This window comes from Carcharodon carcharias, chromosome 5 (assembly GCF_017639515.1).
Source record: "Carcharodon carcharias isolate sCarCar2 chromosome 5, sCarCar2.pri, whole genome shotgun sequence".
Lineage (NCBI taxonomy): Eukaryota > Metazoa > Chordata > Chondrichthyes > Lamniformes > Lamnidae > Carcharodon > Carcharodon carcharias.
In genome coordinates, this window is record NC_054471.1 from 21,117,073 (window position 1) to 21,189,161 (window position 72,089).

At 43.9% G+C, this 72,089-nt stretch overlaps 2 protein-coding genes across 3 annotated transcripts; one reads left to right on the plus strand and one right to left on the minus strand.

The window, feature by feature from the left end:
- Window positions 1-25,820: 25,820 nt before the first annotated feature.
- Window positions 25,821-39,824, minus strand: yipf3 (Yip1 domain family, member 3). Its single transcript, XM_041187653.1, has 9 exons — window positions 39,698-39,824; window positions 36,872-37,072; window positions 36,288-36,394; window positions 34,489-34,534; window positions 33,597-33,689; window positions 31,673-31,804; window positions 29,679-29,792; window positions 28,691-28,814; window positions 25,821-27,591 (listed from the first exon to the last, which is right to left on the minus strand). The coding sequence occupies exons 1-9, from the start codon at window positions 39,749-39,751 to the stop codon at window positions 27,464-27,466; spliced, it is 999 nt and encodes a 332-aa protein (XP_041043587.1). The 5' UTR covers window positions 39,752-39,824; the 3' UTR covers window positions 25,821-27,463.
- On the plus strand, window positions 39,659-58,527 carry polr1c (RNA polymerase I and III subunit C). 2 transcript variants are annotated; one of them, XM_041187651.1, is made up of 9 exons: window positions 39,659-40,002; window positions 40,086-40,157; window positions 43,081-43,188; window positions 45,113-45,245; window positions 48,158-48,277; window positions 48,460-48,612; window positions 51,228-51,377; window positions 56,744-56,860; window positions 58,113-58,527. In XM_041187651.1, exons 1-9 carry the CDS (start codon window positions 39,925-39,927, stop codon window positions 58,229-58,231), a joined length of 1,050 nt encoding a protein of 349 aa, XP_041043585.1. In that variant the 5' UTR covers window positions 39,659-39,924; the 3' UTR covers window positions 58,232-58,527. The 2 variants fall into 2 exon arrangements, with proteins under 2 accessions (XP_041043585.1, XP_041043586.1); XM_041187652.1 differs by having other exon boundaries at window positions 39,661-40,002; window positions 40,086-40,219.
- The last annotated feature ends 13,562 nt before the right edge of the window (window positions 58,528-72,089 follow it).

Here is a 72,089-nt window from a genome sequence, read left to right on the forward strand (position 1 = left end):
GTGATAATAACCAGTTAATCTGTTTTTGTGCTGTTATTTGAGGGATAAATGTTGTCCAGGACACCAGGTATAACTCCCCCGCTCTTCGTCAAAATAGTGCCATGAGACCTTACACATCCATCCAAATAGGCAGGTGGAGACTCATCTCATCTGAAAGACAGCACCTTTGACAATGCAACAGTCCCTATGTACTGTATTGGAGAGTCAGCCTTGATCTTTGTGCTCAAGCCCTGGAGTGAGATTTAAACCTGCAACCTTGGGATTCAGAGGCAAGAACATTACCAACTGAGTCACAGCTGAAACTAAACATGCCCTCCTCATCCTTCTAGACCTGCTTTCAGCCTTTGACAAAGTTGACCATGCCATCTTTCACCAATGGCTCTACTCCATTGTCCAGCTGGTAAAACTGCGTGCTCCTGGCAACATTACCACTGGCAGCTCACAAGGATCTATCCTATTTCTCATCCAAATGCTGCCCCTGGATAACATGATCCCCTAATCACAATGACTGGTTCCACATGTACGCTAACGACAACCAGCTCTACCTTATCATTACATATCTAGATCTCTTCACTGTCTGAAAATTGTCAAAATGCTTTATCAAAACACAGTATTGGATGAGCAGAAACTCATCTAATTAAATATTGGGAAGACCATTACCACTGTCTTCGGTCCCCACCTCAAACTCTATAGCCTAAATAAGGATTCTGTCCCACTCACTGGCAAATGTTTGAAGCTGAACAGCCCCTTTGCAGCCTTGGTGTTGTATTTAATCCAGAGACAAGCTTCCATTCACATATCCACAGCATCACCAAGACAGCCTACTTCTGCCTCTGAAACATCACCTGGCTCTGCTCCTCCCACAGCTCATTTGCTGCTGAAACCCTCATCCATGTTACCACTAGTCTTGACTGTTCTAACAGTCTCCTGGCTGACCACCCAATTTCCACCTTCCATAAACCTGAGCTCACCTGCTGCCTAACAGTACATGTTTTGTTTTGGGTTTTGCAAATGTGGGGCTGGTTGGGTATGGTTTGTACCCTGCCCATTGCGAACAGCAGCTAGGACATACTGTTGGATACAATCGGCCAGTCTTTGGGATGTACGGTCTGCATACTTAGCATCACACCAGCACTGAAATTCATACACCACATTACTCATTTGTGTGATAGGCAGAATGTCTTTTTGGCTTGATGGCAGCATCCTGTTAGTGGCGAATACCACTTGTGTTGTACTCCATAGTGGCAAAAGTCAAACTTTTCAGGTAGGGTGAGGCAACATAAAGCAGAATTAGGCCATATGACCAAAAGCTTGGTCAAAGGGGTACATGGGTTTTAAAAATTCAGAGAAACTCACAGAACCCCCAGATTACAGGGGTTATCTTTCTCCCTTCCCCACCCACTCTCTTTCTCTCTCGCTCCCTCCCCTCTCTCTTTCACTCCCCTCTATTTCCCCCCCACTTCCCTTATTCCCCTTCCACCTTATTCCCTTCCCCTTTCCCCCTTATTCCCCTCCCTTTTACATCCATCTGAGAAGGTCTTATTTTTCTTACATCACCCGAAAATGGTGCCTCCAACTGTACAGTACTCCCTCAGTACTGCGATGGTTTTTGAGCTCAAGTCCTGGAGTGAACCTTTAAGCTTCTATCTCAGATGCAAGAGTGCTGACTGAACCACAGCTGACATAGCTATAACATTACACTTAAACAGAACTGTTCCCTTGCACAACAACAGAAAAATGCCTTCTTAAGATTGGCAAGATGGTCTGCTGCTCTTACTATGTCTGACATCTGTTGAGTAAAAAACAAAGCAGATATTTAATTCATATTTTTCTCCCAAGTCTTGTTACATTGGGTTGTGTAGATGATCAGGGTGGAATTGCTTTGAATCCCAGTGGGATTTAGGGCTGCTGTTTTATTTTTTAATTATACCAAGAAAGACTTGCATTTATATAGCACCTTTTATGATCACAAGACATCCCAAAACACATTACAGTCAGTGAGCTACTTTGGTGATCTTGAAGCCACCAGAAATAATCAACTGAAGTGTAGAGTTGGTTTGGATTGAGACAGGTTCAAGCCCTTTCCATTTACAGCACTGAGACAGATCGTCTTCACCTTCATTTATTTAGACTGGAGTACAGGAGAAAGACCAGTGCTAAACTACTGCTATTTAACCTCACTCTAGTGAACCCCTCCACTCCCTCTCTCTTCACCAAAGAAAATTCCTCAGTTCAGATTTTGTAGCAGTTTTTTTAACTTGAACACAGGTCCCTGAGGTGAACAGACCAGTGCTTCAACATTCTCCACTAAATAGACAAGGAGTCATGAATATGCATCATTATCATAACGGGTGGCCTCTCAAACAATGGAACATATTCTCTCTAACTTCCCCCTCCCCCATCACAGCAAGGACTGTCAGCATTTCTAAAAAGAAGTTAACATATAAATCCTCCTTGAGAGCTGAAAACCAGTAAGTCATTAAATGAGACTGAACAAAAGAGGTGGGGGAGGGGAAATACAAAACATATGACTAGCTTTCAGCATTCCTGCTTTGGAACTGAGTAGCTAGTTCTCTGCTTCACAAGGTTCCCCCTCATCGATTCTGGTCAGCTCATTTTGGGGGTGCTTTTTGGTGCTGAATGATGATGGGACCATGCCTCAGTCATTAGCCTGCTGTTTCCATTTTCAAATATTCACAAACCTACTGTGTATTTCCAACATTTGTTTCAGCTTTTCATCATTGTAGATTTTTTCTTATATTATTCCCAGAGATATTTTCTACTATGAGACCAGAAGATGTAGGAGCAGAAGTAGGCCTTCAGCCCATTGAGTCTGCTCTGCCATTCAATGAGATCATGGCTGATCTGATAATCCTCAACTCCCCTTTCCTGCCTTTCCCCATAACACTTGATTCGCTTACTGATTAAAAATCTGTCTATCTCAGCCTTGAATATATTTAACAGTCCTCTGTAGTAAAGAATTCCACAGATTCACTACCCTCTGGGAGAAGAAATTCCTCTTCATCTCTATTTTAAATAAGTGATCCCTCACTCTGAGATTATGCCCCCTGGTCCTAGACTCTCCCACAGGGGGAAACAACCTCTCAGCATCTACCCTGTCAAGCTGCCTAAGAATCTTATATGTTTCAGTAAGGTCACTTCTCATTCTTCTAAACTCCAATGAGTACAGGCCCAACCTACTCAACCTCTCCTCATAAGAAAATCCCCCATACCCGGAATCAACCTGAACCTTCTCTGGACTGCCTCCAATGCCAGAATATCTTTCCTTAGATAAGGTGACCAAAATTGTTCACAGTATTCTAGGTGTGGTCTAACCAATGCCTTGTATAGTTTTGTCAAGACTTCCCTATTTTTATACCCCGTTCCCTTTGAAATAAAGGCCAACATTCCATTTGCCTTCCCTACTACCTGCTGAACTTGTATGCTAGCTTTTTGGGATTCATACATGAGGACTCCCCAATCCCTCTGTGCTGCAGCTTTCTTAGTCTTTCTCTATTTAAGTAATATTCAGTTCCTCTATTCTTCCTGCCAAAGTGCATAACCTCACATTTTCCCCACATTATATTCCATCTGCCAAGTTTTTGTCCACTCACTTAACCAATCTATATCCTTCTGTAGATTCTTTGTGTCATCCTCGCCACTTGCCTTCCCACCTATTTTTGTGTCATCTGCAAACTTGGCAATAGTACGTTCACTTCCCTCATCTAAGTCATTAGGGACATCACTGCAGGAGTTCCTCAGGGTAGTGTCCTCGGCACAACCATCTTCAGCTGCTTCATCAATGACCTTCCTTCCATCATAAGGTCAGAAGTGGGGATGTTCGATGATGATTGCACAATGTTCAGCACCATTCGCAACTCCTCGGATACCAAGCAGTCCATGTCCAAATGCAACAAGACCTGGACAATATCCAGGCTTTGGCTGACAAGTGGCAAATAACATTTGCACCACACAAGGGTCAGATAATGACCATGTCCAACAAGAGAGAATCCAACCATCACCCCTCGACATTCAATGGCATTACCATCACTGAATCCCCCACTAGCAACATTCCGGTGGTTACCATTGACCAGAAACGGAACTGGACTAGCCATATAAATACTGTGGCTACAAGAACAGGTCAGAGGCGAGGAGTCATGCGATGAGTAACCCACCTCCTGACTCCCCAAAGACTGTCCACCATATACAAGGCACAAGTCAGGAGTGTGATGGAATACTCCATCACTTGCCTGATGAGTGCATATCCTACAACACTCGAGAAACTTGACACTGTCCAGGACAAAGCAGCCCACTTCATTGGCACCACACCAACATTCATTTCTTCCACCACCAACGCACAGTAGCAGCAGTGTGTACCATCAACAAGATGCACTGCAGGAATTCACCAAGGCTCTTTTGAGAGCACCTTCCAATCGAGAAACACAAGGGCAACAGATAGACGGGAACACCACCACCTAGAAGTTCCCCTCCAAGTCACTCACCATCATGACTTGGAAATATATCGTCGTTCCTTCACTGTCACTAGGTCAAAATCCTAGAAGTCCCTTTCTAACAGCACTGTGGGTGTACTCACACTACATGGACTGCAGCTGTTCAAGAAGGCAGCTCACCACCACCTTCTCAAGGGCAGCTAGGGATGGGCAATAAATGCTGGCCCAGCCAGCGAAGCCCACATCCTGTGAATGAATTTTTAAAAAATGTACATTGTAAATAATTGTGGCCCCAGCACTGATCCCTGTGGCACTCCACTGGTTACAGATTGCCATCCTGAAAATGCCTCCCTTATCCCAACTCTCTGTCTTCTATTAATTAGCCAATCCTCTATCCATGCTACCTCCAACAGCATGGGCTACTATCTTATTAAGTAGCCTTATGTGTGGCACCTTATTGAACGCCTTTTGGAAAATCCAAAAATATTACATGTACTGGTTCTCCTTTATCTATCCTGCTTGTTAGCTCTTCAAAGAATTCTAATAAATTTGTCAGGCATGATTTCCCCTTCATGAAGCCATGGTGATTCTGCTTAATTATATTATGCATTTCTAAATGCTCTGGTATTACATCCCTTATAATGGACGCTAACATTTTCCCAATGACTAGAGTTAAGGTAACTGACCTATCGTTACCTGTTTTTTCTCTCCCTCCCTTTTTGAATAAGAGTGTTATATTGGCAGTTTTCCAATCCTCTGGGACTTTTCCAGAATCTAAGCATTCTTGGAAGATTACTACCAGTGCATCCATTATCTTTGTAACTACTTCCTTTAATATCCTGGAATGCAACCCATCAGGTCCAGGGGACTTATCGGCCTTTAGCCCCATTAGTTTCCCCAGTACTTTTTCTCGAGTGATTGTTATTGTATTTATTTTCTCCCCCCCATTTTGCCCCATGATTATTTAATATTTTTGGTATGCTATTAGTGTCTTCTACCTTGAAGACTGATGCAAAGTACTTATTCAACTCCTGTGCCATTTCCTGGTTCCCCATTATTATTTCCCCAGCCTCATTCTCCAAGGGGCCTATGTTCACTTTGGCCTCTCTCTTCCTTTTTATATATTTAAAGAAGCTCTTACTGTCTGCTTTTATATTACTTGCTAGTTTACCCTCAAAGTTTATTTTCTCTCTCTTTATTACTTTTTTGGTCATCTTTTGTTGGTTTTTAAAACTTACCTAATCCTCTGGATTGCCATTAATCTTTGCCACATTGTATGTCTTTTTCTTTTAATTTGATACTATCCTTAACTTCCTTGGTTAACCATGGTTGGTTTATCCCCTTCTGAGAACCCTTCTTCCTCACTTGGCTATATCCTTGTTGTGAGCCATGAACTATTTTCTTAAATGTCTGCCATTGTTCATCAATCATCTCTTCTGCTTAACTCCTTTCCCAGTCTATTCCAACCAACTTTGCCCTCATTCCTTTGTAATTACCCTTGGTTAAGTTTATCACAGTTGTTTCTGACCCAAGTTTCTCACTCTCAAACTCAATGCTAAATTCTATCATGTTATGGTCACTGTTTCCTGGGGGAATCTTTTACTCTGAGATCATTTATTAAACCTGCCTCATTACATATTACCAGATCCAAAATAGCCTGATCCCTGGTTGGATCCACAACATATTGTTCTAGGAAACTGCCCCGAATACACTCTATGAATTTTTGCTCTTGTCTACCTCTGCCAATTTGATTTTCTCGATCTACATGAAGATTAAAGTGACCCATGATTAATGTACTTCCTTTTTACATGCCCTCATTATCTCCTGATTTATTCTCTGGTCTACAATATAGCTACTATTCGGGTGCCTAGAGACTACTTCCACCAGTGTCTTCTTTCCCTTGTTATTTCTTACCTCCACCCATATGGATTCTACATCTTCTGATCCAAGATCATTGCATGCTATCATACTTATTCCATTTCATATTAACAAAGCTACCCCACCACCCTTTCCTTCCTGTGTGTCCTTTGGAATTGTCACATACCCCTTAATATTTATTTCCCAGATTTGTTCTTTTAACCATGACTCCTTAATGGCTATAAGATCATAACCATTAACCTCTATTGTGCCATCAATTAACTCATTTTGTTCCGAATACAGTGTACATTTAAGTAAAGCGCAATTACTTTTGCCTTTTTACCATTTTTCCCCCCTTTGACCCTATTTGCTGCTTTTTTTTATGTTTGTACACTCTGTGCCATCCTGTCACACTCTGGGTATCATTACCTAAATAGCTGCCCTGCAAGGCTGCCATATCCTTTTGCTTTGTTAGCCTACATGCCCTCTCCAGAATCTTCTGGAATCTGCTCTGGAATCTTGCAGTTTGGGCTCATCATCTTCATCCCTCACAGTGAATCCTGTGCATAGAACCAGGAGTAAGCCATCCAGCTACTTGAAACTACTCAGCCATTCAATTGGACATGGCTGACCTGTACCTCACCGCCATTTATGCAGCTTCACTTTATGCCATCGAGTTCATGCTGGCTCTCTGTAGAGTAATCCAGACAGACCCATTTTCCGCACTTGATTCCCAAAGCCCTGTAAGTTTTTCTTTCCTTCAAGTGACCATCCAATGCTTTTTAAAATCATTGATTGTGTCCACTTCCACCACCCTCGTAAGCAGTGAGTTCCAGGTCAATACCAATTTCTGCGTTAAACAGATCTTCCTCACACCTGCCCTATATCTTTTGCCCAAAACTTTCAATCTATGTTGCTGGTCCTTGTACCATCAACTAATGGGAACAACTTTTCTTTGTCTACCTTATCTAAACCAGTCATAGTCTTACACAAAAGTAAAATAATGTGGATGCTGGAAATCTGAAAAAAAAACAGAAAATTCTGTTATAACTCAGTAGGTCAGGCAGCATCTGTGGTGAGTTAATGTTTCAGGTCGATGACCTTTCATCAGAACAGAAGAAAGAAATGTAGGAGTTTTTAAACCAGTGGAGGGGGTGCTGGGTGCGCAGAAAGAACAAGGAGAATGTCTGCATTTGGGCAGGTGTTGGGGAGATTAAATAACAAATGATTTCATGATGCAGCAGCCAAGGAGAGTGGTAATGATGTAAGGAACATGTCTTTTTATTTTCTGTTCGACTGTGGTAAAATTACAATGGCTGCAGTTGAAAGACATGTCCACTGGAACAGGATGAGACATATATACAATGTTGCAGTCCTGAAATAGAGTGTGCCATGAAAGACAGGATGGTGCCAGAAAGGAGTCCTGAACCAAGGGAGCTGGCTGACAACAGCATTTTAATTGGCTCCTGACCAGGGTTTTGTTTAAGAGCAGTGAGCAGTACAGCTCCTAGCCTGCAAAGAGGGAAGGCCTAAAACCTGTCTCTCCTGTGTTTGTAAGATTCCAGTAATTCTGCCATAGTGGCTATCTGGCTATTCTTCATATCTCTGTAACCTGTTTTCTCTGAAAGACCCTGTCAAGAAGCAAAGAGGAAAATGATCAGTAGAGACATTGAAAAGCAGGTTTTTCAACCACTGAACCACAGACTGAAAGTGCTGGGAGACCACCTCGTGTAATCAACAACAAGCTGCAAGGAATTTGGAAGACATCAATGAAAATCAACACCATCTAATCCTGTACTCCGCATTGGTGCTATAGAACTGTTTTATCTCACTCTTAAAATCCATGTTTTGTGTGTTTGTGTATAGAGGCTTAAGAAAGGGTGGAGTTTAAATTATTGAGTTAGAAGTTAGCAGTTCATACTTCTTTTGCCACTGGTTAATGAAAGTTTGTTCAATAAACAATTATTTACTTATTAAGTTTACAAACCTGGTGCTTGTATCCTGTTAACCTAAATTAAACAGTTGGTAGAATTGGGACAATCTGGTGGTTTGGTCAAACTTTTCACATTTGTCGTAGCTCAGTGCAGAACAGTGGGGCTTCATATTACAGCGCATTATCCCCAGTGAGTCGTGACAATGGATATAGTAAAGAAACAAAGGTAGTGTCCAAATAAGGCATGAATGGCTACATAAAAACCATCTGAATGCAACATGAGAGCTGAAGAAAGAAAGAAGACAAGACCAAACCAGCAAAACAAAAACATGCAGAACAAGATGGAGGCAGAGGTTATGATTGAAAGTTGTTGATCTCAATGTTGAGTCTGGAATGCTATTTGAGTGCTGACTCAAAAGATAAGCTGGTGTTCCTCAAGTTTGCTTTGAGCTTCACTGGAACACTCTAGCAGGCTGAGGACAGAAAGGTCAGCACGAGAGCAAGGCGGGGAATTGAAATGAGCAAAATTGTCATTTTAATTCTCCAGTTCCGAAGAAGAGTCACATTGGGCTTGAAACATTAACTCTGTTTTTCTCCCTCCACAGATGCTGCCAGACCTAGAGTTTTTGTAGCACTTTCTGTTTTTATTTTAGATTTCTAGTATCTGCAGTATTTTGATTTTATTAACCTATATTTATGTAGCACCTTTAATGTAATAAAACGCTCCAAGGCACTTTACGGGAGCATTATAAAATAAAGTGTGATGCCCAGCCACATAAGGAGATATTAGGTCAGATGACCAAAAACTTGGTCAAAGAGCTACGTAAAGGAGAAAAGCGACATATAGCGGTGGAGAAATTTAGAGAGGGAATTCTAGATTTTAGGGCCTAGGCAACTGAAGACACAGCCAATGACGGTAGAGCAATTATAATGGGAAATGCACAAGAGACAAGAATTGCAGAACCTCTCCGAAGGTTGTTTGACTGGAGAAAATGAAAGATAGGGAGGGGAAATGTCATGGAGGGATTTGAAAACGATGGATAGAATTTTCCATGCCCAATGGCATCGGGTGTGTTTGGTGGCATGGGCAGACAATATGGCGAGAAGGCCAAAAGTCAGTTACACGACATTGTGAAACCAGTTTGCAATTGGGCTGTGCTTCCCACTGTCAGACGTCTGAAGCCTCATTGTAATACATCTGCATGTCATTAGAAGGCCAGCCCACCGGAATCATCCCCCCCACGCAGGGTTGTTCCACCCACGTCAGCAGGAAAACACTCCAGTACAGGATGCGTCTTGACAAGAGTGATGTGCAGGAGTCGAGACTTACCGCCAGGGCCTTGCTCAAATCGTGCACATTCAAGAAGCAGAAGATGCTGGAGCCGGACAGCAATGGAACCCTGGAGGAACGCCCATGGAACGCATGGACATGGCTCCGCAGTGAAGCAGCTCACGGAAATTGGAATATCAGTGTTGAGGGTCCACTCACAACGGATGATCATCGGGGTGGCGGGGGGGGCGGGGAGGAAGTCCCGCTGTGTTTGGGAGAAGAAGATGTAACAGGGGTTGGGAGAGAAAGGTCTCAATTGACTGGGAGAGGAAGAGGTGTTGGGGGAGAGGGGAAGATGTGTTTGGGGGTGGGAGAACAAAGGTGTTGGGGGGTGAGGTCGGGGGAGGAAACAAAGGCATCAGGGGGTGATGTTGGGAGGGGGGAACAAAGGTGTCAGGGGGGTGAGGCTGAGAGGGTCTACAGGGGGAGGAGGGGGGTAACAGGGGAGAATGCAGCAACTGGAGAGGTAGGTGTAAGGCGGGAGGAAAGTGTAAGGGAAGGAGTTCGGAGGGGGGAAGGAGTCCAGGAGGAGGAAGGCATCCAGGGGGAGGAAGGTGTCCAGGGGGGGAGGAATGAGTCCAGGAGGAGGAAGGAGTAAGGGTGGAGGAAGGAGTAAGGGTGTCTGAACGACTCTAGAAAGAGGAAGGGGTAAGGGTAGAGGAAGAAGTAAGTGTGTCTGAAGGAGTCAGGAAGGAGAAAGGACTAAGTGGGGGAGTCCGGGGAGGGAAGAAGTTCTGGAGGGGGTGGGGGACTCCTTTTGGGGTTTAGGGGAAGTCCTGTGGGGGGAAAGGAGTTCCAAGGTGGGGAGGACTCCAGGGGGGAAGGATGTCCAGGTGACTGTGCAATGGAGAGCTCTGATGAGTCCATGACTTCCTTCCGAGTAGTGAACTGATGGTAGGCTGGGTATGAGGGAATGGTGAGAATGACGGAGGGTAGAGTGAGGCGGTGCGAGGGTGAGGGTGCGACGGTATCAGTAGAAGGGACAGTGAGAGTGGTTGATGGGGACTCGGAGGCAGACACGGACACTGGGGGTGGGAAGGAGGAAGCTGGGGAGGTGAATGTGGATGAGGGTGAGATTTTCAGGAAGGAAGGGAACGTGCAAGTTTGCCTGGACATACCTGAAATGAAAGGGTTGCGGCTGGTAGGTCACAGAGGGGAGGTGTAAGGTGATTCCGGGGGGTCGACAGTGATGGGGGAAAGGAAATGAGCGACTGGGAGGGGGGTGAGTGTGATACGTGAAGGATTCACTCGACTCCTCAGATACTGATGCAGTCCAGCAAGACCTGGGCAATATCCAGGCTTGGACTGACAAGTGGCAAAGTAACATTCATGCCACACAAGTGTCAGGCAGTGACCATCTCCAACAAGAGAGAATCCAACCATCGCCCCTTGATGTTCAATGGCATTACCATCACTGAATCCCCCACTATTAACATGCTGGGGGTTACCATTGACCAGAAACTGAACTGGACTAGCCATATAAATACTGTGGCTACAAGAACAGGTCAGCGACTAGGAATCGTGCGATGACTCCCCAAAGCCTGTCCACCTTCTATAAGGCACAAATAAGGAGTGTGATGGAATACTCCCCATTTGCCTGGATGAGTGCAGCTCCTACAACACTCAGGAAGCTGGACACCATCCAGAGCAAAGCAGCCCGCTTGACTGGCACCACATAAACAAACATTCATTCCCTCCACCACCGACACACAGTAGCAGCAGTGTGTACCATCTACAAGATGCACTGCAGGAATTCACCAAGTCTCCTTAGACAGCACCTTCCAAACCCACGACCACTACCATCTAGAAGGACAAGGGTAACAGATAGATGGGAACACCCCCAGCTGGAAGTTCCCCTCCAAGCCACTCACCATCCTGACTTGGAAATATATCACCGTTCCTTCACTGTCGCTGGGTCAAAATCCTTTCCTAAGAGCACTGTGGGTGTAGCTACACCACATGGACTGCAGCAGTTAAAGAAGGCAGCTCACCACCACCTCCTCAAGGGCAACTAGGGATGGGCAATAAATGCTGGCCCAACCAGTGAAGCCACATCCCATGAATGAATAAAAACAAATCTGCATGCGTGGGTGAACATTTGCCTGAGGCTGCGAAAGGGCCTGTCACACACACACTTCTCCCTCCAGATTCACTGGTGGGCCAACTGCATGCGGCTGAACTGCTTGTGGGAGGGGAAACAGTGGGAGGACCTGCGAAGCCTGTCAACAGGCTGAAAGACACCATTACACATTATTCAGTGAAAGTGAATATATTTCCAGATTGCAAAGTGACAAAATGTTTTCACCCGGACAACCACTTGTGGTCAGAATTTCTTAACTTTTGGACATCTTAGACTTCCAGTTGCTGCCCTGACATTCACAATTCCCTCAGGTGGAATGTTTCACCGAGGGTGTTGGTCACTGGGCAGATCTCCCTGTGAACCAAAGTAGAGATGATCAGTATATGGCAGCAGAGTCAAAAGCAGGAGAGAGAGAGAGCACTCACAGTTGCATTGAGAGAGGGAGGATGTGGTGTAGGTCCTCACAAGTGTGTTCGCTGCCGACCTCACTATCACCGCAGGAAGGGTCCGCATCCTCACCAGTCAGCGTGATGGCACACTCCTCAAAGAGAATGAGGGGCCTAGTGTGGGCCACTGTACCCTCAGCCTGGTACCTCTCCCTGCTGCTGTCAGCCAGCTTCTCCTGCATGAAAACAGATGGAGAGAATGCGAGCAGAACACATGGCACCGCATGGAATGTTTGTGTGGTGAGCAGAGTGATGGGCAGGATGGGGATGTGGATTCCAGAGAGTATGAGCCTGAGGAAGATGTGAGGATGTGTGTGGGCATTAGTGGTGTTGGCCCTTGAAGTATGAGATCCCTGTGTGTGTGTGATGGGTTTGTGAGTGTGTGAGTTGAGAGTGATGAGAAGAATGATTTACCCTGGCAGAAGGGAGGAGATCATTCATTTTCTTTTGGCAATGGGTGGCTGTCCTTCTTTGCAGGGCATTGGCACTGATCACTATTACCGTTGCCTCCCAAGCCGGATTAGTGATGTTGCTGCCCTTCCTGTGGCCAGAGCCGGGGTAGAGGACATCATGCTGGGCTCCCACTTGGTCCGCTCGAGGGAAGTCTCACTGAACCAGGGGGACTGCAGTCTTCTTGCCTTTTGGGGCCATGTTTTCTGTGCAGCAGTCCTGGGCTGGAAGCACTGAGAAATGTGCAGCATCTGCACAGCATGAGGAGGCGACGATGGTGTGGCAGGCAAATGAGAGCCTGCCCACTGCCACACTTAGTGCAAATCTGGGACGATTCCACCCAATGAGAATTTTATAATCAAGATGTTAACTGACTGGGAGCCAATGTAGGTTAGTGAACACTGAAGTGATAGGGGAATGGGACTGGCTGCGAGTTACAACATGGGCAGCAGAGTTTTGGAGGACCTCACATTTATGGCAGATAGAATGTGGATGACCAGCCAGGAGTGTATTGGATAGTCAAGTCTAGAGCAAACGAAGGCAGGCCTGAGGGTTTCAGCAGCAGCTGAGCTGAGCTGAGACAGGCGAGGTCAAGCAATGTTAAAGAGGTGGAAATAGGCAGTCTTTGTGATGGTGTGAAAATGAGGTCAGAAGCTCTTCTCATGATCAAATATGAACAGAGTGACTTAGTTTCAGACTATTTCCAAGGAGAAGGATGGAGTTGGCAGCTAGGGAATGGAATTTGGAATGGGGGAACAAAAACAATGGCTTCAGTCTTCACAATATTTCATTGAAGGAAATTTCTGCTCATCCAGTCTGGATTTTGGATAAGAGATCTGATCATTTCATAACAGTGGAGGATTTGCGAGAGGGGGTGGTGAGGTAGAACTGGGTATTGTCAGTGTACGAATGAAAACTAAAGCTGTGCCTTCAGTTAATGTCACTGAGGGGAAGCCAGTATTTGAGAACTAGGAGGATGCCAATGGTAGATCTTTCAGAGACACCAGAGATAAATGTGCAGAAACCTGATGAGAGGGATTCAAGCATGGAGTTCCAAGAAGGACGGGAATGCATTTGAAAGATGACATAGAAACATAGAAAATAGGAGTAGGAGTAGGTCATTCAACCCTTTGAGCCTGTTCTGCCATTCAATATGATCATGGCTGATTCTCTATCTCAATCAAGTCATTTTAACATTTTAAATGTTGATCATGATCATCCAATCTTCCATACTCAAAGGAATACATCCTAAGTTTCTGCAGCCTCATAATTTAAACACTCCATGGCATCATTCTAGTGGATCTCTGCTGCTCCCCAGTATTGACAAGGCCAATATATTCTTCCTGAAGTGCGGTGCCTAAAACTGAACCCAATACTCCAGGTGGGAGTAGTTCAACAAGGTTAATGAAATATTGCCCTTTATCCGAAGAGGCCTAGACCACAAGTTAGTCTTCAGATACAGCGAGCCGTGGTTGGACACATGGCAAGTCCTTCATTGGCTGTGAGGTGCTTTGAGGTGATCAGTTATAGTGAAAGATGTAATATAAATGCAAGTCTTTCTTTTTCCTTTTATGGGATCTAACCAAGGTTTGATGTATCTGAAGACTAATGCCTCCCCTTTGCTTTCTAGGTCTCTTGAGACAAAGACAATATTCCACTAGCCTTATTGGTTACTTTTTGTACATGTTCGCTGGCTTTAAATGATTTGCATACTTGGACTCCTAAATCTCTCAGTTTCTGGTCCTTAATTTCTCAGCATTTAGAAGAGATTCCAATTTCCTTTTCTCACGTCCAAAGACTTGTTCACATTGAACTCTATCTACCATAGTTTTATCCATTCATTTAATCTGACTATGTCCCTCTGCAACTTCCTGCTTTCATCTGCACTACTAACTTAAGACCATAAGACCATAATCAAAGGAGCAGAAATTAGGCCATTCGGCCCATCGAGTCTGCTCCACCATTCAATCATGGCTGATAAGTTTCTCAAACCCATTCTCCCGCCTTCTCCTCATAACCTTCGATCCCCTGACCAATCAAGAACCTATCTATCTCCATCTTAAATACTTTATTCAAAATTGCCAAATACTTTATTCCCCCAACTCCCTGGTCAATTTTACGACCATGAAAGGTGTCATTGTTGTCTCAGGTTGAAACCCACTGTTCATAAACTCAGCATCCTATTTAACCCTGAACCGAGCTTCTGACCTCCATATCTTCTCCAACACAAAGGCTTTTCCACTCCTATGACACTGACCATTTCGGACCTTCCCACAACCCTAATTTTAACCTCTATATTCAAGTATTCCAGTGTTCCCCTGACTGAAGTTTATGTGGGTGTAGAATAGAATTTTAATTATCATTCTTGTGCAGCCCCTTGGGATATTTTACAATGTAAAAGATGTTGTATAAATATTAGTTCTTGTTGCTTATTGTTCAAATATGTCCAAACTGCAAATAATCTCTTGACTGGTCGCCTATTCTACACCCACATAAACTTGAGCTCATCCAAAACTCTGCTGTCCATTTAGCCCACTGCTGTGACCCATGATGGCTGTCAGTACCCCAATGCCTAAAATTTAAAATTCTCATTCTTGTGTTCAATTCTCTCCATGCTCAATGCTCAGCACCATTTGTGACTCCTCAGATACTGAAGCAACTGGTGTCCATGTGCAGCAAGACCTGGGCAATATTCAGGCTTGGGCTGATAAGTGGAATGTAATGTTTGTGCCACCCAGGTGCCAGGCAACGACCATCTCCAACAAGAGAGAACCTAACCATCTTGCCTTGACATTCAATGACATTACCATCACTGAATCCCCGACTATCAACATCAGAAACCATTGATCAGAAACAGAACTGGATTAGTTATATTGTAAGGCACATATCTTTTTGTTTCTGTTGGACTATTGTAAAGAACATATCTTTTTATTTTCTGTTGGGCTGTTGGTTAGAATTACAGTGGCTGCAGGTTGAAAGACATGTCCACTGGAACAGGATGAGAGATATATACAATGTTGCAGTCCTGGAACAGAGTTTGCCATGAAAGACAGGACGGTGCCGGAAAAGAGTCCTGGACTAAGGGAGCTGCCTGACAACAACGTTTTAATTGGCTTCTTACCAGGTGACTAGGTTTTGTGTGAGAAGCAGTGCATAGAGTCATAAAGGTCTACAGCACAGAAAAAGGCCTTTGGCCCATCGAGTCTGCACCGGTCAAACAAGTACCTAACTATTCTAATCTCTTATTCCAGCACTAGGCCCATAGCCTTGTATGCCATGGCATTGCAAGTGTACATCCAAATATTTCTTAAATGTTATGAGGGTATCTGCCTCTACTCCCTTTCAGGAAGTGAGTTCCAGGTTCCCACCACCCTCTGGGTGAAAAAATTCTTCCTCACATCCCCTCTAAACCTTCTGCCCCTTACCATAAATCTATGCCCCCTGGTTACTGATCTCTCCGCCAAGAGGAAAAGTTCCTTCCTGTCTACCCTATCTATGCCCCTCATAATTTTATACAGCTCAATCATGTCCCCCCTCAATCTCCTCTGCTCCAGGGAAAATAACCCCACTCTATCCAATCTCTCCTCGTAACTAAAACTCTCCAGCCCAGGCAACATCCTAGTAAATCTCCTCTGCACTCTCACATCCTTCCTATAATGCAGTTTCCAGAACTGCATACAGTACTCTAGCTGTGGCCTAATCAGCGTTTTATACAGTTCCAGCATAACCTCCCTGCTCTTATATTCTATGCCTCGGCTAATAAAGGCAAGTATCCCACCTTATCCACCTTATCTACCTGTCCCGCTACCTTAAGGGACCGGTGGACATTCACACCAAGGTCCCTCTGATCTTTGGTATTTCCGAGGGTCCTACCAGTCATCGTGTATTCCCGTGCCTTGTTTGTCCTGTCCTATTGCAGCTGAATAGCTCCTCGCCTGAAAGGAACAAGACCTAAATCCTCTTTCCCCTGTGTGTGGAAGATTCCAATAATTTCACAATAATAGCTAGCTGGCTCTTTCTCCTCTATAACCTGCTCTCTCTCTCTCTCTGAAATCCCTTGTCAAGAGGTAAAGGGAAAATCACTGTTAGAGACATTGAAAGGCAAGTTCTCAACCAGTGAACTAAATACTGAAAGTGCTGGAAGGACACCTCGTGTCACCAACAAGAACTGAAAGGAATTTAGAAGACATTGATCAAAATCAACCCATCGAATCCTGTACTCTGGAATTGGTGATACTGAACTTTTATCCCACCTTTACTATCCATAATTTTGTGTGTCTTATTTGTCATGTATGTGTATGTGTATATCTATAGGGATTTATTTAAGAAGGGGTAGAGTTTAGGTTATAGTGTTAGAAACTAGCAGTTCATATTTCTTTCTTTTGCCACAGGTTAATGACAGTTTGTTCAATAAACAGTTATTTACTTATTAAGTTTACAGACTTGGTGCTTGTATCCTGTTAACCTCAATTAAACAGTTAGGTAGAATTGGGACAATCTGGTGGTTTGGTCAAACTTTTCTCATTTGTCATGACTCAGTGCAGAACAGTGGGGCTTGATATTACAGCGCACTGTCCCCAGTGAGTTGTGACAATATAAATCCTGTGGCTACTAGAACAGATCAGAGGCTGGGGGTTCTGTTGAGAGTAGCGGATAGACTGGAACCAAAGATTGGTGGAAAAATCTGTTGCTGAACAATGGGCTACCTTCAAGGAAGAAATGGTTCAGACACATTCAAGGTATATTCCCTCAGAAGGGAAAGGTAAGGCAAAAAAATCCAGAGCTCCCTGGATGAAAATGCAGATAGAAATTAAGATAAAGAAGAAAAACTGCGCTTATGACGGATGTCAGGTAGAAAATACAATTGGGAACCAAGCAGAAGACAGAAGGTTCAGAGGGGAGGTGAAGAAACAAATAAGAGAAGCAAAGAGGGATTATGAGAAAAGACTGGCAGCTAACATAAATGGGAATCCCAAAATCTTCTATCAGCCCATAAATAATAAGAGTGTGGTAAAAGGAGGAGTAGGGCCAATTAGGGAACAAAAATGGGATTTACTGGGGGCATGTTGAGATGTTAAATGAATACCGAGGCCACAGAGACAGAGGAGGAAACTCCGTCAGTAGAAGGGTTCAAAATTAATAAGGAGGAAGTGTTGGATAAATCGTCAGTATCCAAGGATATTGAAGAAAGTAAGAGTGGAAATTGCAGGGACACTGGCCATAATCTTTCAGTCTTCCCTCGACTCAGGGGAGATGCCAGAGGACTGAAGAATTGCAAACATTACGCCCTTGTTCAAAAAAGATTGTAAAGATAAACCCTGCCATTACAGACCTGTTAGCTTAACTTCAGTGGTGGGGAAGCTTCTAGAAACAATTATTCGGGATAGAATTAGTAGTCACATGGAAAAATGTGGGTTGATTAGGAAGAGCCAGCATGGATTTCTAAAAGGGAAATTGTGTTTAAATAATTTGCTGGAGTTTTTTGAAGAGGTTACAGAAAAGGCCGATGAGGGTAATGCTGTTGATGTGGTGTGCATGGATTTCCAAATGGCATTCGAAATAGTGCCACACAACCGACTAGTGAGAAAAGTTATAGCTCATGGAATGAGAGGGACAGTAGCAACTTGGATACAAAATTAGCTTAGTAATAGGAAACAGAAGGTAATTGTCAGTGGATATTTTTTGGGCTCGAGGAAAGTGTGTAGTGGAGTTCCCCAGGAGTCGGTATTGGGACCCTTGTTTTTCCTGATATATATTAATGATCTAGATCTTGGTATGCAGGGGACAATTTCAAAGTTTGCGGATGATACAAAACTTGGAAGCATTGTAAGCTGGGAAGGAGACAGTGTAGAACTTTGAAAGGGCATAGGCAAGTTGGTGGAGTGGGCAGATAGATGGCAAAGTTCAAAGCGGAGAAGTGTGAGGTGGTGAATTTTGGTAGGAAGAACATGGAGAGGCAATATAAAATAAGGGGTACAATTCTTAAGGGGGTGCAGGAGCAGAGGGACCTGGGTGCATATGTGCATACATCATTGAAGGTGGCAGGACAAGTAGAGAGAGCAGTTAATAAAGCATACAGCATCCTGGAACTTTATCAATAGGGGCATAGAGTGCAAGAGCAGGGAGATTATGTTCAACTTATATGAGACACTAGTTAGACTGGAGTATTGTGTACAGTTCTGGGTCCACACTATAGGAAGGATGTGAACACATTGGAGAGAATGCAGAAGAGATCTACAAGAATGGTTCCAGGGATGAGAAACTTCAGCTATGAGGATAGATTGGAGAGGTTGTGACTGTTCTCCTTGGAGAGAAGAAGGCTAAGAGGAGATTTGATAGAGGTGTTCAAAATCATGAGGGGGCTGGACAGAGTAGGTAGGGAGAAACTGTTCCTGCTCGTAGAAGGATTGAGAACAAGAGGGCACAGATTTAAAGTGATTTGCAAAAGAAGCAAATGTGATGTGAGGGAAATCTTTTTCACACAGCGAGTGGTTCAAGTCTGGAATGCGCTGCCTGGAAGCAGAGGCAGGTAAAATCAAAGCATTCAAGAGGGAATTGGATGATTTTTTTAATAGAAACAATATGCAAGGGTACAGGGAAAAGGCAGGAGCACGGCACTGAGTCATAATGCTCATTTGGAGAGCCGGTGCAGACAAGATGGGCTGAATGGCCTCCTTCTGCGTTGTAACAATTCTGTGATACCTGATTACCCAAAGCCTGTCCACCATCTACACGGCACAAGTCAGGAGTGTGATGGAATACTCCCCACTTGCCCAGATGAGTGCAGCTCCCACAACACTCAAGAAGCTTAACACCATCCAGGACAAAGCAGCCCCATTGATAGGCACCCCATCCACTACCTTCAACATTCACTCCCTCTAGCATCAACACACAATGTGTACCATCTACAAGATGCACTGCAGGAACTCATCAAAGCTCCTTCAACTGCAACTTCCAAACCTGTGACCTCTACCTGTTGGGAAAACCATGTCTTCAGGAACTGGATTTTTCTTTCAAAATATGGAAAGACATTGCATTATCTGGACAGTTGGATGCTGACCTGAAGTTTTTTAAAAAGGGTCATAAGTTTGCCTTGGAAGTATCAACAAGCCGGCCTTTTCCAAGAAACCACCTGATCACCATGGTACTTGAGGGGGAAGAGCTGTTTATTTGTTTTGAACTGCAATCACCTTAATTGATGGGAGAAGAAAAAGATGATAAAGGCACAGGCAAGTGATTTACTGGAAATCACATGGCAGAGACAAGCTTTAAGTTTTGAACTTAATGCTTTGTGAACTCAGTCTTGTTGTGGAATAAGCTGAGGAGGAAGTCAACCCTAACTGACTCTCTCTCCCTGCCTTGGCTGAAATTCTGTGTGTGATTATAAAACTGCAGCCAGAGAATCCTTCTCTGAGTGTAACTTGCCTGTATTTTGGACCTGCAAAGCTAAGACAGGAAGAATTTGTCCAGCTCTATGCCGAAGCTCTGTCAGCGAGAACCTCCAGATGTCTACCTAGACATAGACCTAGCTTTTACACAAGGGAACCCCAGATTGATAGTGTCGAGACACTGTGAACTTTAGCCTTTATAACACTTATCCTCTAAAGCCTCTCTCTGCAGAGAGACCATATCTGTTTGTCTTTTGTTTGTGTGTGTTAGGGTATTTTTAAAAGGGATAGGTAGTTATACTTCCAAAGTACAATTGTGTGTTAACCAGTTCTTTTTTTAAACAAAAAGTTTTGTTTTATAATAAATCAATCATTCTGAGTTTATTGAAAGGAGCCTGGTTAAAGTCTCTTTTATTCTGGGTCTAACAGTACCGAGGGTAAATAATTGGTCATTTTGGTGAGTGAATTAAACATTCAAACAACTAATGGCGTGACCTGCGGAGTAGTGGGGCTAAATAAACTGCACACTCCTCCCATCCCAGTCTTAAACTCCTTGAAGGGCAAGGGCAGCAGGCACGTGGGAATACCATTCATGCCCCACAAGCCTCCAAGCCATGCACCATCCTAACTTGGAAATATATTGCTGTTCCTTCACCATCTCTGGGTCAAAAATCCTCAAATTCCCACCCTATCAGCACAGGGTTTGCAGAGGTTCAAGAAGGCAGCTCACCACCACCTTCTCAAGGGCAATTAGGGATGGGCAATAAATGCTGACCTAGCTCACATCCTGTGAAAGAATAATGGCCTCTCCTCTCTCTTTCTCAAGGCTGAGATCTCTGTACTCCTCTGATTAAAAATACAGAAACTAGGAGCAGTCCTTTGAGCCTGCTCCACCATTCAATATGATCTTGGCTGATCCTCTATCTCAATGCCATATTCTCGTTTTCTCTCCATATCCCTTGATGCCCCTAATATCCAAAAGAATTATCAATTTCTTTCTTGAATATACTCAGTGACCCAGCCTTCACAGTCTTCTGTGGTAGAGAATTCCACAGGTTGACCACCCTCTGAGTGAAGAAATTTTTCCTCATCTCAGTCCTAAATGGCCTGCTTCATATCCTGAGACTGTGGCCCCTGGTTCTAGACTCCCCAACCAGGGGGAAACACCTTCCCTGCATCTAGTCTGTCTAGCCCTGTTAGAATTTTATATGTTTCAAACAAATCCCCTGTCATTCTTCTAAACTCTAGTGAATACAGGCTCAATCGAAACAATCTCTCTGGTCCCTTATGCATCCAGGAGCAATTCCAGAGAAACCAGGTTACCAGTGAGAAGTTGTGCCATGCCCAGCAGGAACTGTATCACCAGGCCTCCACCTACTTGTGCCTGCTGCAGCACCTAGCACTGCACCAGGAGTACCACACCAAGGGAGAATGGTCACCCCATGAAGTGGCACAGCTTGTCAGACTCAAACTGCCACAGCAAACTGGAGGCAAATAATGGGAAAAGTGAGGAGAATTGGGGACTTCCAGCAGCTTGGCTGGAATCCATTGTCACATCGTTCCATGTAGTCCCAGGTTCTGGAGTGTACCCTATTCATGAGCAAGTTATCGTAAATTCTGTAGTGGTGTTATTCACTGACAAAGTAAATGTGAGCCTGTGGGTAATCATTGTTTCTTGTGCACAATGGAGCTCTCAGGTCCTCAAAAGTTCATCCTCCTTTTCTTTACTGCATCATTTGTCTTCATGCCTTCAGTCATCTGTATCCTAAACTCCAGAATTCCAATTGCAAATCTCACAGCCTTAAAACCCATACCTTTGCCCAGCATTTGATTACACCATCTGATGTCTTTCTTTGAATGGGTGTCAATTTTTGTTTAAGACCCATGAAACGCCTTAGGATGCCTTTCTACATTAAATGTGCTTTATAAATTCAAATTTTTGTTGTTGAATTAATGGTGGCACAAGAATCACCACGAAGGTGTTAGATGAAGCTCAGTGGAAGCATCTTCAGCTGTTTCATAAGGTTATAGGTTTAAAATGCATTCCATAGACTAGAGCGCATAATCCAGGTTGATTCTCCAGCTCACAACAGAGGAAGAGCTGCAGTGAAGGAGCCAACTTTCAAGCCCCCCATTTGTCCTCTCAGTTAAATGTAAAAGAGCCCATTGAATTATTTCACAATCTACTCATGTCTTGGACAATATTACCCTTCAACTACCATCAATAGAAGAACAGATTTTCTGCATTCATTTCATTGCTGTTTGATGGACCTTGCATTATGTAAATTGGCTGCTGCTTCCATTACACTACAACAGTGACTACACCTTCCCTTTTTTAAAATGCTCCTTAAAATCTTCCTCTTTGACCAAGCTTTCCTCATGTGGCTGTGTCAGAATTTTAATTATTGTTCTTGTGCTGTCCCTTTGGGATGTTTTACTGGTGTGAAAGGTGTTAAATAAATATTAGTTATTGTTCAACTATGTCCAAGCTGCAAATAATTTCATCTTCTGTGGGCCCTCATGATTGAAAAGTCTGATGCAGAATCAACATGGAAGACCACAGAACTGGCAATCCAAATGGGCATTGTTGGTACTTGGGGAAGCTTCTGCGGTTGCGCCACCTTTGGGCACGTCGGATGTTGTGAGTTCAGTGTCGATGGTCCTCGAAACATGCTGAACCAAAATTCAATGCTTGCCTCCACACAGGCTAGTCGCCTGCAGTGTTTTCCCAAGAGAGGTGGTCTGCAATGCAGAAGTTTGTAAGGCTTTTTTAAGGGTGTCCTTATGCTGGTTATCTCAGTTGCTAGTAACGCCAAAGTTGTGGATTCAATCCCTGGATGGGCCATTACCCTGTTATACTTTACCTCACAGTGAAGGGCAAAACAAAGTCCATTGTGGCATGGAAAGCGACACCTGCAAGTATTTGGTACGATCAGCAGATATAGCATAGTGTGGACTACACCAAAGGGTGAAAGCAGAGGGATGATCCACAAATAAGACAATTTTACAAGGGGTGTTGGAATCCAATTTTTGAGATAAAATGCAGGTCCTGAGCCCACACTTGCAATGATACTTGCTCCAGAATTTTTACCACAGATGGCCTCCAAATTGGCTGAGTTAGACATATTTTCGATTGACAAGGGAGTGAAGGGTTATTGGGGATGGAGGAAAGACAGGCAGGAAAGTGGAGTTAAGGCCACAATCACATCAGCCATGATCTTATTGAATGGTGGAGCAGGTTCAATGGGCTTAAGGGCCTACTCCTGCTTCTATTTCTTATGATCCACGACCACACATTACACCTTGGGCTTCACAAATGGAAAAGGCTATGGCCGGGATTTACCAGCCCTGTTGTGACAGTATCCACTATGGGAGATTTGATGGCCCAGCCAGAAGACCATGGACTTTCAGTGGGACCGGACAATCCTGGCAGTGGGCGGGGCTGGAAAATCCCACTCGATGTAACCCATTCTTATAGAATCTACAATACCCCTACAATATTCAACTAATTCTTTGCTTCCAGTATTTTCCTCTAACCTATCCATACAAGCTTTCCCAGTATTGCATATAAGTGCTTCCAGCCATCAGCCCTGCACTTGCTGTTACCAGTTTGTACACCCCATGTCACAAATTTCCAACATCCATAATATTTTGTTTTTGTATCAATGTTTACTTCACTGCCACTTCTTTCAGGAATGCCCACCTTGAAGTTCTTCTCTTCTGACAGGATTTCCATTTGTCCCTTCTATCTTGTTCCACCCTATCACAGATCTTTCCTTTTGTTCTTTCCAATCTCCCTCCTTTCACTCGCTCAAAAGGTATTACATTTCTAACTTTCCCTAGTTCTGCTGGAAAGTCCATAAACCTGAAACATTAACTCTGTTTCTCTCCACAGATACTGCCAGACCCGCTGAGGACTTCCAGCATTTTCTATTTTTATATCCATGTCTTCTTGTCTGAAAGTCTCAGCGCAACTTAAATTCTCTTTCCTCATTAACTCATCTGTTTAAAAAATAACTTCCATTTATAAAGTGCCTTTTACAACCTTAGGCTGTCCCAAAGCACATCTCAGCCAATGAAATTCCATTGCAATCTGCTCAGTCACCAAGAAGGTGGCTCATCACCACCTTCTCAAGGGCAGTTAGGGGTGGGCAATAAATACTGTCATCACCAGCGATGTCCACATCCTGTGAATGGCTATTAAAAAGTACTTTTGAAGTGTAGTAACTACTGTAATTAGGAATGTTGTAATCTGCGAGCATTGTCCTTAGTATCTCGAGCGCATGTCCATCTTTTTTGTAGCATGGGGACCAAAACTAAACACCTGTGCATAATAAAATCTGAGCACAATGTCTATTGTTGTATTTACGCAGTGCAGAATGCCATTCTTTTTGCCTATTGGTTAGATCATGAAAAGGACAAGTTTGTTGTTTATTCGGGTCCCTTTCAAAGTCACCTGTGGCAAATTAAAGATAAATGTTACTTTTTTAAAAAACCTCAATGTTCAATAATATTAAATTTCATTTAATATGATTGCCCAATAGCACTATCATTCTTTAACTGCATCCTCTGTACTTACTGCTGTCCCCATTTTTGTAACACCTTCAAATTTGACAGGCTGAAGATAACTGGCTTTATAATTCAGATTAAGAGGGCAGAAAATTAAAACTGGGCCCCAAGGCTCACTCAGAGAAAACTTTCACTCATGAATCCATTCACAGAATCACACAGTGCAGAAGAGGCCCTTCGGCCCATCGAGTCTGCACCGACATGTGAGAAACTTCTGACCTACCTACCTAATCCCATTTACCAGCACTTGGCCCATAGCCTTGAATGTTATGACGTGCCAAGTGCTCATCCAGGTACTTTTTAAAGGATATGAGGCAACCCGCCTCCACCACCCTCCCAGCCAGTGCATTGCAGACCGTCACCACCCTCTGGGTAAAAAAGTTTTTCCTCACATCCCCCCTAAACCTCCTGCCCCTCACCTTGAACTTATGCCCCCTTGTGACTGACCCTTCAACTAAGGGGAATAGCTGATCCCTATCCACCCTGTCCATGCCCCTCATAAGCTTGTGCACCTCGATCAGGTCGCCCCTCAGTCTTCTCTGCTCTAACGAAAACAATCCATGTCTATCCAGGCTCTCTTCATAACTTAAATGTTTCATTACAGGCAACATTCTAGTGAATTGCCTCTGCAACCCCTCCAGTACAATCACATCCTTCCTATAATGTGGCGATCAGAACTGCACACAGTACTCCAGCTGTGACCTCACCAAGGTTCTATACAACTCCAACATGACACCCCTACTTTTGTAATCTATGCCTTGATTGATAAAGGCAAGTGTCCCATATGCCTTTTTCACCACCCCACTAACATGCCCCTCCGCCTTCAGCGATCTATGGACACACATGGCAAGGTCCCTTTGTTCCTCAGAACATCCTATTGTCATGCCGTTCATTGAATACTTCCTTATCAAATTACTCCTTCCAAAGTGTGTCATCTCACAGTTTTGAGGGCATTACAGTAGAGGAATTAGTATCATGTTTAAAACGACAGGATATTTACTGCCAGGTTAATCTGCTAGAAAGGGTTCATGACACAAGTTATTTTGTAAAGGCAACTATAACAAACTTAATATATTCTGAAGCAACACTATCCAATCATATACTATACGAGGGCCGGTTCTGTGGAATAAATCAATGGTCCTTCTCTTTTTGTTGTTACATATCAAAGAATGAACTACTTGGTTAATGTTTTCACCCAAACATCCTGTTCCCTCCTACCACCCAGAACTGATTCAGTGCAAAGGTACAAACTACATTGAGTGTTGGGATACACAGCAGTAAAGTTCCACTTCAATTCAAATCTCTCAAGTTTTCAATTCAATTCTTGTCTTTTAACAATTTTTAATTGTTATTTCAAGGTAACATGCTCCAATCTCCCCTCGCCTCCCTTCTATTTCCCATCTAATGATGGGTATTAATACAAGATCTATACAGCGATGAGGGAAGCAGTGCAAAGAAGTAGAGAACTATAGCAGCAATGCGGGAACAGGGAGCACAGAGATCTATAACCAGCACACAGGTGGGGTGGGAGGTCACTCATATCAGCAATGGGGTAATGAGGACATAAGTACAAAAAGATTGCAGGCCATAGTCCCAAATCAGAATATCATGCTTTCAAACTAATGTTAAGTCCTAAAATTGATTCTGCTGATTCTCTACACCAGAGCAGCCACACCTAAATATGCAGCATTTTAAATTGTACCAAATTTTACATTGTGTTGAAGTCTGGCATCAGTCTATTTGCTTGCTCAAAGCTTACTGTACAATTTAGACTAGAAATGTTACACAAGTAGGAAAAAGGCTTGAATATATACAGAACCTTTCATGATTTCAGCATCTCCCAAAGATATTTACATTAAATGAAGTGCTTTTGTTGTAATGTAGGAAACACAGCAACCGATTTGCATAAAGACTCATAAAACAGCAAAGAAATAAATGATCATAAAATGATTGGTTTTGGTTGAGGGATAATTATTGGCCAGGATAACTCCTCTGCTCATCTTCAAAGTAGTGCCGTGGGAACTTTTACATCCACCTGAGAGGGAAAATGGGGCTTCAGTTTAACATTTCATCTGAAAGACAAAGTTAGAGAAGAACCAACTAAAAATAAGTAATAACATGCAGCAACCAAGGACAGTGCTGCTGTTATATCCAACAAGTAGCTTTAAACAAATTGCTGCCAATTTGCATCAATTCACTTCATTCCAAATTTTTCTCCCCTCTCCCCAAGATAAGAGATTCCCTAAGAACAGTTTCTTCATCCAAGCAGTTATCCAGTATTTGTGACTCTGAAGCCGACACAGCTTCTGTCCTTATCTGTGGTAGGTAGCAGATAGGAGTGAGAATCTAAGACACTTCTCCCTCCCTAGATCAGGGGTTCTGAGCACAAGTGTAGTACCACTGCTGAGAGCAGCTGATAATCTAGCTCGGAGACACAGCCTCAACCATTCAATGCAGAGGAATTGGATTATGTTTTGGGGAAGAAAGTTAGGGTTGGAGGGTGAGGGGAGATACTTTGTAATGTTTTTTGGGTGGAGGAATTGGGTTATGTTTTTTTAAACTGAACGGCTGAATAAAAAAGGTGCAGAATGTGATTTACAGTCAGTCATGAACTGTATAGCAACCCGTGCAAGCAATGAGAAAACACAAATACAATCAGGTCTTAAACATACACACAACACACATATACATATATATATATAATATATAACTTTAAAAAGTACAGCTCAATTATGTACAGATTGTGTTGATCAGTTAAGATGCTGGAGTGCAACTGACAGCCACCCCACTGCCCACACCACCACAATGAAATAGTTTATCTAAACTACAAACTGCTGTTAAAGCAGCGTTCAGGAGAGTACAAACTTTTCCCTGTGATACACTACACCCAGCCTGGTCCACACGCAATGTTTCCGTGGAGAATTGAGGCAAGGAAGAAAGAATCAAAAATAAATCGGAGTCAACGCATCTGCAGCCTGGTTCCAAACGACTTCACTGTGCTGTTCAGCAAAGTGACGGAAACTTCTGGGATGTCCCGAGGAAATCTCACCGGCCCAGCATTGGGTCCTTCCAAGGTATCTAGGATACCTGTTAACAAAGAGGCACAGAATTGTGAAGCATTTTATACCTGGGCATCACTTCAGGTCATCAAATGTAATATAAACACAGTGACAATTCATCTTACATCAACCACTGGGTTAGTTAAGTGCTATAACTGTTAATTACAACAAGACACAGCATCAAGAAGAAAAAGCAGGAAAATTACTTCTAAAGATCCCGTGAAAATTACTTCTAAAGATCCTCCAGTAAACGCATCTTGCGAAATGAGCCACAGAGTATGAAGATCTCAAGTTTGATCCCTGGGCAGTGCTGAATGAGCTGATCTCAGAAAGCCAGCAGTTTGGGTGCTACAACAGTATAGTTTGTACACTCAGTCCGGGCTCTCATACACACACAGACACACACAGCAACATTTAGAGCAAGCGACCAGATAACAATACCACCTGTGGGCCTATGGAGCCAAATCCCAGCACAAGTCTGTCTTCAAGACAGGACAACAAAGGAGGAACTCCAAAGGTTTTGGGGAGGGGAGATGGTGGAAATTGCATATGAACATATTATTCTTGCAATGGTTTAGTTTACATTTTTCTTCAAATTGTGAAGCCACTGCATAATAACATATATAATGTCAATTGGCAACCACTCTCACGTTGAGTATTGCAGCAGGTGCCAAGAAATGTGTAAACCATGCTAATTCATCCTCTCATTTTCCACTCAATGCTATGGAGTAAGGTAATAATGATCTCAATGAAAGCAAATGGTTTGGACTTTTCATGGAAAAACGGGACAGAAGCAGACTACAATCTCCAGTAAAAGTCTAGAATCCCAAAGTCTTAACAACAGTCTGTTAAGTCATTCACCATAAATCAGTGGCCCTGGCCCATCACCCACTCTGTTTTCTCCTGCCTAATTATGCCCCTGCTTCCCAACTGCAACACACAATTCCTGACTGATCTGCAACCAATTTAACATAAATGAGGAAATTACAGACAGACTCAAACTAATTTTCACCACCACAGGCAGACTCCAGTCTCACTCAGACAGGGCCAGTTAAGATCAAACTAAGTGCAATAACACAGCAGGATTCAGCCACTCAGTCTGCCCATTCGGAGGAATTTTTCTGTACCTTCTACAATCCTATGGTAAGCAAAGTGCAAGTACAGCAGGAAGACCATGTGCAGGGCAGCAAGCATCCCACAGACAGCGAGCCGCTGAGTTTGTCCGATTGTACGGGAGAGCATCACTGCGACCTGTGAAAGAGAGATTCAGAGCCCAGTGCAAGTAAGTCATTAGCAAGTATTCGTTTCCCTGACAATTCAAAATAGAAATAGATAAAATAATATTCCTTCTACACCTACCCATTTCTGACACAGAGAGATTAAGTTATGGCCCCCATTTGCTCAATCGGTCAATGTGCAACAAATAGTGCAATATGAGCCACAAAAAATGTTTCAGGCTTGTTTACTGATCTGAACAAGGGTCTCTCGTCCCCTTCAATAAGTTTCACCAAATAAAATGACTCTCATCTCCGTATTGTTACTCAAGTGTAGTTTAATGTAATATTACAGAGAATTATAAGAAAAGAAACAGGCCATTTAGCAAACAGATCCTTGATGGTGTACATGCTTCACACGAGTCACCTCGTACCCCTGTTCATCTAACCCCATAAACATAATCTTTTATTTCTTTCTATCTCATATACTTGCTTAGTTTTACCACAGAAGTAGTATTTAAAAAAGAGTATGACATTCTAATCACTCTCTGAAGAAGTTTCTTCTGAATTCCTTATTGGATTTATTCGTTACCATCTTGTATTTACAACCACTAACTTTGGATTCCCCTACAAATGGAAACATCTTTGCTATGTGTGCCCTGCTGAACCCCTTCATAATTTTAAAGATCTCTTTTGGGTCAGCCCCTCAGCCTTCTCTTCTCTAGAGGAAACAGCCACAGGCTGATCAATCTTTTCTGACAGGTATAACCTTTCAATTCTGGTATGATCCTTATAATCTTTTTTACACCTTCTCCAATGCCTCTATATGCTTGTAATGTCGAGACCACAACTTATGCTTTCCTGTGCACAGTTACCAACTAACAAGGGAAAGATGTCCTACCATCCTAAGTGTGGACAGTCCTCCAATGATGAGCCATAACAGATAGAAAAGGGAATGGAGATGAACATTGTAGGTGACGAGCAACACAATGCAGGGTCCAAACAGACCATAACCCTGTGAATAAGATAGCAGAATCAATTCAGGGTGTAGTTATGGTCATTCCACATAAGATAATGATTCACTGGATATATAATGCATCATTTGAAGTGTTACACTATCTGATAATATAGTTTTCTGACGCCTGGTACCTAGAAACAGGCCCTCAATGTGAGGCATTCAATCACCAAGTTGCATTCCTGGCAAAGCATAGAATTGTAGAATGATTACAGCATAGGAGGAGGCCATTTGGCTGGTCGTGTCTGTGCTGGCTCCCTGAAGGAGCAATTCACCTAGTGCCACACTCCTGCCTTCTTCCCGTAATCCCTGCAAATTCCTCCTTTTCAGATCCAATTCCCTCTTGAATACCTTGATCAAACCTGGCTCCACTACACACTCAGGCATTGCATTCCAGGTCCTAACCACTCGCTGTGTGAAAAAGTTTTTCCACATGTTGTCATTGCTTCTTACGCCAATTACCTTAAATCCGAGTCCTATGGTTCTCTATTCTTTCAACAGTGGGAACAGTTTCTCTCTTTCTACACTGTCTAGACCCCTCATGATTTTGAATACCTCCATCAAATCTCCTCTCAATCTTCTCTTCTCCAAGGAGAACAACCACAACTTTTTCTATCTTCCTACACAGCTGAAGTTTCTCATTCCTGGGACCATTATTGTGAATCTTTTCTGCACTCTCTCTAATGCCTTCACACCCTTCCTAAAGAGTGGCACACAGAACTAGGCTGAACTGGTGTTTTATACAAGTTTAACAGAACTTCCTTGCTTTTGTATACTATGCCCCTATTAATAAAGCCTAGCATGCCGTATGTTTATTAATCACGCTCTCATTCTGTCCTGCCACCTTCAGTGATTTATGCACATTTACACCCAGCTCCCCCTGCTCTTAAACCCCCTTTAGAATTGCACCCTTTATTTTACATTGTCTCTCCACATTCTTCCTACCAAAATGAATCACTTCACATTCCTCTGCATTAAATTTCATCTGCTACTTGTCGCAATCCCAAAAGCCTGGGTATGTTGGCTTGAAGTTGTTACACATCCCCCTCAGAGTTCACAATGCTTCCAAGTTTTGTGCATAAATTTTGAAATTGTGCCCTGTTATGTCCTGTTCACAAAAACAGCACGATAAATCCAATCTGACCAATTGCTGCCCCATCAGTCTACTCACAATCATCAATGTGGTGGAAAGTGTTATTGACAGTGTTATATGACAAATACTCAGCAATGAACGACTCACTCATGCTCAGTTTGGGTTCTGGCAAGGCCACTTGGCTCCAGCAGCCCACTTGATTGGCACCCCATTCACCACATTAAAACATTCAAGATTCACCATAGTGACAGCACTGTATGCCATCCACAAGATGCACTGCAGCAACTCACCAAGCCTCCTTCAACAATACCTTCCATGCCTGCGATCTCTACCACCTAGAAGGACAAGGGCAGCAGATGGACAGGAACACCACCACCTGCAAGTTCCCCTGTAAGCCACTCACCATCCTGACTTGGAACTATGTCGCTGTTTCATTATTGTCGCCAGGTCAAAATCCTGGAAATCCCTTCTTGAGAGCACTGTGGGGATATCTATACCAGATACAATGGTTCAAGGGCACCTTCTCAAGGGTAATTAGGAACGAACAATAATTACTGGCGTTGCCAACCTGCCATGATAATCAAATAGCCTGGCAACATTCATCTTCAACTCTCAAACATGGAGAAATAATCACCTGAATGAGAGTGAAGACCCTACCCAGTGAACCAGAAACTGTCACCTCATTCAGAACACATGAGACTATTAGCAAAACAACTGTCAGAATTCTTAATTGATAAATACACAAACGCTATGTACTGTAGCCTGTCCCACCCCCCACAACACTCACCAGCAATGACAGCATCTGCAGCATTGTAATCTGGGCATTGCACAAATAGCCCAGGAAGTAGACAAAGGAGGAGACGCCAAGCCAATAACCAAAGCAAGTTCCAATTGCAGTGCCCATCAGCGTGCCCTCTCTCTGTAGGAATATATAGTAGTGTAACAGTTAGCAATTTGTAAGAGTGTAACAACTCTGCTGGTTTAAAAAGAGCTCCTCACTACTCTTGCTTCTACCCCGCTCTGGGTATATTCTCCCTATTTTTTTCTCAGGCTCATGGAATTATATTAGCATGAATGGAGGGACGGAAAATAAAGAATATGAATGAACTGCTCAATTTAAGGATGGCAGGGTGTAACCAGTGGAGAACTGAAAGGGTCAATGTTCAAGTCTCAGCATTTTATAATCAATATCAATGGCTTAGATAAGGGGACCAATGTAATGTATCCACGTTTGCTGTGAGGAGGACATAGAGAAGCTGTATAGGGATATAGACTGGTTGTGATTAGATAAGAAGGTGGCAGGTGGAGCATAATATGGGGAAGTTTGAAATTGTCCATTTTAGTAGGAATATTTTTAAAAGGTGAGAGACTAGGAAATCACAAAATGTTAGCATTGAGGCACAGTAAGTAAGGCAAATGGAATGTTGGCCTTTATTGCAAGGGGGAAGGGGATGGAACATAAAAGTAAGGAATAAAAACAGAAAATGCTGGAAAAACTCATTAGGTCTGACAGCACCTGTGGAGAGAGAAACAAAGTTAATGTTTCGAGTCCGTATGACTCTTCTTCAAAGATAAAGAGAAGTAGAAATGAGATGGACTTTATACTGTTGGAGGGGGGTGGAGCAGGTAAAGCAGAAGGGAAGGTCAGCGATAGGCAGGGGCTAAGGAGAGATCGGAAAAGATGTCTTGGACACAAGACAAAGGAAGTGTTAATGGTAGTGGTGAAGACTAAAAAAGGTGCTGATAGTAAAATTAAGGTGAGAAAGCAGACTGTGTTAATGGCAGAACAAGGGTCAGCATTCTGTGAAAGAACAGATTGAATGAGTGACAGATAGCCCTGTTTTGGGGTGGGGGGTTGGGGGAAAAGGATTAAGAAAAGGGATTAAAAATGAATGAAAATTAAGATAAATATAAAAATAAGTTAAAAATAAAATACAGGCCAGCATTTATTGCCCATCCCCAATTGCCTTTGAGAAGGTGGCGGTGAGTTGCCTTCCTGAACCATGGCAGTCCCTGTGGTGTAGGTACACCCACGCTCACTCCTGTTGAAAGAGATTTTGGTGAGTTGCTACTGTGCATCTTGTAGATGGTACACACTGCTGCTACTGTGCGCCAGTGGCGGTGGGAGTAAATGTTTAATGTGGTAGATGGAGTGCCTATCAAGCGGGCTGGTTTGTTCTGGATAGTGTCAAGCTTCTTGAGTGTTGTTGGAGCTGCACTCTTCCAGGCAAGTGGGGAGTATTCCATCACACTCCTGACTTGTGCCTTTTAGATGGTGGACAGGCTTCGGGGAGAAAGGAGGTGAGTTACTCGCCACAGAGTTCCCAGCCTCTGACCTGCTCTTATAGCCACAGTATTTATATGGCTAGTCCAGTTCTGTTTCTGGATGATAGTAATCCCAGGATGTTGATAGTTGGGGTTTCAGTGACGTTAATGCCATTGAACATCAAGGGGTGGTGGCTGGATTCTTTCTTGCTGGAGACGGTCATTGCCTGGCACTTGTGTGGCGCGAAAGTTTTTATTTCATTTATACATCATCTTCCGTTCAAAAATCGAAGTGCATCACTTTGTAATTAAAAAAAAAAATAGTTATATACTTTTATAGTAGACTGTTACACAGCAAGAAGTAGATTGGGACCACCTGCAACAGTCCTTAAATAGTACCTCGCTATCCACTTGTTATCAGTCATGTAGTCTAATATGATACTTACAATTACTGTCCCAGATGTTTTCATCCCATGAAGAAGAATGGCCACCAGTGTGAAAACCAGCATCAAGGGGCCATACAGCTCTCCTGCAACTTTCTATAAAGGAAACAAAAGACAGCAAATACTATTCCAAAAATATTGTTGCACCAAGTTCCTAATAAATGAACAAGCTTTTCAAACAATGGTTTTCAATAAATCCAAATCCATATAGATACTTGACTCCATCTATGGGCACAGGAATCAGCCATTCAGTCGTCTATCTTTGGGAGTCTCTACCCCAGAGGGCTGTGGAGGTTCAATCATTGAGTCATTCAAGGCAGAGATCAGTAGATTTCTAGATAAAGATATCAAGGGATATGGGGATAGTGCAGGAAAATGGCATTGAGCTCGAAGCTCAGCCATAATCTGGTCGAATGACAGAGCAGGTTCGAAGGGCCAAATGGCCTACTCCAGCTCCCATTTCCCATGTTCCCTCAAGCATTTTCCATCAGTCAATTAGAACACAGCTGATCCATCTATTCACCTTGGTTCTGTAACTCTTAACATCGTTGCTTAACAAAAACCCATCAATCTCAGTTTTTGAAACAGCTTGTTTGATTGGTCAGGGTTGTGGGGAGGGGGAGTGTAGCATAGAAATATGGAAAGAAGCTTCCAGATTTCCAATACTCCTGCCCCTCCCCACACCATATTGCAATTGTTTACAGCAGTGTTGTCTTTTAGATGAATCTGGTTGCATCCTGACCATGTAATATACACCTCTAACAAATCCACTTTGGTTAATTGTACATTTTTAAAAATTAGATAAAATGTTTGCCAGGGTTCCTACCTACATTCTCAATTCGGTAATGGTGGGCAGCTAGGAGTAGAATATAAACAGAAGCTAAAGCAAACACACCTGAGGGAAATTGATCATTCGGACTGGAATGAGAGACTCCACCAACCTGGAATGGGGAGAAAAATATAAGACACAAATACATAGATAGATATATTCAGGTCTGGAACTAGGAAGGGCCAAGTGGCGAATGTCTGATTTCTAGGGCAGGATTTTATGTCCTGTGGGTGGGCACGTGCCTGACCTGATCGGGTGTAAAATAGTGTGTGATATTTCGGTTGGCAAGCACATGCCAGAGTTGGCAGCGTGCCCACCTACAACCAAGAGGCCTATTAAGGTCCTTAATTAATTAATTAATTTAAACATATTTTTCGCTGTCCAACCAACCTTATGGTTGGCGGGCGGGCCTTTTGATTTTTTAGCAAACCTCATCCACGGGCGGGATGAGGTTTCCACAATTAAATTTAAAAACTAAATACTTTTGGTCAGAATTTTTATTCTGTTCATGTTACTGTGAGTTAGTCCCAAGTCGGGACAATTTTTCAGATCTTAAAATCTTTATTTTTGATTTGAAGATTCTTCAGCTCCGAGGCAGCTCCGCAGCTCCCTGCCTTCAGGGGGCTTTCAGCGAGCACTCACCTGGGCATGCGCAGACTGTTGCGCTTGCACTCTCCCCCCAACCCAAGCAGCACTGAGCCTTTCAGGCTGGTTGGCCATTAATTGGCCAGCCAGCGGGAAATCACAGTCGGGGGGCCGATCACAGGTGGTGGACCATTTCTCGGCTGCTCTCAGGCCCACCCACCTGATGTCCCAAAAATCCTGCCCCTAATGTATTAAGGGTCAGTACATGACAAGACTATGATTATTTGAAGCAGGACTTGCTATATTCAAATTACAGAATAACTCAAGACTTATTTCAGACTTTTTGAGTCCAAAGTCTGAATAGTTCCAAGGACTAATAACCCTGGGCTGCAGTGAACAAAACAAAAATACAGAATATGAAAAATATGGAAAGGGAATAAAAGGCTTTCAGCTCGTTAACTAAGCTCCCATTAATGCATAAACTTAAAACAAGCTGCAGTATAGTCTATTGAGGTTACATTTTTAACTGCAACGCTAAAACAGGATTCAGAAAAATCTCAATTTTAAGTGAGATTTTACATACATGGGACAAAAACACAAGTTTAAATTCAGGAGATTCAGGGGGAGGCAGTGGCATAATCACTGAACTAGTGATCCAGAGACCCAGGGTAATGCTCTGGTTCGAATCCATTATGATAGATGATGAAATTTGAATCCAATAAAAATCTGGAATTAAAAGTCTGATAATGACCACAAAACCATCACCAATTGTTGTAAAAACCCATCTGGTTCACTAATGCCCTTTAGGGAAAGAAACTTGGTCTGGCTTACATGTGACTCCAGACCTACAGCAATGTGGTTGGCTCTTAAAAAACATGCCCTCTGAACAAGGGCAATTAGGGATGGGTAATAAATACTGGCTGAGCCAGCGATGCCCACATCCCATGAACAATTTTTAAAAAACTTTAGGACTGAGGAGATTTTTTCCATACAAACACGGAGGGCTGTGAGGATGTGGAATACATCACTAGAGTTAGCGACTGAAAAGGAACCATTTAAGAATAGATAGCTAGGTGGCTGTAATAAGAGTGGGATAAAGAGGTATGGATCAGAGCAGGCATATAGAAATAAGACTATGGGTTATCTGGAGGGTAAAGACTAACAGTTAGGTTGAGCTTGCATCTCCATTACAATTTCCATATGCTATTACAATTTTTTTTTGGATCCAAATATTTTAGAGAAGAGCGAGAGAACAGTTTCAAACAGGACAACACACCTACCTGTTCCTGACTTGGATAGGCTCAACATCAAAGTAGGGTCTGAGAATATCAATGTTACCGTACAGATTGAAAGCTTTTGATGCCTGCCTCTTGCCTGCCTGCCACACCTGCAAGAAATAATCCAAACTTAGGAGTGGCAGACCATTTAATAGATGCCTGTGTCATAAAGTAACATGACAACACATATTTTGGGAATAAAAAGAGAAAATGTTGGAAATACTCAACAGATCAGGCAACTGTGAAGAGACGAGCCCAGCGTAAGAGTGACTTCTGCTAATAAGCACAATGGGAGGTGAATATAACACCAATACAGGGTAGGGAACTCCCGATTTCAACAGGTTTGCACAGTTGCGTTAAGTTTTCAATGCCAACCATAGGACTTGAGCTAAGCACTTGGTGCCAGCAGTTAGGTGAAGGCCACCACTCAAAGACACCTTTCCTAATAATTAGTACCAATGGTGGTGGATCTTCTCCCCAGACTTATATAGTGGAGGTGACTTGAGCAGGAGAAATGTCATCACAAGGCGACTTCAACCCTGAATGAAAATACCAGACCCAACATGACACAAAACCTTCATCCATACCTGATCTGCTACATCTCGACCCAACTGCCCTTTTAGCCCCTTCACACCAAGGAAGGCTCCATCATCTTCCTCTGTAGCCACAGGCTCCTCACCAATATCATCTTCCTCTTTCAGTTGCTGATGCATCTCTCCCATATCCTCAAAACTTGAGCCAGATGTATCGTCCATGTTCTCCATGTCAATCACTGCTGAGCTGCTGGGCTAAAGATTTCCAATTGACAATGTTTAAAATTAGAGTGCATGAAAATTGCTGAAGAAACTGGTTCAGTGACGTATTTCAGAGAGTGGATGAGGGCAGGGGAGGGAGTGAGATTGGGGGAAAAGGGAGGGAGAAAGTAGTGGTGGGTGAAGGAGGATAGGGTAGGGATCGGGGAATTGGGCAGATTGAGGAGAGGGGGAATCAGACAGGGGGAGTTCAGAGAGAGCGGGGGGATCGGGGAGAGGGAGATTCGGGGAGTGGGGGGATCGGGGAGATCAGGGCGGGAGGGAATCAGAGAGAACAGGGTTCGAGCAGAGAGGTAGAGGGTGGTTCCGGGAGAGGCCGGGGAGGGGGAGGGGGAGGGGGGGGGGGTGTTGTTGAAGAGAGGGGGGCTGGAGAGTGAGGCATCAGCGAGAGGGGCTTCAGGGAGAGAGGAATAGGGGAGAGGGTGTACCAGAGAGGGGACGGCGGTGGAGATGGGGGGATCAGGCAGAGGAGGGATCAGAGAGAGAAGGGGGATCAGGGAGAGGGGGGACGGGGAGAGGGGGTACACAGGAGAGGGGGAATCGGGGACAGGGGGGGCATCAAGGAGAGGGGTGGGTCGGGTAGAGGGGGGATTGAGGAGAGTGGGTACACAGAAGAGGCGGGATTGGAGACGAGGGAGGAATTGGGGAGGGGGGGAGGTTCGGAGACGTGAGGGGATCGGAGACAGGGGAGGGATCGGGGCGAGGGGGCATCAGGGATGGGGGGGGGATCGGAGACTGGGGGGAGGAATCAGGAGAGGGAGGGATCGGAGACGGGGTGGGGGGGGGATCAGGGAGAGAGGGCATCGGATGGGGGGGGGATCGGAGACTGGGGGGAGGAAGGGAACGGGGAGAGGGAGGGATCGGGAGGGATCAGAGATGGGGGGGATTGGAGACGGGGTGGGATCGGAGATGGGGAGAGGGAGGTTTAGGGAGCTGGGGGAATCGGGAAGAGGGAATTCAGGGAGGGAGGTTCAAGGAAAGGGTGGATTGGGGAAGTGGGGGGATCATAGAGAGCGGGGGGTTCCTGGAGAGGGGTGATCAAGTGTGAGGTGAGGCACTTGGACAGGACAAACAAGGCACAGGAATACACCATGAATGGTAGGACCTTGGGAAGTACCAAGGATCAGAAGGATCTTGGTGTGCATGTCCCTCCCTCTCCCCAATCCCTCCCCCCAGTCTCCTATCCCCCCCCATCCCTGATGACCCCTCTCCCCGATCCTCCCCACCCCATCTCCGATTCCCCCATCCCTGATGCCCCCTCGCCCCGATCCCTCCAGTCTCCGATCCCCCCACGTCTCCGAACCTCCCTCCCCCATCTCTGAACCTCCCCCCCACCGTCTCCAATCCCCCCCTCCCCGATTCCTCCCTCGTCTCCAATCCCGCCTCTTCTGTGAACCCGCTCTCCTCAATCCCCCCTCTACCCGACCCACCCCTCTCCCTGATGCCCCCCTGTCCCCGATTCCCCCTCTCTTGTGTACCCCCTCTCCCCATCCCCCCTTAAGGTAGCGGGATAGGTAGATAAGGTGGTTAAGAAGGCATATGGGATGCTTGCCTTTATTAGCTGAGGCATAGAATATAAGAGCAGGGAGGTTGTGCTGGAACAGTATAAAACGCTGATTAGGCCACAGCTGGAGTATTGCGAGCAGTTCTGGAGTCTACATTATAGGAAGGATGTGATTGCGCTAGAGAGAGTGCAGAGGAGATTTAGCAGGATGTTGCCTGGGCTGGAGAGTTTTGTTATGAGGAGAGATTAGATAGACTGGGGTTATTTTCCCTGGAGCAGAGGAGATTGAGGGGGGACATGATTGAGGTGTATAAAATTAGGAGAAGGATAGATAGTGTAGACAGGAAGGAACTTTTCCCCTTGGTGGAGGGATCAATAACCAGGGGACATAGATTTAAGGTAAGGGGCAGGAGGTTTTGAGGAAGAATTTTTTCACCCAGAGGTTGGTGGGAATCTGGAACTCACTGCCTGAAAGGCAGAAACCTTCATAACATTTAAGAATTATTTGGATGTGCACTTGCGATGCCATGGCATACAGGGCTATGGGCCTAGTGCTGGAAAATGGGATTAGAATAGTTAGGTACTTAAACAAAAACAGAATTACCTGGAAAAACTCAGCAGGTCTGGTAGCATCTTCTCCGTTGTTTTTGTTTTGGATTTCCAGCATCCGCAGTTTTTTGTTTTTATTATTATAAGTTAGGTACTTGTTTGACCGGCACAGACTCGATGGGCCAAAGGGTCTTGTTCTGTGCTGCAGACCTTTATGGCTCTATGAGAGGGAGGAATCGGGGGATGGGAGGGCGGGGATTGGGGCCGGTGGGGGGGGGGGGGCGGGGTATCGGGTAGGGGAAGGAGGAGGGATCGGGGTGGAGGGGGATCGGGGAATTGTGAAGAGGGTGGGATCGGGGTGGGGGGGGGGGGGGGGGGGTGGGCGGAGGGAATGGGGGGGGGGTGGTGGGCGGAGGGATCGGGGTGGGAGGGGACCGGGGGAGGGAATCGAGGGGGAGGGGATGGGAGGAGGGACGGGATCGGGGGAGCAGGGATCGGGCACAGGGGGTATTCAGTATGTTGCCCCCGGCTCTGTCCGATAATTTTACCTCGAACGCGCCCCATTCGCTGCTCCTTCCTCCCCCTCCACCGGCCGCCGCCATGTTTCCTCGGGACGAGAAATCGGTTAGAAACCGGAAACAGCTGCAGCGGCCACGTGAACCATGAAACCTCGCGAAAATTCCCTGGGGGGGGAGAGGAGGAGGAGGAGGAGGAGGGAAATCCCGCGAGAGTTTGAACCGGAAGTGGCCGCAGATCAGAGGGTGAGAGGTCAGGGATGATCATGGCGGCTTGTAGAGAGCGAGTCGAGTTGATTCGGAATCGTGTGGTCCTTAAAGAGTTCGGGGTGCAGAATGTGAGTGTAGTTTGGATGGCGTTTAATTAATGAATGTGAATCACTGAGGTTTGCCATTGACAGCGGTTGTTTTTCTGCTCCAGGTACACACAACGGATTTCCCAGGAAATTACCCTGGGTACGACGACACGTGGAGCCAGCAGCGGTTTGAGGAGGTAAAACATGAAGTGGGCACCGGGAGCAGCTTAGCCGTGTTACAGTGAAAAGGTTCCGGCTGGTGAATAACGCCTCAATCCTATTGCACATTTTCATTGGGAATGTACTTCATTATTTACAATCCCATAGATACTGTCCTTATGTGGCCTCATTTTACACAATCGTTCTCACTTCATTTATTTTTATTCATTCATAGGATGTGGGTGTCGCTGTTTAGGCCAGAATTTATTGCCCATCCCTAATTGCCCTGTCATATGCCTTGTAAATGGTGGACAGGCTTTGGAGTGTCAGGAGGTGAGTTACTCACTGCACGATTCCTTGCCCCCAGACCTCTTGTAGCCACAGTATTTATATGGCTGGGCCAGTTAAGTTTATGGTCAATGGTAACTCCCAGGATGTCACAAATCAGCCATATAGGGCAGAATTTTATGGCCCAGTCATGTTCAGGTTGGGGCTATGAATTGCAGCAAGCTCAAGTTCAAAAGTCCATTCACTTTGGCAGGGCTGTAAAATCCCCCTGACATAAAATTCCACCCCTAAATACTGTGGCTACGAAAGCAAGTCAGAGACAAGGAATCCTGCAGTGTATAACTCGCCCTGACTCTCCAAAGTCTGTCTACTATCTACAAGGCACAAGTGAGGACTATAGTGGAATACTCCCCACTTGCCTGGATGATTGCAGCCCCCACTCAAGGAGCTTGATACCATCCAGGACAAAGCAGCTCACTTGATTGGTACCCTATCCATAGACATTCACTCCCTCCACCTACGATGTATAGTAGCAGCAGTGTGTACCATCTCCAAGAAACACTGAGGCAACTTATCAAGGCTCCTTCGACAACACCTTCCTGTACCACCTAGAAGTGCAAGGGCAGCAAATACATGGGAACACCACCACCTGCAAGTTCCTCTCCAAGTCATACACCATCCTGACTTGGAAATTTATCGCTGTTGCTTAACTGTCACTAGGTCAATATCCTTGAACTACCTTCCTAACAGCAGGATGTTCCTACACCACATGGACTGCATGTAGCAGCTCATTACCACCACCTCTGTTGAAGTTATGTTACAGTCAGATCAGCCAACATCTTATTGAATGGTGGAGGGGCTGAGTGGCTTACTTTTGCTCCTAATTTGTGTGTACATATTCTCGAGGGCAATTCGGGATAGACAACAAATGCTGGCCTGGCCAGCAGCACCCACATCCCAGAAACAAATTTTTAAATCTTCCTAAGGATCACAACAAGCTCCATTGAGCTGTGTTGAACCCATTGTTGCATTAAATTTTCATTAAACTGGAAATTGTAGGAATACAAGGCCAAATATTAGAATTCATCCTGCATGTGTAATCCAGCTCCAATATCTATCTTGGGTAGCTGAGGGGATCACAACTTATTTCCAAACAGGAATATAGCGAGATTGTAACACTGTCACCCATCTTATTAGTTATCTTCATCGGTGATGTAGCTGCCCTTGTTAGGGAGCTCACTTGATTGTCTGTTCCAGGCATGCTGGAGTGCTCCTGTTTGCTAATGATATTGTGGTGCTGACAGATGTACATTTCCTACTTGGGAATTAACATTTCCTACTTGTATTGATACTTGGGGGGAAGGGAGGGGCATAGTGATATTGTCAGTGGATTGGTATTGTATACCCAAGATATTGCTCTGGGGACCTGGGTTCGAATCCACCATGGCAGATGGTGAGATTTCAGTTCAATTAAAAGTCTGATGATGACCATTGCCGATTGTCAGAAAAACCCATCTGGTTCACTATTTCCCTTTAGGGAAAGAAATCTGCCATCATTACCTGACCTGGCCTACATGTGACTCCAGACCCACAGCTATGTGGTTGACTCTCTTTCTGAACAAGGACAGTTTGGGAGGGGTAGTAAACACTGGCCTAGCCAGCAGCCCACAACCCATGAACGAATTAAAAACACTCACCATTTTAGACAACTTTAGCCAGTGGCTAAAGTTAATGTGTATGGCTTTGCATGGTTAGAGAGAAACTTGAAAATATTGATTGGGGTGTGGGAAAAACAGACATCTGTCCCAGTTAGTGATGCATATCAATGGGGGGAGGGGGTGTGGTTTGCAATTGCAGCTTGGTTAAGAATGTAAGGAACAGGAGTAGGCCATAGGGCCCCCCTCGCCTTTTCACTGTTTAGTACCATTAAAGCTGAACTCCACTTTCCAGCCATATCCTTTACTACCCAAAAATCTTGATGAAGATACTTATTAACTGAATGTTATATAGTTTTCTGGGGTAGACAATTCCAAAGATTCACCATCCTCTGAGTGAAGAAATTTCTCCTTATCTCAATCCTAAATGATCTTTCGCTTATCCAGAGACTGTACTCTCTAGTTCTGGACTCCAGCCAGGGGAAGCAGCTACCTTGACGAGCTAAAAATTTTTATACATTTCAGTGAGACCACCTCTCATTCTTCTCAATTCCAGGCCTTTGGGATTGTGTTGAGAAAGAATGAAAGTAGCTTGGGTTGCCCTTCTTCAATGAAAGCAAAGTACCAATACAAGTTAAGCTTGTGTCATATAAGACAGATATTCAGATGTTTTCCTTCATGGTTCAGAACTCCGACATAAATCAGAAGAGTTTTCTTGTGATGTTGTGTGAAATTCCAGCTTGGTGATGGATCTATCCCAAAAAGTAAAGATACACCAGCTGCACAAGGTGTGGGTGGAGTGGTCCAATTGATACTGAATGACTGCTTGTTCCATGTTTAGTATTCTGTTTGCTATCTTAAGATACCTGGAACTCTGATTGCAACGTGAAAAAGACAAAATCAACTTGTTGATTCTCCTGAAACACTGTAGTCCACCAGTAGTATCTCTGCTAACTGAGAGGCACTGAATCCACTGAAATACTGTGCGACCTCCCTGTGAAGTTTGTCTCTTTCTCAGAATTTCAGGGTCGATATTGTTCGTTTGGAGGAAGATACTCTAGAATTTGACATGGTTGGAATCGACGCTGCGATTGCAAATGCCTTCCGCAGGATCCTTCTTGCTGAGGTAATGAAATTCCAGGCTGTGTTAGACTAGTAATGGTATCAATCTTACAGAACTCTTAAATCAGTCATAGTGTTGCTGAAAAGAGGCATGTTGCTGAAGCTTTTCATCTTGCACTCATCAGGACAAACACAAAACAGGTTCTGATGAAGAGTCTTATGGACTCGAAACGTTAACTGTATTCCTCTCCGCAGATGCTGTCAGACTTGCTGAGCTTTTCCAGCTATTTTTGTTTTTGTTTCAGATTTCCAGCATCTGCAGTATTTTGCTTTTAACAAAACAGGTTGTATTTGTTGTCATGAGTGCAAGGCAAACTGCTTTTTTTTTGAATGCATATGTTCTTTCACAGGATGCCTGTGTCGCTGGCTTAGGCCAGTGTTTACTGCCCACGCCTAATTTCCCTTGAGAAGGCGGCAGTGAGCTGTCGTCTTGAACTGCTGCAGTCCATGTGGGGTAGGTACACCCACACCCACTCCTGTTGAAGGAACCATGGTGAGTTTCTGCAGTGCACATTGTAGATGGTACACACTGCAGCCGATGTGTGTTGGTGGTGGAGGGAGTGAATATTTGTGGATGGGGTGCCAATCAAGCGAGCTGCTTTGTCCTGGATGGTGTCAAGCTTCATGAGTGTTGTTGGAGCTGCACTTATCCACACAAGTGGGGAGTATTCCATCACACTCCTGACATACAATTCCTAGCCTCCGCCCTGTTCTTTTAGCCACAGTATTTATATGGCTAGTCCAGTTCAGTTTCTGGTGAATGGTAGCCCCCCCCCCAAAGGATGTTGACAGTGGGGGATTCAATGATGGTAATGCCATTGAATGTCATGGGGAGATGGTTGGGATTTCTTGTTGGAAATGGCCATTGCCTGACACTTGGGTGGTGTGACTGTTACTTGCCACTTGTCAGCCCAAGCCTGGATATTACCCATATCTTGCTGCATCTGGACATGGACTGCTTCAGCAATTGAGGAATTGCAAATGGTGCTGAACATTGTGCAATCATCAGCGAACATCCCCACTTCTGAGCTTATGTTGTAAGGAAGGTCATTGATGAAGCAGCTGAAGATGGTTGGGACAAGGACACTACCCTGAGGAACTCCTGCAGTGATGTCCTGGAGCTGAGATGCTTGACCCCCAACAGCCACAAACATCTTCCTTTGTGTTAGGTATGACTCCAACCAGTGGAAAATTCAGCAACATGTCTCTCTTCAGCAATATTCAAATTCTGTGCTACCAAGTAACTGTCAGTCGTGTTATTTAAATTTAGAATCAAAAATACTTATTTTTTTGATGTGCAGTGGTGTAGAAAATTCACTCAGGTTATTGATAACCATGTTATGTAGCAGCACCCATCTCTGATATTTGCAGTCTGTTTTATGTGGCCACTGTAGAAATGTTCAATTTAGTTTGGAAAACTTAACAAGTACTAGTGCCTTTCAGTCTGATGCTGAACTATATAGCAGCTTTGATCCCTGCCCTGTGCTGAGCTAGGTGGTAACTAGAGCAGTGGTAATTAGCTTCAATACCCATGGCATCATGGCTAAGACCAATTCTGTCCTCTCCCAACATCCACACTTCCAGCAGTCAGGAACAGGAGCTCCTATCCAACTCTTAACCCAGTGAATCATTTAGAGGAAGACCTCTGTTGCACAGGGTCAGATTTGGTGCACACACTAGGACTGGTTACCCATCAAAGTAGGTACCCAGATGAAGATAATTGTAGCGTCCCTATCACCAACCTGGCAGAAATCAACTAACTCAGCACAAACGGGGGATTGAATATGAGACCCTCATGTTTGATCAGATCTGATGCTCATCAAGTCTACTTGCTAAACCCAATTTTAGTGAGTCTCTTTGACATCATCTGCTGTTGTGTTTAATATATTTAACTTGCTACATTGATTCTAACCTTAGCTGTTGCTCAGGTCCCAACTATGGCTGTGGAGAAAGCATTTATCTACAACAACACCTCCATTGTACAGGATGAGATTCTGGCACACAGATTGGGGCTTATCCCTATCAAAGCAGATCCACGATTGTTTGAGTACAGGAGCACAGGTGAGAGGGTTACACCAACTCAATTATGGTATGTTAGCCTTAATTGCAAGGAGATTTGAGTACAGGAGTAAAGATGTCTTGCTGCAGTTGTATAGAGCCTTGGTGAGGCCATATCTGGGGTATTGTGTAAAGTTTTGGTCTCCTTATCTAAGGAAGATATAATTGTCATAGAGGGAGTGCAACGGAGGTTCACAGACTGATCTCTGGAATGGAGGAATTGCCTTAGGAGGAGACAATGTGGAAATTGGGCCTGTATTCTCTAGAGTTTCAAAGAATGAGAGGTGATCTCATTGAAACTTATAAAATTATTACAGGGAGTGACAGGGTAGATGTAGATAAGATGTTTACCTTGTCTAATGAGTCTAGCAACAGAGGTCACAGTCTCGAATGCTGGCAGGCCGTTTAAGACTGAGGTGAAGAGGAATTTTTTCACTCAGAGGGTGGTGAATCTTTGGAATTCTCTCCCCCTGTGGAAGCTCAGCCATTGAGTTTGTTCAAGACAGAAATCGATAGATTTCTGGAGACTAATGACATTAAGGGATTGGTTGAGGTAGATGATCAGCCATGATCAACTTGAATGGTGGAGCAGGCTTGATCAGCCAGATGGCCTACTCCTATGTTCTTTATGTTCAGTCTACATGCTAGCTTTTAGTAACTCATGAACAAGGACACCCAGGTCCCTTTGGACATCAACACTCCCCAACTTCTAACCATTTAAGAAATACTCTACCTTCCTCCTTTTGAACAAAAGTGGATACCTTCACACTTATTCACTATATTCCATTGGCCATGTTCTTGCCTATTCACTTTGCCTGTCCAAACCCCCTTGAAGCCTCCTTGCATCCTCTTTGCAACTCACATTCCCACCTAGTTTTGTGTCATCAGTAAATTTGTAAATATTCCACTTGGTCCCCACATACAAATCAATTATATGGATTGTGAACAGCTGTGGCCCCACTGGTAACAGCCACTGCCATCCTGAGAATGATTTGTTTATTCCTACTCTCTTTTTTCTGTTTGTTAATCAGTTTTCAGTCCATACCGGTATATTACCCCTAATCTGCTGTTTGGGACCTTATCAAAAGCCTTCTGAAAATTCAAATACACTACGTCCACTTGTTCCTCTTGATTCTCAAAAATTTCCAACAGGTTTGTCAAACATTTCCTTTTTATAAATCCATGTTGACACTGCCCAAGCACATTATTATTTTCCAACTGTCCAGTTATCGCAACCTTTATTATAGGTTCTAACAATTTCCCTACTACTGACATCAAACTAACAGGGCTATAGTTCGCCATTTCCTCTCTCCCTTACTTCCTAAATAGTTGGATTATATTTGCTACTTTCCAGAATCTCTAGAAATTGAAAGATAACCACCAAAGCATCCACTATCTCTACAGCCTCCTTCAACATTCTGGGATATAGCTCATCAGCTCCAGGGGATTTATCAATCTTTAATCCAGTTAAATTTTCGAGTACTACCTCTTTATTAATAATTTATTTCAGTTCTTCATTTTCGCTAGTTTCTTGGTTTCCTAATATTTCTGGAAAATTTTCTGTATCTTCCTCCACGAAGACTGACACAAAGTAATTGTTTAGTTTCTCTGCCATTTTCCTATTCTCCATTATAAATTCTCCTGTCTCTGCCTGTATTGGACCCACATTTGTCCTTGCTAATCTTATCTTTTTCACTTACCTAAAGAAGCTCTTACAGCCCACCTTTGTGTTTCTTGCTAGTTTGTATTCATATTCTCTTTTCCCTTTATCAGTTTCTTGGTAGTCTTTTGCTGGATTCTAAATTGCTCCCAATCCTCAGGCTTGCCACTTTTTCTGGCAACTTTATAAACCACTTCCTTTAATCTAAAGCAGCCTTTAACTTCTTTTGTTAGCCATGGTTGATTCACCTTTCCTGCTGGTTTTTGTGTCTTAGAGGAATGTATATTTGTTGTAGACCATGTAACACTTCTTTAAATACTCGCCATTACCTGTCTGCCATCAAATCTTTTAGTATATTTTCCCAATCCACCATAACCATTTTGCCCCTCATAACTTCATACTTTCCTTTTGTTCAGATTTAAGACCCTAGTTTCAGAATTAACTATATTACTTTCAAACTTAGAATTTGAAATTATCATATTATGGTCCCTATTTCCTAAAGGCTCCTTTATGGCAAGGTTATTGATTAGCCTTTTCTCATTAGGCAATACTAAATCTGAAATAGCCTGACCCCTACAAATTACCTAAGTGCTGACCTTTATGGGGTAGCTTTTATTCCTTGCCTTTGGAATCTCTCTGGCTTCAGACAGCCTTGATTTTAACACGGCAGGCTGCAAAATATTCCCCAGGATCACAAAGGTGGCAAGGAAAATCAAATGTGGGTGTTAAATTTGATAAGCTTTGCCAATCAACCAAAATCTGCAGAATGCTTGTATTTGAGTTGAATCGCCTTGCCTTTTTTCTCAGATATCTCACCAAACATATTTATTCTGCAGCTCTCAAAACAGGCTGAACCATTTTGTGAGTGTAGGTGCTTTTAACTGTTATGTACTGTCAGTGACAAAGAAATAAACTAAACATCTCCTTTGTTTTTGTCACATATGGTTTAAAACTACTCTCCTTGTAAAACAGTGCCGAGCAAGTGCTGCATTGCTAGAGGTGCTGTTCCTCAAATTAAATGTTAAATAGGCTCGAACTGATATTCCACTGTTTCGAGTGAGTGTTGAAGATTCTGTAGCATTTTTCAAAGGGATGTCAAGATGTTGTTCTGGTGTACAGCACCAAAAACTGATTAACTAGATATTTATTTCACTGCTGTTTGTGGCACCAATGCTGCGTATCAAAAGTAAAGCACTTATATGTTTTATTGCAATAAGGATTAATAGAAGTGTTGGTATTTTATTTGTTCATAAAGGGGATGAAGAAGGCACAGAGATCGACACTCTTCAGTTTCAGCTTAAAGTGAAATGTACAAGAAATCCTAAAGCACAGAAAGATTCCTCAGACCCTGAAGAACTATATTTTAATCATAAAGGTAAATGGTCTGCAGTTCAGGCTTGTTTGAATAGTGTATTAATGTATTTAAATACAAAATCTAAAGGGGACTTAATTGAGACTATTGTGATATTCATCAAATGTCTCTTGAATGAATGGCGTGCCCTTATGTCATTGCCACAGTTACAGAACAGTCCTGAATTCTCCTGTTTGTCCTTCTAGTCTACTCCAAGCATATGAAGTGGGTACCAATTGGGAACCAAGCTGATCTCTTTGGGCAGGTTGACATCCGACCTGTATATGATGATATCCTGATTGCTCAGCTCCGCCCAGGACAGGAAATCGATGTTGTCATGCACTGTGTGAAAGGAATCGGTAAGATGGGGGTGCCATGGGGGTGGGATGGTGGAAGTCTGTTGCTTACGGTGCAAATGCGTAAAGGATAAAGGGAAGCTTATGACAGATACTGAAGGCTCAATACTGCAGGAAATCTAGCGGAGAATAAGAAGTGTCAGGGCGTATTTAAAAGGGAATTAGGAAAGCAAAGAGAGGGCGTGAACAAATATTAGCAACAAAATCAAGGAAAACCCAAAGATTTTTCATAAATACATAAAGAGCAAGAGGATAACTAAAGAAAGAGTGAGGCCTGTTCGGAATCATAATGAATACTTTGTGTCTGTTTTCACAAAAAAGAGGGAAGTTACAGACATTGCAATCAGGGAGGAAGAATGTGAAATATGACATGGAATTAACATCATGAGAGAGGAAGCATTAAGGGGCTTAATGTCTTTGAAAGTGAATTTATGCCCAGGCACAGATGAAATATATCCTCGACTGTTAAGGGAAGCAAGAAAAGGAAGAGCGGAGGCTCTGGCCATCATTTTCCAGTCTTCTCTGTCTACAGGTGTGATGTCAAGGAACTGGAGGAGAGCTAACATACTATTGTCTGAAAAGGGAGAAAGAAATAGACCTTTTAAAAGGCCAGTGATTTTAACCTCAGTGGTGGATAAATTATTGGAAAAATTCTGAGGGACAGATGAATCTTCATTTAGAAAGACGTGGATTAATCAAAGACAATCAGCACAAATTTGTTAAAAGAAATTACGGTCTGACTAACATTGAGTATTTTGAGGACGTTACAAGGAGGATCTATGACAGCAGTGTGTTTGATTTTGCCTATATAGATTTTAGCAAGACTTTTTATAAGGTCCCACATAGACTGATTACAAAAGTAAAAGCCCATGGGATCCAAGGCTAAGTGACAAGTTGGATCCAAAATTAGCTCCGAGTCGGGGAGCAAAGGGTAATGGTCGATGCGTGTTTTTGTGACTGGAAGGCTGTTTTCTGTGAAGTCCCGCAAAGCTCGACTTACTTTTTGTGGCATACAGTATATCAGTGATTTGGACTTGAATGTATGAGGTATGGTTAAGAACTCTGTGCACACGATACAAAAAAAGTAGCTGTGTGGTTGATAATGAAATACTCTTTGACTGTAGGAAGATATCAATGGGCTAGTCAAGTGGCAAATCAAGTCAATCTGGAGATGTGTGAAATAATGGATATGGGGCAGGCTAACATTGCAAAATAATACACAATAAATGGTAAGATACAGGGAAACGTGGAGGAACAGTGGGACCTTGGAGTCCATGCCTACAGATCCCTGAAGATAGAATCTTAGGATGCTTGTCTTTATTAGTAGTGGCGTAAAATGGAAGGTTATATTGTAACAGTATAAAACGCTAAGTAGGCCATAGCTGGAATACCGTGTACAGTCACCGCACGAGAAGAAAGATGTGATTTCTCTAGAGGAGGTTTACGAGGATGTTGCCTGAACTGGAGAATTTTAGTTAGGAGGAAAGGTTGATAGGCTTGCATTATTTTCTTTGGAACAGAGGACCCTGAGGGGAGACCTGATTAAGTGTATACAGTTATGAGGGGTCTGGATAGAGTCGATAAGGCCCTATTCTCCTTGGTTGAGGGGTCCATAACCTGGGACATAGGTTTAAATTAAGAGGTAGAAGGTTTAGAGGGTTTGGAGGGGAATGTTTTCACCCAGAGGGTTGTGGGTGTGGAACTCGCTGCCTGAAAGGGTGGCAGAGACAAAAACCCTCATAATGTTTAAAAAGAATATTAAATAGTCACTTAGTACAGAACTTGAGTATTGATGAAAGAAGAACCATGTTGTTAAAACTTTTTGACTTGTACTCTTTAGGACAGATTCACAAGAATACCAAATCTCAAAGGGAACAGCAATTTATACAGCATAAGAAGGGAGTGCTGATTGGTTGGGAAATAGACTCTGATTGATAGCGGTGTTACCATGGAGAATGCACCAGGGAACAGTTAACTGCCAAGCTTTTTTTTCAATTTGAACCAGGCAGGTTGACTCTGATTGGTCAAGGCAGTGACATGGGCAATGAACCAGGCAATGGCTGTCTCCCATTGGGTATTCTTGTGAATCTGTCCTGATGAGCGCAAGCCGAAGGCCTTCAACAGCGTCTCTTTTTTTTACTGCAATAAAAAGTATTTTATATGCACTTCAAATGCTGTAATCTTTCAGATTATGGACAAAAGTCAGAATGTGGGATCAGGCTGTGTTGCTGCTTGTCGGCTGGTATGGACACAGTGGATCACATGGCCTCCTTTCATACTGTAAATTTCTATGATTATGCAGAATAAAGCATAGCCAGGTGACAGAGGTGCTAGAAGACTGACAACCCCTATGTTAGAAAGACTGACCAAACTGGACTCTCTTCTTTAGAAAAGGGAAGACCAAGAGGTGACTAAATCAAAATCTTTAAAATTATGAAGAGGTTTGAACGGGTTACTTAGAGAAAACATCTCCACTTTTTTGGGGATTCCACAACTAGGGGCCATAAATACATGATAGCCATTAATAAATCTAACGAGGAATTCAGGAGAAACTTCTGTCTGTGAAGTTTAATTTTCCAAATAAATATATATATTTTTTGTACCCTCGCTTCCCTCAGGTAAAGACCACGCCAAGTTTTCTCCTGTTGCCACAGCAAGTTACCGACTTCTCCCTGATATAACTCTGCTGAGTCCTGTGGAAGGGGATCTGGCAGACAAACTAAAACGCTGCTTCTCTCCTGGTGTCATCGAGGTTCAGACAGTGAACGGTCAGTCTTTTCTGTTGTGTATGAAAGCTGTAGTTTTAAGATGGTTTCCTGAGCACTTTAGACCAGAGAAGGTTATGGGGAGATTTAAACTCTCAAGATATTCAAACTCATGATTGTGTACATAAGGAGAAAAAAAGGTTGACAACAAGAGAGCACAGGTCTAAAATAATTGGCAGAAATGAGGAGAGCGTTTTTAATGCATTGAGTTATGATGATTTGGAATGTACTGCCTAAAAAGGTGGTGGAAGCAGATTCAGTAATAATCTCCAAAAGGGATTTGGATAAACCTTTGAAAAGGAGAAATTTGCAGGACTATTGGAAAAGAACAGGGAGTGGGACTAATTTGATTGCAACTCTTTTAAAGAGTCAGCATGGACATGATGAGTCAAATGGCCTCCTTCAGTGTTGCATCTTTGAATCTATGATGTGACCTGTAATGGACTCCAGTTAGTTTAGAGTATTAATTGGGATAATTTGGCTCGGTTGACATCTAGTGACTTTCTCCAGTTGGCTCATGTGGTACTATTTGTGGTCTACATATATACATTGGTATATTATAAGTACACCAATTAAAAAGTGAACCCATGAAAACTGGGGGTTTCTCAGTGATACAAGTTACCTGTCCTTATGGAGAGGATGGTTAAACTGTGAAATGTGCTACCATATAGGAGCAGTTGAGGTGAATAGCAAAGATGCCAAAGAAGTGTATGAAGGATATGAAGAAATAATGAACTGAAGGGGGGTGGTCATAGACCTGAAACATTAACTCTGTTCCTACCTCCACTGATGCTTCCAGACCTGCTGAGTATTTCCAACATTTTCTATTTTCATTTAGAATGGGAGGAGTCTTGTGTTGAGCAAAAACACTGGCGGAGATATGTTGTATTGAATGGTCAGTTTCTGTCCTGTCAATTCTTTGTAATGTCTTGAAATTCAAACAGGCAATGGCTCAGTTCATTAATTTTGCAAAGTATTACTCCACACTGAAGTGAAATCCTGGTCTTGCCAAACATGCTGTCTTCAGCTCCCTTACATGGGGACAAGATTGTGTACCTCCAAAAGACACAAGGTAGGTTGTAGAGTCGGGTGAATCACCATATTGATGCAGTTTTCCATCTGTCACACACTTAATCTGCACTTGATAGGTTTTGAAGCAGTCAAACTGAACTGGATGCTCTCAGGTTCTGGACTGGTATACAGCATTGATTATTTCCATAATGACATAGAAAATAGGAGCAAGAGTAGGTCATTCAACCCTTCGAGTCTGCTCTGCCATTCAATGATCATGGCTGATCCACTATATCAGTGCATATTCCCGTGCTTTCCCCATACCCCTTGTTGCCTTCAGAGTCCAGAAATCTATTTCCTTCGTAAATATATTCAGTGACTTGGCCTCCACAGCTTCTGTGGTAGGGAATTCCATAGGTTCACCATCCTCTGAGTGAAGAAGTTTCTCCACAACTCCGTCTTACATGGCCTACCCTGTATCCTGAGACCGTGACCCCTTGTTCTAGACCCTCCCCCCCGCCAGAGGAAACATCATCCCTGCATCCTGTATGCCCATCCCTGCCAGAATTTTATGTTTCAATGATATCTCCTCTCATTCTTCTAAACTCCAATTAATACAGGCCTAGTCGGCCCAATTTGTCCTCATCTGACAATCCAATAGGGGGAGGCGGTGGCGCAGTGGCATAGTGGTATTGTCACTGGACTAATATTTCAGAGACCCAGGGTAATGCTCTGGGGACCTGGGTTCGAATCCCACCATGGCAGATGGTGAAATTTGAATTCAATAAAAATCTCGGATTAAAAGTCAGATGATGACCGTGAAACATTGCTGATTGTTGTAAAAACTCATCTGGTTCACTAATGTCCTTTGGGAAAGGAAATCTGCTGCCCTTACCTGGTCTGGCCTACATGTGACTTCCGACCCACAGCAATGTGGCTGACTCTTAAATGCCTTCTGAGCAAGGCCAATAGGGATGAGCAATAAATGCTGGCCTAGCCAGCGACACCCATGTTCCATGAACGAATAAATTAATCCTGCCATCCCAGGAATCGGTGTGGCAAACCTTCGCTGCACTCCCTCTATTGGAAGGATATCCTTTCTTCAGCTAGGAGACCAAAACAACACACATACTCCAGGTGTGGTCTCATCAAGGTCCTGTACAGCTGCAGTAAGACATCCTTGTTCCTGTAGTTAATCCTCTCTTAATGAAGGCCAACATACCATTTGCCGCCTTAACTGTTTGCTGCACCTACATGCTTGCTTTCAGTGATTGGTGTACAAGGACAACCAGGTCCCTTCGAACATCAACATTTCCCAATCTATCACCATTTAAATAATACTCTGCCATTCTGATTTTCCTACCGAAGTGGATAATTTCACATTTATTCACATTATACTGCATCTGCCATGTATTTGCCCACTCACTCAACCTGTCTAAATTGCCTTGAAGCATCCTAACACCCTCCTCATTGCTCACATTCCCACCAAGTTTTATATCGTCAGCAAACTTGGAAATATTACCTTCAATCCCATGTGCTTTAATTTTACACACTGACCTCTTATGGGACTTTATCAAAAGCTTTCTGAAAGTCCAAATACACCACATCCACTGGTTCTCCCTTATCTTTTCTGGTAGTTACATCCTCAAAGAACTCCAGCAGGTTTGTGAAACATGGTTTCCCTTTCATAAATATATGTTGACTTTGTCTAATTCAGTTGATATTTTCTAAGTGTCCTGTTATCACATCCTTTATAATAGACTCCAGCAATTTCCCTACTACTGTTGTTAGGCTAATTGGTCTGTAATTCACTGTTTTCTCCCTCCCTCCTTTTTTAAATAGTGGGGTTACACTTGCCACCTTCCAATCTGCTGAGACTGTTCCAGAATCTACAGAATTTTGGAAGATGACAATCAACTGACCCACTATTTCCATGGACACTTCCTTGAGTAGTACCCTGGGATGTAGATTCAGGCCCTGGGGATTTATCAGCTTTCAGTTCCATTGATTTCTCCAGCACTATTGTTTTGATAACACTAATTTCCTTCCATTCCTCCTCCTCACTAGATACTTGGTTCCCTATTATTTCTGGGAATTTATTTGTCTTCCTCCGTGAAGACGGAACTGAAGTAGTTGTTTAATTGCTCTGCCATTTCCTTATTCTTTATTATAAATTCTCCCATTTCAGACTACAAAAAGGGGCCTACATTTGGCTTCACTAATATTTTTCTTTTTACATACTTATAGAAGTTTTTACAGCCCACTTTCATGTTCCAATGTTTCCCCTCTTAATCAATCTCTTGCCCCTCCTTTGCTGAATTCCAAACTGCTCCCAATCCTCAGGCTTGCTACTTTTTCTAGCAACTTTATATGACTCCTCTTTGGATCTAATACTGTCCTTAATTTCTTTTGTTAGCCATGATTGGGTCACTTTTCCTGTTGTGTTTTTGCACCAGAAAGGAATGTATAGCTGCTGCAACGCATACATTCGTTCCTTAAATATTGACCATTGCCTTTTCACTGTCACCCCTTTTAATGAAGTTCCCCAACCTATCTCAACCAACTCACGCCTCATACCTTCATAGTTTCCTTTAAGACTTAGGACCCTAGATTCAGATTGGACTATTTCACTTTCCATCCTAATGAAGAATTCCATCATGTTATGGTCACTGTTCCCTAAAGGGCTCTGCACAACAAGATTATTAAACCCTTCTTATTGCACAATACCCAAATCTAGGATAGCTTGTTCCCTAGTGGGTTCCTTGACACACTGGCCTAAAAAAACAACTTGTACACACTCCAGGAATTCACCCTTCACAATGTTATTGCTAATTTGGTTTGCCCAGTCTATATGTAGATTAAAATCATCCATGATTACTCTAGTACCCTTGTTACATGCATCTGTAATTTCCTATTTAATGCTGTCCTCTATCTTATCACTACTGTTTGGAGGCCTATAGACAACTCCCACTAATGTTTTCCGCCCCTTGTTGCTTCTTAGCTCCACCCAGACTGATTCTACATCTAGATTTTCTGAGCCAATATCCTCTCTCACTATCACGCTGTTTTCATCCTTAACTAACAATGCCACGCCACCATACCAAACTCGGGTCTAACAGCTTCTGTGGAGAGAAAAAAAACAGTTAATGTTTTGAGTCCGCATGACTCTTCTTCAGAGCCCTGTGAGGATATTGGTCCTGGTCCTGCTGGAGTGCAATCCACTCAGCTTGTACAGGTCCCATCTTCTCCAGAATCGGTCCTAATGCCTCAGGAATCTAAATCCCTCCCTCCAGTGCCATCTTTCAGCCACGCATTCATCAGGTCTATTCTCCTATTCCTAATCTCCCTAGCACGTGGCACTGGGAGTAATCCTGAGATTACTACCTTTGAGGTCCTGCTTTATAATTTATTTCCTAGCTCCCTATATTCTGCTTTCAGGACTTCAGCTCCCTGTTTACATATGTCATTGGCACTGATATGGACCACAACCTCTGGCTGTTCACCCTCCCCCTTCAGAATGTCCTGAAAGGGCACTTTTGGTGCCACTCAGTGACATCCTTGAGCCTGGCCCCAGGGAGGCAACATACCATCCTGGTGTCACCTCTGTGGCTGCAGAAACGTCTACCTGTTCCCCTTGTGATAGAACCCCCTATCGCTATTGTCCTCCCACTTTTTTTTTTCTCCCCACCTCTGTGCAGCTGAGCCACTCATGATGCCACAGACTTGACTCTTACTGCATTCCCCTGAAAGCCACCTCCTCCAGCAGTATCCAAAATGGAAAATCTGCTGGAGAGGGACATATACCCAGGGGACTCCTGCACTGCCTGCCTCCTGCACTGCTTTTGCTCTGTCTGGCGGTCACCCATTCTCTTTCTGCCTGTACACTCTTTACCTGTGGTGTGACCACCTCACTGTGCATGCTGTCCACAAAGATCTCATCTTTGCAGATGCTCCACAGTGACTCCACACGTAGCTTCAGCTCCGAAACATGGATTTTGAGTAGTCCAGCTGGAGACGCTTTCTGCACATTGTCGCCCTGTCCCTGACTTCCCAAATCACACAGGAGGAGCATTCCACTTGGCCGAGCTGCCCTGCCATGACTTACCCTTACATTTCTCCCTTTACTTTTACTTCCTTTAGTTTGAGAATATCAAAGGCAGAAGAAATACTTACCAGGCCCTACTTACCAAGGCTGCTGCTCTTACTGAGGAAAGGTAGAAAATGAAAGGATCACCTTCCCTCTTCAACAAACTCCCTCTCACCAAATTCCAACTGAAGCATTCTAATGCAGCCCAAAGCAGCACTCCAGTGTAGATGATGGTCATGGAGATGTTGGTCAATTGTTCCTTTTCCCTTAGGGAGAAAATTCGCAACAGTTGTAAATGCTCGCTTGGACACCTGCAGTCGTGAGATTTTCCGCCATGATGACCTCAAGAACCTTGTCCGTCTTGGCAGAGTTCGAGATCATTACATTTGTAAGTAAAGGATTAGTGACACTTGGTAATTTGATTTTTCATTTTCTTTCACCACTGAGAGTATCTTTCATCCTTTCCCACAGGTGCTGAATCTTGCAGGGAGTGTGTGTGGGCCTAGATTATGTTAGTTAGTGGGTTGACGAAACAGGGCTGTATTTGATTTGAATTATACGTTTCTGTAACCAGACTGGATGTACTGGGCTGAAGACCTGCAGTGCAGAGGCCAACCTGGGCAGCACATCTGGTTTGACAAAGTATTCAACATGCCAGCTTATCAACAATGGCTAGTGAGTGTTTTATGGACTGCAGGAGGTGACTGGACATCCCTGGATAGTATGGTCAGCTAGAGATGGGCCAGAGTGCTGCTGTGAAACATCTTTCAAATAACAGGACTGCCACTTAGGCTAGAGCATTCAGACCCTGTGTCAGAAAGATTTGAAGCTAACATAGGGGATCTGAGGTCTGCCAAAGTAGATTGGGAGACTGGTATTCGCCTTGGCCTATTGGGTAAGGAAGTGAAAAGTCAGCCAGAGTTTCTGCTCCTATTTGTTGTCAACAATGTGCCTTTAACATTGTATAATGTCTCAAGCTGCTTGAGCGGAGCGTTATACCAAACCAAGTGAGATGCGGGGGCAGGTGACCGAAAGCTTGGCCAGAGGTAGGTTTTAAGGGTCATCTTAAAGAGTTGGGGCGATCTACTGAATCCATAATGGAAAGTTTATGTATGTCTGGCAGCATCGGCGGAGAAGAAAAGAGTTGACGTTTCGAGTCCTCATGACCCTTCAACAAAACTTGAGTTCAAGTCCAAGAAAGAGTTGAAATATAAGCTTATATTTCAACTCTTTCTTGGACTCAAACTCAAGTTCTGTCGAAGGGTCGTGAGGACTCGAAACGTCAACTCTTTTCTTCTCCGCCGATGCTGCCAGACCTGCTGAGTTTTTCCAGGTAATTCTGTTTTTGTTTTGGATTTCCAGCATCCGCAGTTTTTTTTGTTTTTATATATATTTAAGTTTATGTATGTTTGGTTTGGATGTGAAGGATTTTGACTGGTGGCCCGTTTCTCCCACACATGCACAACTGAATCGGCTCACACAAAAGATTGGGCAAAGTACAAGGAAGCAGCCAGAATTCAACAGTTTTCGGGGGGTGGGGGGAAGGGAATAGCCTCTTTTTTATTTTAAACAAAGTAAATTGTCAGACCTGCCAAAGATGGAGTAAGATCGCTGTTCACTAAGCTTTGTTATCTTTAAAGTTTCAGTGGAGTCAACAGGAATTCTTCTCCCAGAAGTGTTGGTGTCTGAAGCCTTGAAAGTGTTGATGACAAAATGCAGAAGATTTTTGAATGAACTGGATGCAGCACAGGTAGACTGAACTTCACAGACCAGGTCCAGTTGAGTCTGGGCTGAGGACACTTTGAGGAACCATTTGCTTGGGCAGAAGTGGCAGCGTGATTCTGATCACAGACTATATCTAATTGTATTACAGCATCATTGACGGAGTTCATCATTCAACTCCCCCCAAGTGCTGTTGAGGATTGGCACTTGTATAAGGCACCAATGATCTGTGACTTCTGTTAATGAATATTAATTTCTTCCAAGTATTTATCCCCATGAGGGTATGTAAATATGTTACAATATTAAAGATGTAATGCATCAGTCATAATCTTTTATCATCTTGGTGCAAGACTAGTTTGCTACTATGAGATAAAAGTACTCAAGTCAATGTCATTGTTACAAAATGATTGACATAATGCAGAGTTCCTATCTGCCCAGCCTTAACCAGAAAATCACCGACAATGGATCCTATTTCCACAATCTCTCTCTTAAATCTGGTGTCTCCCAAAAAGCTATCTTGACCCTCTTATTCACATCAACATGTTGCCCCTCAGTGGCATCATCTGAAAACATGGCAGATTCCACATGCACCCTGACATTTAGTTCTACCTCAACCACCACCTCTCTTGACCTCTTCAGTGTCACTGAATTATTAGACTACTTGTCTGACATCCAGTACAAAAGAAGAATTGCCTCCAACTAAATAGCCTGAAGACCAAAACCATTGTCTTTGGACCCTGTCACTATTTGTTGTGTGGATCTAACTCTGTCGGTTTCTATGGCTGCTGAGAGGCTGCACCTAACTGTTTGTAACCATGGTCTCATATTTGACCCTGAAATGAACTTCTGATCACGTTACTGCACCGTTAATAAAACTGTCCTTTTCCATCTCAGTAGCATTGATTGACTGAACCCCTGCCTCAGCTTATGTGCTGCTGAAACCTTCATCCATCCCTTTTTTTACCTCTAGACATGACTATTCCTGTGCGCTCTTGGCTGACCTCCCATCTTCACACTCCATAAACTTGAGCCCATCCAAAACTCTGCAGTCCATGTCTTTCCTTGCACCAAGTCCCATTCACCCATCATACCTGTGCAGCTGACTAACATCAGTTCCCAGTTAAAACCATGCCATTATTTTTAAAATTCTCATTCTTGTTTTCAAATTCTTCTATGGCATTGCCTCTCCCTATGACTGTAACCTTCTCCAGCCCTACAACCCCCAAAATCTCTACACATCTTCAACTCTGGCCTCCTGCACATCCCCAATTTTAATTGTTCCACCATTGACTATGCCTTCAATTGCTGTGGCTCTGAGAATTGGGGCTCAGCCTCCCATTCACCCTTTCGGATGCTGTTTAAAACTCATGAGCTGGATTTTGGCGCAGAGGCAGGCAAGGCAACCATTTGCGTGTGCTTTTGTGCCACCATGTTCCCGTGTCTCAGCACTTGCCTCTCCCACTGGAGCTGCCAGGGCTCTCGAACTGCCATCCCGCTAATTGAGTCCCCAATATCAAGAGCATGCTTACTATTGTTAATTGGATATGAGCTTGGAGGGGCTTGTCAGCAAGTGTGGCCTCCAGACTCCCATTTGGTCCTGAAGTCTGTGGGGAAAATCCAGTCCAGTATCTTTGACTAAGTTTGGGTCATTTTCCCTAATATCCCCTGATAAGTCTTTGTGCTAAATTTTCTTTAATAACCCTGTAAACCACCTTGGGATATTTTACTACGTGAAAGGCACTATATAAATGAAAGTTGTTGTTGTTTGGATTGCTAATTTAGCTTGAACCTGTTAAGATCACCATTATCACTGAATTCTCTCTTCAGCCAATTCACTTCACTCGTGATGTAATGGAATAGCTGAGCCCTATGTATATGGACCTCAACAATTACCAGCTGCAGTGCTGAACGCTTGTGCTCCAGAACTAGGTGTACCTCTGGCCAAGATGTTTCAGTTCAGCCACAACGCTGGCACCTACCTGGCAAGTGGGAAGAATTCCATTACACCCATGACTTGTAGATGGTGGACGGGCTTTGAGGAATCAGGAGCTGAGATTGTTGCAGAATTCCCAGCCTCTGACCTGCTCTTGTAGCCACAGTCTGGATTCATACAAGCTTTGAAAACTCCTTGAATTTGATCCTTAGTCTTGAAATGACTTGATTTTCACTTTGCCTTGAAAAGTCATTGATTTTCAATTTTTCTGTCTTAAAAATGCTTCTCGCATATTATGACTGTGCAAATCTTGAAAGGATAGAAAATGAAAAAGAAACAAATTATGCAAAAATTGCATTCTGTTTTGGTGCATTGAAAATTTCACGAGAGGCAATCCGTGCATGCTTAAGGCATCGTACATTGAACATGGGTCAATGGTAAGTACACGCACGTACTATCTACCCACGCGATACTGTGACCAACCAAAATCTCCTCATCATAATGCACACAAGCAGAAGGACCATACTCCCTGCGCATAAATTGAACACGCAAGGCAAACCATACATGTGTGCTATGTAAAAGATAACATACATGCAATCTTTGCTTCTCCGTTTTGACTACATGCTCACTCATCTTTTCACTTTTTAACCTTTGGTGAATGCCGATGCTTATTCAAAATTGTTAGCCAACATCTTAATTTGTTTTATGCCATCAATAAATTCTTGCAGTGCTGCAAGGTGGGTGTTTAATGATGAACAACAGCAAAGAACTGGAGTGGCAGCAACAGGAGTTGACAAAATTGAATTGGAGCAGCAAGGGTTGAATTCATGTCACAAAAATTGAGATAAAGCGAGTATGAATGGGGAAAGCGTGATACACATTGGATCAGGACAGGCAGGAGTGATATAAACAAGTAAAGGAAGGAGTGTGCTTATTAAAATGGAACGGGGCTAGAAAGTAAGTTGCATGCAGGGCTCTAAGCGGCAGTTTACAAGAACTTGTTTACTATCGTTTAAGGTCATTATGACCGTGCCAGCATTCAATGACCATAATTTTGGACATAGTGCAACTGATGTGGTTTGTGCTGACATCTTGCGCTTCAAGAAAATAATATTCATCAAAGGCTCTTTTGATTCAAGACAACCATGCATTTTGCGATCAGAGAGGGACTCATACATGCTGCTGTAGGTTGTGTGAAACAAGACAAAAACGCTGCTATATTTAAACTAAATTGGATGGAATTTTCTCAAAGCAATGAAGCACTTAAATATCTATGATGTGGGAACAGAAATTGTGCATTTTTTTTCCCCCCATTCCTTCTTGAAATGAATTGAAGATTTATACAAGAATTAAATGTTCCAAACTCAAAGCAAAAATCAACTCATTTCAATTTAGACTAGCACAGCCTCTTTTCTCGGCGGACTCTTGGCCTTGAGGATGACTTGTTTCCACACTAAAAATGAGTTCTCAGGTGACGGAAGAGTCCAATATGTGACCTACAGTCTCCGTCACAGGTGGGGCAGACGGTGGTAGGAGGAATGGGTGGGTGAGGTGCCCAGGTTGCCACATACTCCTTTCGCTGTTGATGCTTAGCTTCAGCTAGCCCCTGGGGATGAGACTCAGTGTTCAGCTCTATCCCAGATGCTGGTGATAATCTTTTAAATGAAAACCAAATCAACAAAATTGGGATAAATCAGGCACAGCCCCTAATTCAGGTCAGCTGTTAAACCAAGGACAAAGTTTAAAGGAACCTTACAAACTTTAAATCAAAATGTGATTAAAGGGGTCAACAAAACACCCCAGTCCCCGCAGTGCCCACCGAGCACGGAAGGCCTCGAGAGTGTCAGCAGACACTGCGTGCTCCCTCTCCAGGGACATCCAGCAGCGAACGTAGCCGCGGAAGAGGGACGAACAATCGGGCGGGACTCCCCCGTCGATCGCCCGCTGCCTGGACCTGTTAATGGCCAACTTGGCCAGGCCCAGGAGCAGGTTCACGAGGAGGTCCTCCTCCTTCCCGACCCCCTTCCGCACCAGGTGCCCATAGATCAGGAGCGCTGGTGATGTTGCACTTTTTCAAGGAGGCTTTGAGGGTGTCCTTAAAGCATTTCCTCTGCCCTCCTGGGGCTTGCTTGCCGTGTCGGAGCTCCGAGTAAAGCGCTTGTTTCGAGAGTCTCGTGTCAGGCATGTGGACGATGTGGCCTGCCCAGTGGAGCTGATCGAGCGTGGTCAATGCTTCGATGCTGGGGATATTGGCCTGAGCGGGAACACTGACAGTGCGCCCATCCTGCCAATGGATACGCAGGATCTCGCAGAGACAGCGCTGGTGGTACCTCCGGAGTTTTGAGGTACTGTACATAGTCCACATCTCTGAGCCATATAGGAGGGGGGTATCACTATTGCTCTGTGGACAACGAGCTTGGTGCTGGGTTTGAGGTCCAGGTCTTCAAACAGTCTCTTCCTCAGATGGCTGAAGGCTGTGCTGGCACACTGAAGGTGATGTTGAACCTCATCATCGATGTCTGCCCTTGTTGACAGTAGGCTTCCAAAGTATGGAAAGTGGCCCACATTGTCCAAGGCTTTATGGATTTTGATAACTGGGGACAGTGTGGTGTGGAAGGGGCAGGTTGGTAGAGGACCTTTGTCTTACAGATGTTTAATGTAAGGCCCATACTCTTGTACGCCTCAGTGAAGGTGAAGGTGATGACAATGGCTTGGAGCTCGGTCTCTGAGTGTGCGCAGACGCAAGTGTCGTCTGCAAACTAGTTCAGTGACCCAGGATGGGACAACCTTGGATCTGGCCTGTAGGTGGAGGTTGAACAGGTTCCTGCTTATTCTGTAGTTTAGCTCCACTCCAGCGGGGGAGCTTGCTGAGGGTGAGATGGCACATTGCAGCAAGGAAGATCAAGAAGAGTGTCAGTGTGATGACAGCCTTGCTTGACTCTAGTCCAAATGTGGATTGAATCTGTGATGGATCTGTTGGTCAGGATCAGAGCTTGCAAGTCTTCGTGGAGCAGACAGAGGATGGTGACAAACCTTTGGGGGCAGCCGAAACAGGAGGATGCTCCATAATCCTTTGCGGGTGACAGTGTCAAAGGCTTTTGTGAGGTTGAAGGAGGCCATATACAAGGGTTGTTCCCGGCATTTCTCCTGTAGTTACCACGTGGTGAAGATCATGTCCGTTGTGCCCCTTACTGGGCGGGATCCGCATTGTGACTCTGGGAGGAGCTCTTCAGCCACAGGGAGAAGGCGATTGAGGAGGAGTCTTCCCTGTGGGCGTCAGGTAGATTCCTCTATTGCAATCCGGCTGGTCACCTTTCTTGAAGATGGTCACGATTAAGACACCTCTGAGATCTCCTGGCATCCTTTCCCCCTTCCAGATAAGAGAGATGAGGCCACGTATTCGCACCGATAGTGCTTCTCTGCCTGATAGTGCTTCAGCGAAGATTCCAGCTACTTCTGATGCCTTGTTGCTCTTTAGCTGTCGAATGACCTTTTCTACCTCATGTCGGGTTGGGCGTGTGCTGAGATGGTGGTGAGTAGCTTGCTGCAGGATGGAACTGAGGACACTTGCATTGAAGACAGAGTGTCTGTTAAGAAGACCCTCGAAGTGCTCCTTCCAGCAGGTGCTGACTGCCTCTCTATCCTTGAGGAGCACCTCTCCGTTCTTGGCCAGCAATGGTGTGGGGCCTTGGGTGCTTGGGCTGTAGGTGGTCTTGCCTGCACTAAAGAAACCTCACACACCATAGGAGTCGGCTAACTGTTGGAACTCTTGCACTTTCTCCACCCACCACCTGTTCTTGAGGTTGCAGGTTTTTTGCTAGACCTCAGCCTTCAGCCGTCCGTGTAGAGCTGCTTTCTTGCTCTCGAGTTGGGTTGCTGTTTCAGGTTCAGAAGTGCCTTGTGTTTCCTGGTCGTTCTCATCAAACCAATCTTGATGTTTCCTGGTTGAGTGACCAAGCGTCTCTTCGCAGGTGGTGATGATGGATGCCTTGAGGGACATTCTGCGTCTTTGGGTCACTGGGAGTTGCCAGGTTGGCAGTGAGGTGCTGGCTGAATAGGGCTCTCATCAGGGCCCTTGAGTGCCTCAGTGTTGATTTTCCTGCAGCATTGTTTCTGCTGCCATGGCTGCTTTGGGGCCACGTTGATGTTGATGACAGAGAGAATTAGGCGGTGATCCGTCCAGCAGTCGTCAGCTCCTGTCATGGCGCAGGTGATATGCCTTTGTGGTCCCTTGCTCGGACAATGATGTAGTCGAGCAGGTGCCTATGCTTGGAGCAAGGGTTTTGCCATGAGGTCTTGTACTTGTCTCTCTCAGCCAAGCACAAGGCCTCGTGGCAACACCCTTGCTCCAGATCCACAACAATGTGGTTGACTCTTAAGTGGCTTGGCAAGCCACTCAGTTGTATCAAACAGCTAAAAAGGTCAATAAAAACGGAGGGACTGCAGTGGTTCAAGAAGGCAGCTCACCCCACCTTCTCAAGGGCAATTAGGGATGGGAGATAAATGCTGGCCTAGCCAGCAACACTCTCATTACATAAATGAACAAAAAATAAATTGTAAAAAATGTAAAGCTTTGGTCCAGTGTAGCTATTAATAGTAGAATAAAGGTCAGCATTGTCTGAAAGCAAAAACATGAGAACAAGACACAGGCTGGCACTTAGCTGGGGGGGGGGTGGGAATCAAAATGGAGGACAGAGTTCATGGTCTGAAGTTGTTGAACTCAATGTTCAGGCCAGAAGCTTTAAAGTGTCTAATTGGAGGATGAGGTGCTGTTCCTCCATCTTGCGTTAAGAGTTCACTGGAACATTGTAGCAGACCAAAAACGGAAATGTGAGCATGAGAGAAAGGTGGTGATTTGAAATGGCAAGCGACCAGAAGGTCAGGGTCATAGCTGCCAGCTGTGCGAAGGTTTCTGCAAAGCAGTCACCCAGTCTGCGTTTTGTCTCCCCAGTGTAGAGGAGACCTAGCTGAACTTCAGAGGATGTCAATGAGCTCTTGTTTACATCACACACAGTAAACAAACAAATACTCATGTTCTCCATATGTAAGCATGCAGCTCTGTATGTATATCTAAAGTACGTGGCTACAACCTGGTTCCTTGCTCAGGATCATTGCATATAATGAAACTTGAGTACAATCTCCTGCTTGAATATTTCATTTGCAGACTCATTGACAATTTTCATCGAGTTTGAAGTGCCTGTGCTTGAATTCTTCCAAACATAGTAATGGGGAAGCATTGCTTCAATCAGAAATAGCTGGGGTGTACCCAGAATACAGTTCCTAGGTGAGGGAATGCAAAGGAGACTTACATGTAGCTTATTGTGTTGTGTACAAATAAAATAAAAAGACCCTGGACCTGTCTAAATGAGAGTGCTCTCAAATTGCACATGAAAAATGTGAAACATACGAATAACTTGGACAGCCGTAGCAGTTTGATAGGTTCGGGATTGTCAAGCTTCTTCAAGAAAAAGATTGAAACTGAAATTGGAGGTACTCCAGGCTCAACTAAATCTACCACTGACATCTGTAACTATGCTTGACAGCAGTGCTAGGTCTTCTATCCCCTCCAGCAACAAATCATTTCAAGCCATTGCAGAGGCAATTAAAAATCCTCTTTTTAGAGCCAAGCTACATTTCTTCAGGTTTGCGGCATTTCATCTGGAGCCAACCCTCTCAGATCATCAAACTGATGCACCAAAGACAATCTTCTTGCCTGAAGATCTCCATAGCATGATGAGGGCAGTCAAGAGTGCCTTCTCGCTGAGGGAAATCAAGCCATTTGAGTGAAAGTCACTCTCGGAATTCAGCCTGGAGTGTAAAGAGTTCCTCCTTGGTGCCTTGAAGAACATTGCTGACAAGAGCCTATTGTCATGTTCTTGTGGGAGATATAGCTTGTTTGGACCCAAGAAAGATGGCCACCAGTCCCACTTGGTGCAGTGAGAGATTCAAGAAGGTGATGAATATGTTTGTGAATATGCAAAGGCTCAAGAAAGAGATTGCAAGGAGGTCCACTAGCAGTTCACACTCCTCATTGACAGAATTCTTGGGTTTGGCAAGGCCAAATTTGCAGAGTTTGATCCTGTAAGGGATGGAGTTGATATATTCAGAGAGCACATGGTAGACCAGACATACACGAAGCTGGTGTGGGTAAGTTACTTGTGTTGTCATGGCCAAACTGGTGTGACAAGAGAATTTACAGTCAGCAAAGAGCTTGAAGCAGAAAACTTGAAGGATCCATAGCGCGCGCGATCATGTGGATCTTGTAGAAGATGTGACCAATGTAAAAATTAGCAAGGGACTACTTGCTTCTGCAGTGTCTGCAAGAACATGTTCTGAAGCACATTTGGAATATCATAGACAAAAGAACAGGAGTGAAGGAGAAATGCTCAAAAGAATTTCTCTAGAGGAAGAAATTGCTGAACTTAACAGATTTCAGACAATATAAGTGTGATCCAGTGTGAATTGTGAATGTTGGTGAAGGGCACTCCGCAGTGTGTGATCCAGTGTGAATTGTGTGTGTGGTTGACAGGGCACTCCGCAGTGTGTGATTCAGTGTGAATTGTGAGTGTTGGTGACAGGGCGCTCCACAGTGTGTAATCCAGTGTGAATTGTGAATGTTGGTGACAGGGCGCTCCACAGTGTGTGAACCAGTGTGAATTGTGAGTGTTGGTGACAGGACGCTCCGCAGTGTGTGATCCAGTGTGAATTGTGAGTGTTGGTGACGGTGCACCACAGTGTGTGATCCAGTGTGAATTGTGAGTGTTGGTGACAGGGTGCACCACAGTGTGTGATCAAGTGTGAATTGTGAGTATTGGTGACAGGGTGCACTGCAGTGTGTGATCCAGTGTGAATTGTGAGTGTTGGTGACAGGGTGCACCACAGTGTGTGATCCAGTGTGAATTGTGAGTGTTGGTGACAGGGTGCACTGCAGTGTGTGATCCAGTGTGAATTATGAGTGTTGGTGACAGGGTGCACCACAGTGTGTGATCCAGTGTGAATTATGAGTGTTGGTGACAGGGTGCACCACAGTGTGTGATCCAGTGTGAATTATGAGTGTTGGTGACAGGGTGCACCACAGTGTGTGATCCAGTGTGAATTATGAGTGTTGGTGACAGGGTGCACCACAGTGTGTGATCCAGTGTGAATTATGAGTGTTGGTGACAGGGTGCACCACAGTGTGTGATCCATTTCACCCAATTCTGCTGTCCCCTCTGTATGAATTAACTTTTTTTTGGTTGTTTTGCTGGGCTGGTCTAGTCATGTTTCTTTCTTTCCCTTCATGTTCCATTCAGATGGTTGCTATGTTTTTTTATTTGTTTGTGGGGTGTGAACATCGCTGCCTGAGTCAGCATTTGTTGCCCATCCCTAATTACCCTTGTTCAGAGGGTAGTTTAAGAGCCAACCACATTGCTGTGGGTCTGGAGCCACATGTGGGCCAGGTAAGCAGATTTCCTTCCCTAATCAGATGGGTTTTTATGACAATTGACCATTAGGCACTTTCAATTCTAGATTTTTATTGAATTTAAATTTCACTATCTGCCGTGGGGGGATTCAAACCTGGGTCCCCAGAACATTATCCCGGATCACTAGAATACTAGTCCAGTGACAATATCACTACACCACTGTCTCCCTTATTTGGACACTACCTTACTATCTTTTCTATAGCCTTTACCATTCTCTTTGGCTGTTGCCTCATAAAATCTTCTGTTATTTAATCTCTTCTGTCCTCAACCCTATCACAGAGCTTCCCTTTTATTTTTTCTGCTCCCTCCCTTCCCCTCCCCTTTCCATTATGTTAAAAACTCTTGCACTTCTATCTTCAGTTCTGATGAAAACTCATGGACCTGAAGTGTTAACTCTGTTTCTCTCCACAGATGCTGCCTGACAGGCTGAGTATTTCCAGAGAGTGGTTAGAGTGTAGAACTCGTTATCACAAGGTGTAGTTGAGGCGAATAGCATGCATTAAAAAGGAAGCTAGATAAGGACATAAACGAAGGGAATAGAAGGATATATTGGTGGAGTTGAAGAGGATTGGTAGGAGGTGACTTGTGTGGCATTTAAACATCAGTGTATAGCAGGCCAACTGGCCTGTTTCTGTGTTGTAAGTTTTGTCTAACTCCCAAATACTGTCCTGAAAGCTGCAGTCTTGAACTGTGTAACTGCTCAGTTATACATTGGCCTCTTTCTTTTACCCTGGAGAGATCAAGGAGCTTTCAGTAAGATAAAAGCAAAAAACTGCAGATGCTGGAAATCCAAAACAAAAACAAAAATACCTGGAAAAACTCAGCAGGTCTGGCAGCCATCTGTGGAGAGGAACACAGTTAACGTTTCAAGTCTGTATGACCCTTCAACAGAACTAAGTAAAAATAGAAGAGAGGTGAAATATAAGCTGCTTTAAGGGTGGGTGGGACAGGTAGAGCTGGATAGAGGGCCAGTGATAGGTGGAGATAACCAAAATATGTCACAGATAAAAGGATAAAGAGGTGTTGAAGGTGGTGATATTACCTAAGGTATGTGATAATTAAGGGTAGAAAGCAGGACGAGCAAGGTACAGATAGCCCTAGTGGGGGTGGGGTGAGGTGAAGGAATCAAAAAAGGCTAAAAGGTAGAGATAAAACAATGGAAAGGAAATGCATTTAAAAATAATGGAAATAAGTGGGAATAGAAAAATCTATATAAATTATTGGAAAAAAAAGAGGAGGATCGGAAAGGGGGTGGGGATGGAGGCGGGAGTTCATGATCTAAAATTGTTGAACTCAATATTCAGTCCGGAAGGCTGTAAAGTGCCTAGTCGGAAGATGAGGTGTTGTTCCTCCAGTTTGCGTTGAGCTTCACTGGAACAATGCAGCAGGCCAAAGACGGACATGTGGGCATTAGAGCAGGGTGGAGTGTTGAAATGGCAAGTGACAGGAAGGTCTGGATAATGCAAAGCGGTCACCCAGTCTTCAGTCTGTCCGCAAGCATTACCCAGACCTCCCTGTCACTTGCCATTTCAACACACTACCCTACTCTAATGCCCACATGTCCATCCTTGGCTTGCTGCATTGTTCCAGTGAAGCTCAACGCAAACTGGAGGGATAGCACCTCATCTTCTGACTAGGCACTTTACAGCCTTCCGGACTGAATATTGAGTTCAACAATTTTAGATCATGAACTCTCTCCTCCATCCCCACCCCCTTTCCAATCCTTTTTTTCCGAATAATTTATATAGATTTTTTCTTTTCCCACCTATTAACATTATTTTTAAATGTATTTCCTTTCCATTGTTTTATCTCTTTCTTTTAGCCTTTCTTGATTCCTTCACCCCATCCCACCCCCACTAGGGCTACCTTGCTTGTCCTGCTTTCTACCCTTAATTATCACATTCCTTAGAAAATATCACCACCTTCAACACCTCTTTTTCCTTTTGTCTGTGACATCTTTTGGTTATCTCCACCTATTACTGGCTTCTTGTCCCAACAACCCCCCCCCCCCCCCCCCCGCCCAAACTTAAACCAGCTTATATTTCACCCCTTTCCTATTTGTACTCAGTTCTGTTGAAGGGTCATGAGGACTCGAAACGTCAACTCTTTTCTTCTTCGCCGATGCTGCCAGACCTGCTGAGTTTTTCCAGGTATTTCTGTTTCTGTTTTTGTTTTATATTTCACCTCTCTTCTATTTTTCCTTAGTTCTGTTGAAAAATCATACGGACTCGAAACGTTAGCTGTCTTCCTCTCCGCAGATGCTACCAGACCAGCTGAGTTTTTCCAGGTATTTTTGTTTTTGTTAAGGAGCTTTCAGTCATGCATAATTTAGTGAGTTTTATTTCCTTTGATGAATGTAAAAGGAGATATTTTCAACAAGATTTGTGAGAGACCAGAGGGACTTTGAAACAAAGCACTTCCTGTGTGTGCTATAGCAATAGGAATGAAGAACCTAATGATTTATGTAAATCTCCCACAACAAAGGAGGGAAGGCCATCTCTTTTACACACCGTATTCACGAGACAAGACCCTTATTCTTTCGCCCATCTGGTCATCCGCAATTTTGTCGACAAGCACTTTACTCAGTGAGTTTGCAGCTTGAACATTTTTACTGACTAGCTTTTTCTTCAAACAACCCTTCCCCCCCCCCCGCCCCTTTCCTTAAGGGAATTCAAAGCACACTCCCTTCTCCTTACCCAATTCAATGGCAGGAATAGTTTGCTCAGAGCCAGGACCACCTGAATCCCAGAATGATCTTTTTTCCCTAGCACACAGCAACACTATCTCTGGATAAAGTCAGGCAGTAATCGTTCATTCTTGCTCTCTTGATGAATCACTGTCAAGGCAGCTTCTGTCCCAATTTTACTGAAGCTGGTCACAGTGGGAGAGCAAGTTCATGTTACAAGGCAGGAAAGAACTCAGTGTGTGGAAGGGAGTTCTGATGAGATTGACATGGGGTTGGTGGGGGAGGGGGTCTGCTTTGGATTTTAGCTGCAAGAACAGGGAGATTATGCTAAATTTACACTCTGTTTTGAGGCACAACAGAACTGCTTAAAACCACGAGTTCCTTTGCCTTATCCTGATTTTGGAATTCCACCCACTTTGTGTTTATGTATTTCTCCCCTCTTTAGCCCTTTCTTCCCTCTTCTGAATTGCTAACTTGTTTTGGTTATGTCCCCTCAGACACCAACACCCTCCATGTCCTTTCTTTCTATCTGAGTTTGGAGAGTGATGACCTGGAATTAACAGTGAGAGGAATTCTCATTCATGGGTTAATGATCAGCAGTGGGAAATTCCTCTCTTTACCCCTAGGGTATTGAGGCCCTGCCTCTCCACCCAGGACTAAAATCAGCTAGCTCAGAACACAGTATCAGGGAATGAACATTTGGAACAGGAAGAGGCCACTCAGCCTTGAACCTGTCACACCATTGATTTAGATCATGTCTAATCCATAAACTCAACTCCATGTTGCTTGATACCATTACCTAACAAAAGTCTTATCACTCCCTGTTGCAGATGCATCTGTCTGTGACAGTATTGGTGGGAGTGACCACCATACAGTCTGCGTGGAGCCAAAGTCTTGTCTTCACTTTGAGGATACCATCCATTGTGTTGTTTGGCACTGCTAAATGGGATAGATTTCGAAAAGATCTAGCAACTCAAGACTGGGCATCCATAATATGCTGTGGGCCATCAGCAGCAGCAGAATTGTACTCGAACACAATCTGTAACCGCATGACCCAGCATATCCTCTACTCCAGCATTACCACCAAGCCAAGGGATCAACCCTGCTTCAATGAAGAGTTCATGCAGGAGAGCATGCCAGGAGCAGCACCATAGATTAGCAACTTAAGGTAATCAATCAAACTCTTAGGGCGGCTCTTTTACGCTTGTTCAAAGTTACATACATACATACACGGACCTGTTCTCAGCAAAATACCCAGTATGTTCAAGCTGTGCCTAAACAGCTCCATTGCTTTCTCCATGGCAACAGCTCAGTCAGCCAGAGCCAACCAATCAACACCCTTTTCCTGTAGCAAGAATTGTTGTGATCATTTGAAATTAGGCATTCTTGCATTTGCTCTGTTGAGTTCATGATGAAAAACTTCAACATGTCTCTCTTTTCAGCAATATCCAAGTTTCTCTATCTAACCATTCAAAATCTTGTACACATTGATTAGATCATCCCTCAATCTTTTAAACTAAAGGGAATACATAGCAGATTTATACAATCTGCCCTAAATGAACTCTTTCAGTTCCTGGGGCCTTCCTGTGCCTGTGTGGCCCAAAGCCACAATGGCAGTGCAGCTACCAACTGAGCCAATGAGATGCTGTGTTTCAATATTTATTTGATTAAAGTACCTTGGACTATTACCCAATCCACATCACCGTTCTTGTTTCCATGTGTACACCGGCTGTAACTCAGGGTTACAGAGTGACCTCTCCGCCGGCTGTAACTCAGGGTGACAGAGTGACCTCTCCGCCGGCTGTAACTCAGG

Coding starts and splice junctions, on each gene's coding strand:
- yipf3 (XM_041187653.1), bottom strand. CDS start 39,751: ATGGCGGCGGCCGGTGGAGGGGGAGGAAGGAGCAGCGAATGGGGCGCG. Junction 37,073..39,697: donor GCGAATGGGGCGCGTTCGAG/GTAAAATTATCG, acceptor GGAAATCTTTAG/CCCAGCAGCTCAGCAGTGAT. Junction 28,815..29,678: donor GACTGTCCACACTTAGGATG/GTAGGACATCTT, acceptor TCTCTTTCACAG/GTCGCAGTGATGCTCTCCCG.
- polr1c (XM_041187651.1), top strand. CDS start 39,925: ATGATCATGGCGGCTTGTAGAGAGCGAGTCGAGTTGATTCGGAATCGT. Junction 43,189..45,112: donor GCAGGATCCTTCTTGCTGAG/GTAATGAAATTC, acceptor GCTGTTGCTCAG/GTCCCAACTATGGCTGTGGA. Junction 51,378..56,743: donor CGAGGTTCAGACAGTGAACG/GTCAGTCTTTTC, acceptor CTTTTCCCTTAG/GGAGAAAATTCGCAACAGTT.